This window comes from Lissotriton vulgaris, chromosome 12 (genome assembly GCF_964263255.1).
Source record: "Lissotriton vulgaris chromosome 12, aLisVul1.2, whole genome shotgun sequence".
In the NCBI taxonomy this organism is placed as follows: domain Eukaryota; kingdom Metazoa; phylum Chordata; class Amphibia; order Caudata; family Salamandridae; genus Lissotriton; species Lissotriton vulgaris.
The window spans coordinates 808,371,339-808,443,427 of record NC_141700.1 but is presented as its reverse complement, the minus strand read 5'-3'; the positions used below and the strand labels follow the sequence as shown (position 1 = coordinate 808,443,427).

At 44.6% G+C, this 72,089-nt stretch overlaps 2 protein-coding genes across 2 annotated transcripts; both read left to right on the top strand.

Moving 5' to 3' along the window:
• Positions 1-16,034: 16,034 nt before the first annotated feature.
• LOC147678826 (olfactory receptor 11A1-like) lies at positions 16,035-17,015 on the top strand. The gene has a single exon (XM_086945746.1). The coding sequence runs from the start codon at positions 16,035-16,037 to the stop codon at positions 17,013-17,015; it is 981 nt and encodes a 326-aa protein (XP_086801872.1).
• A 25,840-nt stretch (positions 17,016-42,855) lies between these two features.
• LOC147678825 (olfactory receptor 5V1-like) lies at positions 42,856-43,797 on the top strand. Its single transcript, XM_086945745.1, has one exon. The coding sequence runs from the start codon at positions 42,856-42,858 to the stop codon at positions 43,795-43,797; it is 942 nt and encodes a 313-aa protein (XP_086801871.1).
• The last annotated feature ends 28,292 nt before the right edge of the window (positions 43,798-72,089 follow it).

Below are 72,089 nucleotides of genomic sequence, written 5' to 3'. Positions count from 1 at the left end.
ATAATTTGTGTCTCATTGTCAGATACTGAAATTGGAACATTATCCACTGTAGGAAAAAGCAGTTGCTGTCTGTCTTTGGAGTTAGCTTTGTTGATAGCTCTAGTCAGAGTGTCAATGTTGTAACCCCTGCTAAGGAACCTGGTCTGGCATTCTCTTTGAGCCTTGTGGCATTCAGTGTCGCTGCTACATATTCTCCTAATGCGGAGCATCTCCCCATAGGGTATGCTCCGTATTAGGTGTGCTGGATGCTGACTAGCAGCATGTAGCACGGAATTTCCAGCCGTGGGTTTCCTGAAGAGTTTAGTCTCCAATCTATCATCAACCACAACTATTTCAACATCCAGGAAACTTACTGACTCTGCACTGATGCTGCCGGTAAACTTCAAGTTCAAGTTATTTACATTGAGTTTTTCAATAAATTCAGCAACCTCGCTGGTGGACCCGTCCCAAATAAAGAGGAGGTCGTCAATATATCTTAACCACCTCTTTATTATGGTGTTGATAATGGGACTAAAGTAAATGGCCAGGACCTGCTCCTCCCAATACCCCATATGTAAGCAGGCATAGCTGGGGGAGAAGCAGGCCCCCATTGCTACACCCCTGGTTTGTTGAAACAGCTGATTAGAAAACAGAAAAACATTGTTATTCAAACATAAATTAATCATATCAATAATCATCTTGGAGTGTTCAAGTAAAGGCATTGTATATATATATATATATTCACTGAAAGAAACATAGGTTTTAGGCCTTATATAGTTAGGAATTAACATACAAAAAACCATTGAAATTCACTGAAAAAAACCATAGGTTTCAGGCCTTATATAGTTAGGAATTAACATATAAAAAAACCACTGAAATTGCTCCTATATAGTTTGTTGAACTAACTATATATGGCGCACCTGCAATCCACTGCTGATGATGTCACATATTACATAATCATGACATGGTCAGTGACATCACTGATGAAATCACTGATGCCATCTCAAATGGCATTACTGATGACATCTCATTTGACATCACTGATGACATCACTGATTACATAATTCATGTGATAATACGATGCACCTCCTCACACTCTAATATCCCCTTTCATACACCCAGTGTTAAATACAGACTACCATTCTTGAAACTATTCACACACCAATACCAGTACCAATATGAGTTACAGCGGGTAGGGCAAATACAGTAAGCAGTATACAAATATTACTGACACTGAAGCGAGGGTGGGTAGGGAAATATGAAAAACATGAAGGGGAACAGGATGTACACAGTGGGACAATTGATTTGCTCAGGGACAGGTGTGGAGAATAGCCTCTGTTGTCAATGTGTACATGGGGCATCCTCTTTAACTGTGTGTGTTGCTACTTTAAACAGTACTACAAAGACAGATATTCAATAGGATAAACTCAATAAATTCACAACAATCTATACAAGTGCCACACTCTCCTCTCATAACAGGCTCAACTCCTCACCCAAACTCAAAAACACTAAGGGGCAGATTTATAATGAAAGTGACTTAGTGCATTCCGCTAGCTATTTGGCTGCGCCGCACTGAGGCACTTTCAAAGCAGAGGGATGTAACATATTTACAACAATATGTTGTATCTCTGTGCATTCCCCTGCGCTGGCACACAAACTACAGCCGGCAGACTCCCATTCCCCCCTTGTGGACTTCAGACTGACCAAACATATATTCTCATTTTGTGACTTTGTCTAAAGGAACTGCATACTTTCTTGTTACAATTACTACTTTTAAGGTGCTAACATGCTTGACCTACAAGCGCCCATAGTCTCCTTTCATTTGAGGAGTCTTCCTTAGACCAAAGACAAACCTGCACCCAGGGAAAACCCTGATCGATCCCACAGATAGGTAGTCACTTTACAAACAGGATCTAGGAGATAGTCCCTAATAAAACTCATTTGGCCAAAGTAATCCATTCTTAAAATACCACAAAAGTTAGATCTCACAGGCAGTTAGGAACTCTCACACAACCGGGACACGACATGGACATCGCGCCAGGTGATCACACGATCACCACACCGGACATCTGGACATGCACACACTGGAGTACTCTAGCTCTCCCCGAGGTTGAGAGCCACCTGTATCTTCCTTATCTCATCGTTGTTCTGGGTATTTTTTACCATGATACCTTTCAAGAAATGTCAGTGTTTTATTGTACCCACAAAATGTATATATGTGCCCCCCAAACTTCTTTACTTTGAGACTGTCTTCAGACATGCCCTTGCTGATTCTCTCCAGGCTGCTGCACTTAATAAAACCAAACGCCTCTTGTCTTTTCATTTATTTAAGGTAACATCATATTCGAGCAACAGAGGTTTGACTCTTTAACCCGTCCCATGCTGGTGACGAACCCCAGCCGCCACGCCCCACAGTGGGCGTGTGCTGATGACGGCTGTGGTTCGTCACGGTCCCGCCCTGTTCTTTTGTTTACCGCACAGCGGTAAAATCGTGGCCGCAGCGAAGGGGTTAAAGACAGTTTAACTTGTAGCAGCATTGTAGGCATTGTTTTAATAGTGTGCACCATTCTGCTCATTTCAACAATATGTGTAGTGTCTTTTAACAAACTATGACAGGTTGTCCATAGTGTCTCATTGCACATGTCATATCAGTTTATAAAGCATACATATGTAAGATGAGGTACTTAACAGGTTGATTTTACTAAAAATAAAAATATAACCGAACACTCTTTCAATGGTATTAAAAGATGAATAAATAATTCAACATTAATGACTAAAGAGACATAATATTTCTTACACACTTGAATATCTGTTAAAAAAAATTATATCTACTAAATGTAGTTGAATTCACTGAAATGCATCATGGCCCAAATGTTGTGAAAGGTTATGCAAATTAGCACTAAAGAAGAAATACACAATTGTGTCTAGGTGTAGCTTGCTGAATTCCTTCTAGAGGGCAAAGCGTATAGCACACTGCCATTTTAGTTGGATAATGTCATCAGTGATGTCATCAATGATGTCATCAGTAGCTGTGGCTGGCAGAGCTTGTGACATTTCTTTTCTCTGTGGTCCACTTGGAATGAGGAGTTTGAGGGGAAAGAAACGTTGCCTCTGGCATAGCACAGCAGAGTTTACCATTCCCGGCCCACTGATTGGTCGCTGAAGTTTGGTGGAGTCATGGCCAGAATAGATTATTAATGATTGGAGCTGTATTCTGTTTTAAAATGACGTGCACATGACTGAACACGCAGACTCTACCAGGAAGGCCGGCTTTCCTGCAGTCTCCCTCGGCTGTGAGGCCTGACATCCTGCCTCATGCAAACTCCTGTTGACGCTGGGATTCACTTTTAGAATTTTCTTTATCAATCCTTGGAATCCCTGGTCAACTGAACCTTTTTGTCTGCTTGGAAGTGTAAAGGAAGCCTCCAATTTCGTACATGTGACAAATTGCAAGTGTCTCAATACATCCCAATCCAAAGGACCACTGACTACGAAGATACGTTTAAAGATTTATTACAAAGCCAAAAACAACTGAACATAGAGGCACCTCGGCAAGAGGTTCAAGAAATAAACTGGCACTAATACAAACCTAATCCTACACAGGAGCCTCAGACGTCTCAAGATGAAGAGCAAAGTTAATTCAAGTAGCATTAGGCCAGCAATAGCAGTTCCCAATGGAAGTCTCGACTGCATCTGTTCCAAGGGAAAGAAAAGATTAGTCTGTCCCTACACTAACTCTAAGGTCACACCCCTACTTAACATACCTCCCAGGCAAGAGAAAAAGGCGTCAGCTATGAAGGCTCTTTAAGAAGCACATTCACTTCTCCAGTAGTTAGCCAAAGCTACTGAGCTCGTTCTAAGATGCTCCTTTCCTTCTCCTGCCTAGTTCCCACTGAAACCCCTGTCTAACTGCCTCTCCAATTCGACTGCCTTAGACAGGACTCAGTCGGACTCCAACTGCCTCTAACCCTAACTCCAATAGCGACTCCCTCTCCTCCCGCGGGACACTTTCCCTAATACAAAATCCCAAAACAATGATCACGCCCATGGCACACCCCCTTCGAGCAGGTGCAGCCAATTGTACTTTTCCAACACCGGTCTATCTTCTTCCAAAAACCGTTTCTGTGTCCTTGGGTCCCAGGCACCTTCTCCGCCAAATGTTGCAGTTGTGCATTCCAGTAGACTCCTTCGGTCCTCACTCCTACCAACCTAACTCCTAAAACACTGGATTATTCTACCTAACTAGCTACATGGCCTTGCACCTGCAAACGAAATACATGAGAAACAATCCTGTACACGCTCTAAGTTACAATTCGAAAATCAACTGCGAACAGAGTCTTTTCCCAAGGAAAACTTTCAAACCTACATTTCGGGTTATGCTAAGAAAATCACAATTCGGCCTCTGCTGGCAATTTCATGTCTAGGCCTTTGCACATTTAAACGCATTTCAAAATTCCAACATAAACATTTCATGAATCAAGTCTAACAGTACATTTCATCATTTGCACTTCATTATTCTATTCGTGTTAGAGCATCACGCATGTCCTTACTAGGCAACTTAAACGTGCAACTTGTCATGTTCATAATCTAATGCAACATTTTAAACACAAAGCAATATTTCTGCATTACTTAAGGTATTCTCTCTAGTTTAGGACTACATTAGTCCTTCAAACAGCATAAGCACACAACTACATATTGCACTGATCCTCGGCCAAGTACTACATGTTAAATGTCACACAATAACTTGGTCCTCTAAATATGCGGGTGCTAACTACGGGTGAATATGATGCACCCCTACAATTTTCAAGATAGCATGGCGCTCTATCACTCCCATCATGTGCCTGCACCTGAGAAGGGACGTAGGAGACATAAAGACACGTACTTCATCTCCCCTCTGTAAAAAAAATGCACAACAGCGTAAGATGTAAACACAACTTCCCCACCCCATCAATATCACTCCACTCCTGCTTACCACACAACGTATCAATTCCTAGTTAGTCAGTCAAATTCCTTTTATCCAGTTTTCATAAGTTGGTAAAAAACTATAAAGGTACATATAAAAATACATATAAACAATATATAAAATATCATCTAATTTCCTATTTGATAATAGGACTCCCAGTATGTCAGCAGCAACATGTATATATTAGGGCACCACGTCCTGATCTCTCTGCAGCCTGGACCTGCCCCCACCTCCAGCTGCTGATGTAATATATCACAGGTACAGCTGGTACCACTCACTGCTCCCTGCCCCCTCCCTTGATTGATTTATGTGACCACAGCCTCCTTGTTTTTCCTGCACTGCTTCTGCGGCTCTTGTAGTGTTTGGTAGGGATGCCAGGCTCTAGCACCTGAGCACAAAGAAAGGCTTGCAACTGAGACAGCGGCTTAGTGAGTTGAAAACAGCCATTTGGCGGAGGCCCCATAGTAGATTTAGAAGCGCGTGGCCATCTTAGTCTGCATTAAACCAGGCCTCCAGTGAGTTTTTCTCAATGCTTAAAATGTGTGCCCCTATTTAAACATTATTTAAAGAATGTAAAATGCTTAATGGCAAAAGCACTTTATATATCATATTTGTTTGTACAGATTTCCGTTATGGAACATTTAATTCAGTCAACGGGCAGTCTCCTTATAAAACTGGTAACTGTTCTAAATGCCCTGATTGTGATGAATCAGAAATTGATTTGATGTTTTCCTGTTCTGTGTCTGATACATGCAGGAAAATATGAGTGTCACAACTGCTGAATTTATGTGAGAGAAATCACGCAAACATGCACAGAATGTGTTCATAGGATAGTCCTGAGCCTGAGTTAGTCTTTCCTCTATAGCCATAAATGGTCTGTCTTCAACAGTTTTTTCCTTCTTTGTCATACCCTTGGTGCAGTCTGCCATCCATGGCTATGGTTCTGGTGTGGTGCATTGACTGTGTTATTTGGTTCCAGGGCAGGCATTTCTCTTCTAGTTGAGATGCTCAAAGTTCTTCCTCTTGGTTATTGAAAACGCCACCATGGGTCTGAGCTTCCAACAGATGGGAGTCCAGTGCGGGTTTCTGTGCGGCCGCTGCTGCCCATAGAGGCTCTCCGTGGGCACCAGTGTTGTCTGCGGGTGAGACTACAGGAGCTCACTATGGGACGAGACTGTACCTTTCGTTTCCACCAAGTCTTCGGAGCTGAGACCCCAACCAGGAGGCTGTGTACTGGTATGGGCGAATTTTGCGAATCTCGCGTTCGCAAATTTTGCGGATTTGCGAACTCGCAATCGGCAAAATCCGCGAATTCCCGCAAATTTGCGGATTTTTTTTTAATGTTCGCACGGGTTTCTGCAAGTTTGCGAGTGTTTTGTACAATTTCGCAAATTGCGACATTGTACAAAACGCGTGCGAACTTGCAGAAACCCGTGCGAACACAATGTGCCCAGTAGGGTATGTGCCTCGTCTTGTGTGAATAAAAGGTCAGAGAAAGATCAGTTCAGCAGATGAAGAGAAAGAAGCTCCTGGTCACAGGAACAGCACGGGTATTGCGCTCGTGAAAGTCAAGGATGCAAAGCCTATCCAGCATCACAGCTGATTTTCCACTGTAGATTTGGGAAGAAGGCACACCTGTCCAGCCTCGACGACGCTCACGATTGTTTTTGGGCTAATGAATGAGTCACTGAATTTGAGCATCAACTAGTTCGAGCGTCCATGTGTGTGTTACTATGCAATCGTCCCGAAGGGCGCAGGGGTCCCTTGAGTGAGCTGTGAGCTGTAACTATTTTACAATGGCGCCAGCAAGCTGCCAGCGCCGTTGTAAAATAGTTACAAAGTTAGCTTGCTCAGGAAGCACTTAGATAAAATAAAGCAGCACCTGCTTCGTTTTATCTAGTGGTTCCTGTGCAAGCTAACTTTGTAACTATTTTACAACGGCGCTGGCAGCTTGCTGGCGCCATTGTAAAATAGTTGCATGAGTGGGGGTTCAACTTTTGAACCCGTTACGTTCGCGGATTTTTTTTTGCGGATTTTGCGGGAAATCCGCAAAATTCGCGGATCGCGGATTTCCCAAAAATCCGCAAAATCCGCGAGCGTAACGGATTTCCCGCTCACACTGCATATGTACAACCATTGGTGCAGTTTTTCTTTCAGAGCTACACAATGCTCCAGTGATTGTTTACAGGCAAACGGGTTCCAGAAAGACCTAAACAATTGGGGAGGCGAGTGTGGGTGAGTCAAATTTCTAAGCTTTGTGCATCTCACTTAAGCATGTGCGGAGTTTGCAAATTCGCGATACGCGAATTCGGGCAAATTCGTAATCGCGATTCGCAAAAATCCGCCAAATTCCGCAAGCTTGCGGAAAAAATGTTTTGCCAGTTCGCGAGATTTTTTTGCCAGTTCGGGAACGAGAACTTGCAAATGTGGTCGCAACGGTGGCAAACATGTTGTTTCCACTTAACCAGCCTGCTTGCGATTACTTTTTCCTGTTTCGGGTCGCAATGACGTGTTTGCGTTGCAATTTCCTGCTTTGGGTCACAATGACTTGGTCACTTTCGCAATTTCCTGTTTCGGGTCGCATTGACGTGTTTGCGTTCGCGGCGTCGCTCGGCCAGCTACCAATATCTCGCAGCGTACGCGAACACGAACAGGGAGGAAAACTCATCAGCGAACGCAGAATCATGATAAGTCAATGTCGCACGTGTGAGATTGTATTTTTGAAGCGCGAACAAGAAAAAAAATCGACAACTCGCGAATTGCGGATTTTTGGGCAATTTCGCAAGATTCGCGGATTGTGACATTGCCAAAAATCCACAAATTCCGTGAGCAGAACAAATTTTCCGCCCATACTTAATCTCACTATCAGTCACTGTGTAACTCTGCAAGCTCCGTCCACCCCTAATTTATCACGGATGTCATCAATGATCTCATTTAACATGTTGTGATGATGTAATTTGTGTAAGAGGGGATGCTAATTATAGCTCATTGACCAATAACTGGTGAATTTGAGGCTTTGCTATGTTTTTGAAACAGAGAGAAAATGCAGTTTCATGGACTCCAAATGAAAACTAAAAGTTGCATGATGTCAGCAGTGGAGGATAGCTACAACTCAGCCAATCAAAAGTGAGAGTAAGGAAAAAATGGTCCAGGGTCAGGAGACGCACAAAGATAGGGAGAAATGCCATACAATCAAGTGCAAGCAATTGAGATGTACAAGAATACCATCCAGGTATGACCAGAAGGGCTGTTCAAAAGCTCTTCCTATGTAGTATTGTATGTGACAGAAAACTGAAACTTTCTGTAGGGAGAACACAAAAAAGTAGCAAAAATGTGCCATGACACAAACTTGAAAGCATCAGGGCTACAAGTGTGCAGCAATCCCAGAGCCTGAGCCAAGTACGACCCATTCCCTGCACCTGGCTGTCTAGCAGCAACTGATGGGATACATGGAATTTCACCCACTCCTACCCTTGACAAAGTTACTCCGTTACAGATATAAAGTGACCCTAATTCTGAGTTTGTTGGAATGAAGGTGCTAGTTAACACGAGCCTATAGTACATTATTTCTCAGGTGCCATAAATATTGTTTTTCTGAGATTTGGAGGAAAAACCCAGATTTGTATCCTTAACACAGTATGGTGAATATAGTGCACCTTTCCCCTCTTAAAGGTTTGCAGACTTAGGCTGTCAAAATATGAAGGGTGAGGTATATAACTCACCCCGTGATTAGTGGGTATGTTAAACATTCCCTAAATCAGAATTCCGACCATACGCAAACTCTTATGTTTGCAAGTTGAGCACCACAGTAATTTGAAGCACCCCCTCTCAAAGCATTGGGTGGGCTTTCAGACAGGCCTGGTACCCAGAGTTGGATTCTCTGAGATTTCCACCTCTTTGACATTCTCTAGGGCGGGAAGCAGAGTACAGATTGTGACATGCTCTGGAGACATAGACATGCCAACATCACTGCATTATTAGTAGCAAGCCTTCAGAACGCGATAATTGCTCATTGTATGGTCCAGACGCTATAACTGTCTAAATGATACACAATCAGGCCTGTGCTCTATTCCCATCACAATCATCAGTCACATTTTAATTGGTCCCTGTGGCCTCGATCAGCACTCTTCCCTTTGCAGCAGGGGAGGGACTGCTGTGTGCACCTGCAACCCTGGGAGTGGATATAACACCCTGGCCTGTGCCTAGAACTCACAAAGAAGTGTCTCCTTCTGCAGGAACTCCTGGCAGTGAGTATGAGCAAGAACTACACATATGGCCAGATTCTAACCAAATGACATGATGAGGACATGTGGTTGAAGTGCTGTGGTAGTGCAGGGCCGGCTTTAACACCCCACTAGCAGGGAGTGCAATCAATCAATCAATCAATCAATCAGACATTTGTAAAGCACTACTCACCTGTGAGGGTTTAAAGGCACTGGGCTGGAAGCTGCTACTGCTCAAATAGCCAGGTCTTGAACTGTCTCCTGAAGGTAAGCAGGTCTTGGGTCTGCTGTAGGTGGGTGGGGAGGGTGTTCCAGGTCTTGGTAGCAAGGTGGGAGAACGATCTTCTGCCAGAGGTCGCTCTTCGGATACGGGGGATGGTGGCAAGGGCGAGGTCAGCAGAGCGGAGCTGGCGGTTGGGGGTGTAGATGGTGAGTTGTCTGTTGAGGTATGCCGGTCCGGTGTTGTGGAGTGTCTTGTGTGGATGGGTGAGGAGCTTGAAGGTGAGCCTCTTCTTGATGGGGTGCCTGTGCAGGTCTCTCAGGTGGGGTGTGATGTGGCTACGTCAAGGGATGTTGAGGATCACGCGTGCCTAGGAGTTCTGTGTGCGTTGCAGTTGTTTCAGGAGTTTGGTCGTGGCTCCTGCATAGAGGGAGTTTCCGTAGTCCAACCTGCTGCTGAGGAGGGCCTGGGTGACCGTTCTTCATTTTTCGGTGGGGATCCACCTGTAGATCTTGTGGAGCATGCGGAGGGTGTTGAAGCAGGAGGACGAGATGGCGTTGAGTTGCTTTGTCATTGAGAGAGTAGAGTCGAGGATGAACCCCAGGTTGCATGCGTGGTCGGTGGGTGTAGGGGCTGTTCCCAGTGCGGTTGGCCACCAGGAGTCGTCCCAGGCCGAGGGAGTGGAGCCGAGGATGAGGACTTCTGTCTTGTCTGAGTTCAGCTTCAGGCGGCTGTTCTTTAACCACTCGGCGATGGCTTTCATCGCTACGTGGAGGTTGGTTTTGGTGGTGAGGGGGTCCTTGGTGAGGGAAAGGATCAGCTGGGTGTCATCAGCGTAGGAGGTCGTGCAGTCGGGTGAAGTGGGCGATAGGTGCCATGTAGATGTTGCACAATGTCAGGCTGAGGGATGAGCCCTGGGGGATGCTGCATATGATCACAGTGGCTTCGGGACAGAAAGGGGGAGGTGGACGCTCTGGGTTCTGCCGGAGGGGAAGGAGGTGGTCCATTTCAAAGCCTTGTCTCGGATCCCAGCGTCATGAAGGCATGTGTGTAGGGTGTGGTGGCAGACAGTGTCGAAGGAGGCTGACAGGTCCAGGAGGATGAGGGCCATGGCTTTGCCGTTGTCAAGCAGGGCGCTAATGTCGTCGGTGGTGGCGATGAGGGCAGTTTCAGTGCTGTGGTTGCTGTGGAACCTGGACTAGGATGTTTCCGGGATGCTGTTCTCCTTGAGGTAGCGGGTCAGTTGTCTGTTGACGGTCTTCTCGATAACCTTTACCGGGAACAGAAGCAGGGAGATGGACCGGAAGTTCTTGAGGCCTTAGGGTCAACCTTGGGTTTTTTGAGTAAGGTGTTGATCTCGGCGTGCTTCCAGCTCTACGGGAAGGATGCTGTCTCAAAGGAGATGTTGATGGCCTTGGGGAGATGGGGTGCGGTGGTGGAGCTGGCTTTGTTGAAGATGTGGTGTGGGCATTGGTCTGCCGGAGTGGATGGTGCTCATGATTTTGATGGTGTTGTCCATGCCTATGCTGGTCCAGGAGTGCAGGGGGTCGGCGCGTATGGCGGTTGTGGGGGCGGAAGTCTTGGTCGTTGTCGGGGTGGTCGTGGCATTGAAGCTGTTGTGGATGTCTGCGATCTTGTGAAAGCAGCAAGGGAGTTGCACTGGTCTTGCGAAGGTTGGATGTCTTTGGTGTTGGAGCTGGGGTTGGAGAGTTCCTTCACAATGTTGAAGAGCTCTTTGCTGTTGTGTGCGTTGTTGTCTAGGCGGCCTTTGAAGGAGGCTCTTTTGGCGGATCTGATAAGGTGATGGTGTCTGCAGGTGGCGTTCTTGTGGGCTGCGTAACTGTCCAGTGTCTGTTCACGGTGCCATTTCTTCTCTAGTTTTTGGCAGGTTTGCTTGGAGGCCTGGAGGGTCAGCTGGCTTTCTTGTTGATGTGTCTGTTGGAGGGTTTCTTGAATGGGGTGAGAGTGTTGGCGCAGTCGTTGTTGATCCTCTGTCTGAGGTTGCCGGTGGCGGTGTCGGGGTCGGTGGCGTCGTCGGGTGGGCTCCAGGCTAGGGTGATGGTCAGTTGGTCTTCGGTGACTTTGCTCCTTCCGCGGCATGGGATCTGTTGGGTGCGGTGGTGCGTGGTGCATTTCCAGAAGGTGAAGTGGATACAGCTATGGTCGGTCCAGTGGAGTTCGGTGGTGTGGCTGAAGGAGATGTGGGAGCTTGCAGAGAAGATCGGGTTAAGGGTATGGCAGGTAGAGTAGGTGGGTGTTGTGACAAGCTGGCTGAATCCGAGGTTGGCGAGGTTGTCACTCAAGGTGGTGGAGTTGGTGCAGAATGAATACAGGCTCAAAGCTGCATTTGTGTATCATGATTATTATTATTATTAGTAGTAGTAGTATTAGCAGTAGTACTAGTAATAATGTTAATACTTAGAATAGCAGTAGTAGTAGTATTGGTAGTTGTGGTAGTATTATTATTGGGAGTAGTAGTAATGGTAGTAGTAATAGTATTGGTAGAAGTAGTAGTATTGCTATTAGTAGCTGTAGTTGTAATAAATTGTAATAAATATTAATGAAACAGAAAAAAGGAGGAGGCAAACCGCCAATAACAATAATAGTAGTACAATTGATGGCAGTATTGGTAGTGGTAGCTGTGATAGTATTGGTAATTGTAGTAATAGTAGTAATATTATTGGTAGTAGTAGTGGTAGTACAAAAAGTACATGTAGTATTTGTAATAGTAGTAGTATTGGTAGTAGTGTAGCCATGTTTGACACTGCCGAGAAGAAGAGGCAAAGAGACGTGGAGTGAAGAAAGACAAGGTAACCAACCCTGCATACATGCTTGTCTGGAACTAAGTAAAACAAGAAGACAGCCTGCATGGTAGTTGAAAAATAACTACATAGATACCTGGACGGGAGGAGCACAATGGTTAGAAGCTAATAAAGACAGGTGCACTAACATGAAATGATTGATGATTACCTGTCAGAGATGGACCAAGGAAATGATGGAATTGATAGTTTCTTTTTCAATATTTGAGGAGGAATGATCAAGAATTTGATTTTGCAATATAATCTTACATCAGTGCTTTATACACTGAATCCTACTTCATTCATCTGAGCAATAATGAAGGCAAAGGCTCAGGGAGTAGACTCTATCCGCACATAGGGAGCGTCAGGAAGGATACAAGAAGAAAGGGCACACAGTTGATAAGTGCTGTCTTGCCCAGTTTTTTGATTTCTCAACACACAACAGTCAATGTCCTAAAGGTAGTATGCTAATGTTTGTGATGGGGAAAGTACCTGGTTATTTTGATCAAGATCCATTGAGAATTTGGTATTGGAACTCAGGTGGATGGAGGGTCCCCATATGGAGTCCGGCTTCACCATATACAAGGCAACTAGTTTGCAAAACTGAGGACAGTTTCTAGGGGGAGGGGACACAAAAAATCAACATCTCTGCCAAGTCATCTTAGTAGTAACATAAATGTAGATAATGCTTGGAAAACTGAAGAGATTTCTCCGATGAGGAGAGCAGGAAAAAGATAGTTCAAATGTGTAAACAGTCCACCAGGGATGTGCGGGTATGGAAAATTCTGAAGTCCTGCCATCTTCTGTTACAGACCAATGCTATGTGGAAAGGAATACTGATGTAGGGTCCTGGGGCAGGGGAGAGCATTGATTGCAGCTGTGAAGAAGACATTACGCTTTTTTTATGATGATAACTCTGTCACTCATGAATGTGTTTGTCTTTCAGCATCAGAGGAGAAGTTAAATGAAGAGGAGGTGGCAGAAGAAGGGCCGGAGAAGAGGGCAGAAGAAGGCTTATGATGGGGTCATCGCAGGAGCCACTGATGGAATCAAGAAGACACCTATAGAGGCTAAAAGCTGGTCTTCCCAGAGATCATGCAGAGGGTCAGAGGTAGCAAGTAGGATGGAAGGGGAGATGTGAATTAGGTATTGAATATTTATTCAGGATTAAAAATAATTGACAATGAAGAAGGAGACAAATGCTCATTAAGTCTTTTCCAAATTTCTTTTGATTCAAGTTAGTGCCTTTTTAGACTGGAAGAAGAATATTAACAAAGGGAACAGAGGACCTGAATGGGAGGATGCTGTCAGCTGGCAAGAGAAGTACAATGTTTTGAAAGGAGTTTGTGAAAGCTCAACACAATATAATGCACATTTGTTAAAGCCAAGTGGAAGCAAAGAAGGGACCTGGAGTGGGATGAGGAGGTCAAACTTATAAACACTGGGTCAAAGGTTGTCAGGCAGAGAAATTCTAACCTCTTCAGGGATGGTAACATAATGTAATTACTTGAATGAGCATATGTTACCTCCCCTCGATCATAGACACACAGGTGGGCAGTCAAGCAGTGAAGAAGCAGTGAATCCCAGGCCACTCTTTCCTGGAGCTGGTCAAAGTACAGATAAGTGAGAGGTTATTTGGAAGGCAGCTGGTAGTCACCTTTCAGAAGTTCAGCACTTATTGGTCTGCAAAGGGGATTTATCACTGGTGCTTCTGTTATTAGAATTAAAGCTGCGAAGGGGACAACCAGAAATTGTATCGATACACAAAGAGGAATATGATCCTGTGAAGGTTGCCAGATATAGTTCTATAACAAATAGGAGGAGTACCACCAAAGATGAGGCTATACAGCCAGTATCGGTGGAATGAGACCGTGATTTGTAAGAAGAAGTCCTTCTTTGTTTTTTAAGGAACCCCTCACTCACCGACCTGGTCGGTGACATGCTTCATCATCGGGGCCACCTTGACAGCCGAGTGCCGTCAAGGTGTGCTGCGACACCTGAAAATACAGTGGAGCGGGTATGTGAGTGATGAATGTGAAAAAAAGGTCAGTGGGTTAAAAATTGTCCTGGTATGACTTAATATTATTTATTGTAAGGCTACTGGACAATGTTAAAAATAGTGTGTGTGGATACAGTAAAGTTTTTCTTCAGGACCATAAAAATGAAAGGAGTTGGGTGGTCAGGGTACACTAACGCCCTGCCATACCTGCAACCCTCTCAGCAACCTATTTAGCAATTTGCTAAATGGGTAAAAAAACTTGCAACCAAGTATGGTTACTGAAAATGGCAAAAACTTCTCAGTGGAGAAATGCTTGCTGCACGGGAATTGAGGGGAGGCAGCAAAGCTTAAAAGAACGTATTAGTTTTCTGGCTTAACGAGTGACTTCTCACCTAGTCCGCCCCTCCGTGTAACCGGTAACTCCCACCTATGGTTTGAAACATGTCGACCTATCACATAAATTCAGATACACTAGGTCCTATTAACGCCTTTACTGTATCCACACACACTATTTTTAACATTGTCCAGTAGCCTTACAATAAATAATATTAAGTCATACCAGGACAATTTTTAACCCACTGACCTTTTTTTCACATTCATCACTCACATACCCGCTCCACTGTATTTTCAGGTGTCGCAGCACACCTTGACGGCACTCGGCTGTCAAGGTGGCCCCGATGATGAAGCATGTCACCGACCAGGTCGGTGAGTGAGGGGTTCCTTAAAAAACAAAGAAGGACTTCTTCTTACAAATCACGGTCTCATTCCACCGATACTGGCTGTATAGCCTCATCTTTGGTGGTACTCCTCCTATTTGTTATAGAACTAGTAAACCAGGGGACTGGGAGTACCCTTCCGTCCACTTGAGTGGATAAAAATCCCTTTGCTCTCTATATCTTGTTAAATATATGGTTGCCAGATATAGCCATCAGTACAATTAAGCTGGATAAATCTGCTTTACAGGAGCAAGGTGCAGACAGGAGATGCATTTAATGTCTCCTCCCACCATTAGAATGGTGGGACGTCAGGGTGGAGGTAAAGGGTGTTAGATTTTCAGTTTCTGGGCTTTCAGATGGATGGATTTCCTCTGTCTCCCTAGGTTACTTACTCATTAATGAAGTAAATGTTTAGGTGCCAAAGATGCATTCTATTAAGAAAACATCCTCAGAAATTAGGAACAGGAATAACTTTTCCTGATCATGTTTTTTAGTATGTGAAGAAGTGAGGCCTGAGCAAGTAATTCTATATGGGGCAGAATAGGCAGGAGACTGTTACATTAACCCGAGAAGCGGGGCAAGAAAAAGGAAAGTTTTGCCTATAAGTGGATTGTTAGGCCTTCAATTAGAGGGAGAATTGGACCCATACTGTGAGATATCTGGCTCACAGAGAGTAGGGAAGGCACATCAATGAAGGTGCTGTGTAAATGCCAGAGGCAAGCAGAGGCTTCACTGATTTATTGACTGGTTTGTCAGTTGAAGAAGATTTTTTATCATGGGTTCTTCTTGAGATATGTGAAACTATGGCTTGTATAAAAAGTGTGTCATATCAATATAATAAAATCATGCACACTATGTATCAATGCTTCTCCAAAATGCAGTCTGTCAAGAGAGGGAAACAATCTGACCTCTTCATATCTCTTGACAGTCTGATATGTTTATACATGTCCTGAAAGAGAAAGAGAAGCAAATGCCTTCTGGCCTTTGAAACATTTGAATAGTCTTTGTGCGAATCATGAAGGCTCTTAAACACTACACATTGGAAAAATAATTAGAATGTTCATGATTTGTTTCAAATATTGAATTAATAGAAATCTAATATATAGTTTATTCTTTTCTTAGATGATGCACACAACATGAACATCTGTTCAGAAAATACAACCGATGCCCCAAGATTCCTGGTCCTTGGTTTCCAGATTCAGCCGGAGCTGAAGTTTTTCCTTTTCCTACTCTTCTCATCCATCTACCTTGCCACGGTGGTAGGGAACACACTAATTCTTACCACAGTTGCTGCTAGTAACACCCTCCACTCTCCGATGTACTTTCTCTTGGGCAATTTATCCTCTTTGGAAATCTGCTTCACGACAAACACCGCTCCCACCATGCTGGGTGGGTTTCTATCCAGCACCATCACGGTCTCGCTCTCCGGCTGTGTGGTCCAGCTGCATGCCCTAGGCTGGCTCACTTGCACCGAGTGCGTGCTCCTGACACTCATGGCTTACGACCGATATTTAGCTATTTGTTATCCATTGCATTACGGCTCTCTCATGAGCGGAACAGTTTGCCTTAAGCTAGTCCTGTGCATCTGGACATCTGGGTTTCTAGCTGCGATGATCATAAGCCTTCTGATTTACCAGCTAAATTTCCCGGCTCAGCCTCGGATTGACCATTTCATCTGTGATTTTGTGCCTCTTCTAAAAGCAGCCTGCTCAGATGTCTCCCTGCCTGAGATGTTTCGCCTTGTTGCATCGTTCACAGTAACACTAATTCCTTGTTTCTTAATCGTTACTTCCTATGTGTGTATTATCTCCACCATCTTGAAAATTCCCTTGGCCACGGGCAGACAGAAGGCCTTCTCCACCTGCAGCTCCCACCTGCTGGTGGTGGCCATGTACTTTGGGACGCTGATCGCCCTTTATGTGGCCCCATCAACCGGCAACTCTCTGACTCTCAACAAAGCCCTTTCCTTGCTCTACACCGTGGCCACACCACTGTTTAACCCCATTATTTACACCCTGAGGAACAAGGAGATCAGGGAGGGCTTAAGACACACTTTCAGAACCATCTCTAGGAAACAAGGTGATGGAGGAGGCAAACTAAATAAAAGAAAGACATGAAAGAGCATAGAACATTGAAACCCAGTTCATGAATATTCAAAGACAAATCATCCAATCAGTGTGGAATTCCAAGGTGCCTCTACCCTGTATTCCTTATAAAATGTAACACGTTTCTTAATTATGAAATCCTTTGTATTTGCAGAATTCAAAAGTTTATGATTTGAATATCGGTTGCATTTATGCACCTAGTTATGTTGTATGGTTCCTATGAATTAAGTAGGACTGTGTATCTAGACAACGTAAGCTTCATCCGGAAATGTTAGCCTGGTTCCTAGCTCGCTCCCAGTGCCCTTTCTGAACCCCTAACCTTACCAGGGTACCGGATGGTATAACCAACCTTGAACAAGACCACTCCTTATTCCTCAAGGAAATCGTGGCAACAGATATACCCTATTGTTGTTACGTTTACGTACCCAAAGTAAACACAAGAAAGGTATGACTATGGCTCTTCAAACATTTATTGAAATAGTTGTATTCTTGCATAGAAAGAGTGATCTGCAATCATTAGGCAGAAGAAACAAAGCATTGTAGCCAGCTTTAGAATAATGAAGAAAATGATAAAAAGTTCAAGCATTATAACATTACTATATGATTAGACTCCTATCTAACGCTAACTATACTAATGAGAGCATAGTGGAAGCCCCCTCTGCCAGATACATTGGGTTAGCCTTAACCCTGTACCTGAGTATGATGTGACAGGAAGTCAGCCTGTGCAGAACAGGCTATCGTCCTTTGCAGGATAGAGGTCAGAGTCAGCAGGACTGCATCTCAGTCACAGTGTGTCAAGTTTCATGACTATCCCAGCAGAAGTGATCCTCTGCCCAATGTAGCACAGAGGCTGTTTATATAATAAAAGCATCATTCCAAGCGCACTGTGTCAAAGGTGTAGCACTGATGCAGTGGTTTGTCTGGAGCCTTAGAGCTGTCTCCAACTGGACAACCAAATACAAGGACACCACCTTCTATGGGCCTAGCTTTGGGCGGATTTACGAATAACATGAAAATAAGGCTTGCTAATAAATGAATTGCAGGTATAATAGGTTCTCAGTACACTATTGTCTAAGTGTAAAATATGTAAAGAGTCACCATTAGAAAATGATGTCAAGTTAAAATGTGAAACTAAAATGGAAACTTTGAGCGGGCCCTGGTGTACCTAACAACAGTTCTACAAAAGTTTCATTTTTTGGTATCTGATTAGAAGCATATTTTAGAAACATATTTTTCAGTAAAACTATTCCTTATTCATCACTGGGCTTTTCACTTCGTTGCACGTAAAATCGTATTTGGATTCCATCATGCGCACACATACACCGTTCCCTCTATGGCATTCCTAAGCAGACTGAAACACTTACCTTCATTGGCCATTTTTTATTATTATTTGTTAACCACATTCAAGATTTTTCTTATTAAAATAGAGATTTAAAATAGTGCCTGTAGAATATAGGTGGCAAACACCTATTCACTATATACAAATGTGCCTGGACAGACATTTTTATGAGCTTTGAACTCTCAATCATGATAAACTCACACACATACTACCTATTGTAGGTCTGCACTAATTTATTATTCTAACTCCAGTATTAACATATTTAGAAGCAAGATCTTGATGTTTGGTTTAGGTGTACTTTGATTTTTTTTATGGACATATTTATGTATGGTAGATAGTTTGCATGTCAATATTTTCAATCTCCTTTTTATAGTCCATGTCGTTCAGTCAACAGTTTGACAGGCCACCCGCTCATGAATCCCTGCCTATACAGGAGATTAGCAAGCAGTCCAATATCACATCCTGATGCATCTTCTAGGATACTTTGTTAAGCTTTACAAGATGCACCGGCTCCATGCTACTGGAACTCCCTACCAGAAGGAATAATGCTAGATTGATGAAACAGTCCTTCTCAGGTGCACCCCAAGAATATGGAACTCCTTACCGCCCAACATAAGATCCTCACACACAAACCTTTAAATAAAGAACTGAAAAGCATACTCTTCAACTGCCAGACTGAGCCAGCACCACAGCAAGAACCATTTAAACGCAAAGGCCAAACTAGCACCTCAGCAAGAAAAGTTGGACAGACGTGGCTTTAAAAAAGTTATCAAATTTATATATGAGTCCTCTGTCAACAAATCTCCCCCTTGTTTCCCCTTCCTCCTCCCTACCATACATATCTAACAGCATTAGCCCACATGCAAAGCACTCTGATGTTTCTGGGTCTTGTGCATGCATTATACAAAATGTGACTAAAAACAACTAAAGTGAAAAGTACTGTAATAATTATCCATGTACATGTTTTAGATATGTTCATATTTTTGTCACAAATATTTTGTTTTGGATATTTGTTTTATGGGATATTTTTTATGTTTTCTTGGATCATGCATATCTTTTATGTTTATATTTTAACCAAATAAAGAGATTTACAACTTTGGTGTTGAAATGAGTCAAATCCATCAAATCACTGAATTCACCAGTAATTGGTGAGTGAGCCAATATATAATATTATATTTGTTATCTACTGGCGGTCACCAGTAGGTAGTTATAGTTAGGACCCAGTTTCCATACGAAAAGCGTTTTTTGATTTGCCAATAGTTTTGGCGCCATTTGACGAATGTTCGCGGCATTTTCAAAACTAATGGGGCACTCCGGTCAGCTCCTGTCATTAAAGTTTTGGGGTGATTCCTTAAGCAGGGGCCAAGAAAAAATGGGTGTCCCAAAACACGTCTTCTTTATTTTAATTTCGATAGGAAATTTTGAAACAGGCTACAGCATGAACTGCTGAATGGAATTACACCAACTTAGGCAAAAAGGTAGCTCTTAATTCATAAAGCATTCTTTTTTTTAAATAGTGTAAATCCATTCAGTACTTTCTGAGAAATTCAAAAATATTTTTTTTGAATGTCTAGATGCTGTGGTAGATCCGCAAAGCCTCCCGATCACAAGTTTGTCTCTGGCTGTCAACACTTCAAACCAAGAAGTGTTGGCAGCCATCTTGTGACTTGGTAAAACCGAGTCACAAGAAAACAGCAAAAAAAATAAAAAAACAATTACAAAAAAGAAAAGGGCGCAGGGTGGAAACACCTTCACCGCCTAGGCCTGAGACAGGGACCACTAGGGCCAAAAACAGCATGTTTATAATAAAAAACAATAAAAAACGTGCTTCATTTTAATAGGACCCCGGGTGGGCCTGGTCCATGGGCAATCTGGTAACTAGATTCAGGGGCCGTGCTGGCCCCCACATGGGCCCCCCGAACCCTGGGGACCACAACCTCCCCGGGGTTTTAATGATTAAATGTGGGGAGCCTTGTGCCACCTCCCTTGGGCTAGCTTTAAAAATGTGGTGGGGGGCTCGGACTTCCCCACAATAACCCGGGGACCACCACCTCGCCGGGTAACTAATTTTTTTACGGGGGTCTGTTGCAGACCCCCGGGACCACCACCTCCCTGGGGCTACATACATGTTGGGAGGGGGACAGAGCAGCCCCCCTCCAGGAGCTCTCCTTGGCCATTGTGACTGCCACCCTCCAGGGCCTCATGGCCCCCTTCCTTTTTTTTTGCATAGGCCCTGGGGGATAGGGTCCCCAGGGCCCAAAAAGTGTTAAGGGAAGGGGGGCCACACAACCCCCCTTTCAAAAAGATGAGAAAAAAGAGAAGCTGGCATATCACCAGAGACCAGCCCCCTCAATGCAAACGTGCCTCCTGGTGTGTTCTGGGTTAAGGCATTAAGGGCCAGATGTAGGTAAATTTTATTTTCCGACCTCTTAAATACCGAGTCATACCGACTCGGTATTTCAGAGGTCGGAAAATAAAAGTACCGAGATGTAGGTAAATGCAGATGTGCAATTACCGAATCGGAAACAGTCGGTATTTACCGATGCGGTAAATACCGACCAGTTAATGCCCATGCATTCCTATGGGCTTTGAAGCCCATAGGAATGAACGGGCATTTACCGGTCGGTATTTACCACATCGGTAAATACCGATAGCCACAAGGGTGCAGGGGGTGTCACTTTGACACCCTCTGGCACCCCCAAAAGAGGCTCGGGTGCCATGTGGCAGGCATACCTGCCCTAAGGGCAGGTCTGCCTGTCATATGGCATAGGTGTGCATGCACACATGTGCATGCACACCTGAAACGGTATTTTACCATCAAGTAGTATTTGATGGTAAAATACCGATTTTTTAATGCTTGTGGGACTCAGAAGAGTCCCACCTACATGTCAATTTTCCCTATTCCGTTAAAATACCGACTCGGTATTTTACAGACTCGGTAAATATACCTATCGGTAAATTTACCGAGTCTGTAAAATACAGGGACCTACATGTCAAATTGCTTTTACCGGTCGGTAACGGCCGAATTCGGCCGTTACCACCCGGTAAACGCCTACCTACATCTGGCCCTAAGTCCCCTTGAATCCTAAGGGGGCATGGTCTCAGATCATTCCCAGAAATCCACCTGTGTGGGGCTTACTAGAGATAACCAGAGGGCTAGTTGGCCCCCTAGGGACCCTCAGGAGGCAAAGGGACTTCATCCCCCAACCAAGAGGGTGCCAGGAGTTGTGTTTGCATAGTGGTGGAGAAAGGGGGCGTAGCCTGTGTCCACTTCTTAGAAATCCCACTATCTGGGTTATACTGGAAGCATAAGGTAGGCTAGTTGGCCCCTAAGGACCCCCAGCAATGAAGAGGACTTTAATCCCCATCCAAGAGCACGCCAGGGAGTGCATTTGCAGAGTGGTGGGCAAAGGGGGCGTGGCCTGCTATGAGAACCAATCCTGCTGTGTGGGACTTACTGGTGGTAATCGGAAGGGAGATTGGCCCCCAAGGTTGTCCTTGGGGGCCAACTACCCCTCCTGATACCTCCAGTAAGTCCCACACAGTGGGATTGCTAAGAGTTCTTCGGAGGCCACACTCACCTTTCTCCACCAGTCTGCAAACGCACCTCCTGGCAAAGTAGTGGTTGGGGGTTCAAGTCCCCTTCGCTACTGAGAGACATTGGGGGCAAAATAGCCCTCCTGGTACCAATTGTAAATCCTATGCAGTGGAATTCCTGAGCGCTGGTCAGAGGCCCAGCCCCCTTTCTCCACCATTCTGCAAATGCGACTACTATTAGGTCTCGGATTTGCAAGAGCCAGAGCTATTGACATTGTAAATGTAAGAGTTTTCAATATTTTTTTGGAGTGGAGTGGATGTATGTGTGTGAAGTGAAATTATGTGGTATGTTGTGCAGTGAAATTGTGTGGATATGAATTATGTGGTATTTAGTGTATAGGAATTATGTAGAGTGGGATTATGTTGCAGGGAGACTAATTATGTGGTATGGTAGTCTGTGTTGTGGAGTGGTAACCTCAGGTTTAGTCTTCCTCGTTTCTATACAAGATAAAGTATAACTCAATGAGACATAGAAAATGAAGGAAGTACAGAGGAGCACTTGTGGACCTAGTCACCGGTATGAGAAGGGCCACTGGAATTATGTGACTGTTCAGCTGTGTTGACATTTGCACCATTATAAATGTTCTGCATTTGCCATATAATCCATCATCTGCTGCATAATCTGCAGATTTGAACAAAACAAACTTGTTTCTAGCTCAAACGACTCGAACATTACAAAAAATGCAGTGACAAGTGTTACAGCGTGGTGGAAGGCCCATTGCAAACATAGAATGGTCACCTGTTACTTATAGCTAAATGTGGGATTCAAATTAGCACTAATGGTGTGCAAACCACTCTTGCTTCTTTCTGCTCCTCTCATGCTTCTTTCTGCACCTTTCTTCCTTTTTCTGCACTTCTCTTGCCTTTTTCTGCACATCTATTCTGCTTTCTGCACCACTCAACTTTCTGCACCTCTCTTGCTTTTTCTGGACCTCTCTTGCTTTTTTCTTCTGCACCTCTCTTGCCTCTTTCTGCACCTCATTTGCTTCTTTCTACACTTCTCTTGCTTCTTTCTGTACCTCTCTTGGTTATTTTGTATCCCTCTTCCCTCGTCTGCACCCCCGTTCTCTCTTTCTGCATCTCTGTTGTAGGTTTCTGCACATCACTTGCCTCTTTCTATACTTCTCCTGCCTCTTTCTGCACTTCTCTTGCCTCTTTCTGTATCTCTGTTGCTTCTTTCACTATCCCTCTTACCTGTTTCTGCACCCCTCCCTTGCCTCTTTATGCACCTGTCTTGCCTGCTTCTGTACCTCTCTTGCCTCTTTATGCACTTCTCTTTCTTCTTTCTGCACCCCCTTGCCTCTATCTGCACATCTATTGGTTCTTTCTGCACTGTGCTTGCTTCTTTCTACACCTCTCTTACAGATTTCAGCATCCCTCATGCTTCTTTCTGCACTCCTATTCTCTGTTTCTGCACTTCTCTTGCATCTGTCTGCACTTCTTTGCCTGTTCCTGTACATCTCTTGCTTCTTTCTGCCGTCTCCTGTCTCTTGCTGCACCTTTGTTGCCTGTTTCTGCACCCCTCTTGCCAATTTCTACACACCTATTGCTTCATTCTACTCTTCTCTTGCTTCGTTCTGCACCCCTATTGGTTCTTTCTGCACCCCTCTTGCCTCTTTCTGTGCCCCTGTTCCCTCTTTGTGCATCTCTCTTGCCTCTTTCTGTACATCTCTTGCCTCTTTCTGCACCCCTCTTGAATCATTCTGCATCCCTCTTGCCTCTTTCTGCAGTTCCCGTGCTTCTGTCGGCACTCCTGTTCCTTCTGTCTGCATCTCTTTTGCCAGTTTCTACAACTCTCTTGCCTCTTTATGCAGTTCATATACCTCATTCCGCTCCTATGTTGCTTCTTTCTTCACCCCTCTTGCCTCTTTCTGTATCCATCTTGCCTCTTTCTGCACTTTTTTGCTTCTTTTTGCAGTTATCCTGCCTCTTTCTCACCTCTGTTGATTCTTTCTGAACTGCTCTTGCTTATTCCTTCACCCCTCGTGCAAACCTTTGCACCCCTCTTGTCTCTTTCTGCACTCTTCTTCCCTCTTTCTGCACCTATCTTGCCTCTGTCTGAACCCCTCTTGTCTCTTTCTGCACATTTTTTGCTTCTTTCTGCACCCCCTTGCCTTCTTCTGCACCTCAATTGGTTCTTTCTGCACAGCTCTTGCTTTGGTCTGCACCTTTATTGCAAATGTATGCACCCCTTTTACTAATTTCTGCACCCCTCTTCCCTCTGTATGCACCTCTCTTGCCTCTGTCTGCAGTCCTGTTCCCTCTTTCTCCTGCTCTTTTGCCTGTTTCTGCACCTATGTTGCTTACTTCTGTACCACTCTTTCCGCTTTCTGCACAATTTTGCCTCTTTCTGCAAATCTGTTACTTCTTTCTACACTTCTCTTACTTCTTTCTGTACCTCTCTTGCTTCTTTCTGACCCATCTTGCCTCTTTCTGCACCCTTCTTTCCTCTTTCTGTACCCCTTTTGCCTCCTTCTGCACATCTGTTCTTTCTTTCTGCACTGCTCTCGCTTCTTCCTGTACCTCTTTTGCCTGTTTCTGTAACTCTCTTGGCTCTTCCTGCAACTCTCTTGACTCTTTCTGTACCCCTGTTCCCTTTTCTTGCCTCTTTATGCACCCCTCTTGCCTCTTTCAGCAATCCTCTTGCCTCTTTCTGCACCCCTGTTTCTTTCTGCACTGCTCTTGCTTTTGTCATCACCTCTCATGCACATTTTTGCACCCCTCTTGCCTCTTTCTGCACCTCTCTTTCCTCTGTCTGCACCCCTCTTCCATATTTCTGCACCTCTTTTGCCCGTTTCTGCAACTCTCGTTCCTCTTTATGTACTTTTCTTTTTCTACACATCTGTTCCTTCCTTCTGCATCTCTCTTTCCTCTTTCTGCACCTCTCTTGCCTCTTTCTGCACCTCTGTTGCTTATTTCTGCAATTGTTGTGCCTTTTTATGTACCCCTCCTGCCTCTTTGTGCACCCCCTTGCCTCCTTCTGCATCTCTGTTGGTTCTTTCTGCACTGCTCTTGCTTTTGTCTCACCTTTCTTGCAAATTTCTGCATCCCTCTTACTAATTTCTGCACCCCTCTTCCCTCTGTCTGCACCTCTCTTGCCTCTGTCTGCAGTCCTGTTCCCTCTTTCTACGGCTCTTTTGCCTGTTTCTGCACCTCTGTTGCTTACTTTTGCACCACTTTTTCCACTTTCTGCACAATTTTGCCTCTTTCTGCAAATCTGTTACTGCTTTCTGCACTTCTCTTGCTTCTTTCTGTACCTCTCTTGCTCCTTTCTGACCCATCTTGCCTCTTTCTAAACCCTTCTTTCCTCTTTCTGCACCCCTTTTGCCTCTTTCCGCACATCTTTTCTTTCTTTCTGCACCGCTCTTGATTCTTTCTGTACCTCTTTTGCCTGTTTCTGCAACTCTCTTGGCTCTTCCTGCAACTCTCTTGATTCTTTCTGTACCCCTGTTCCCTTTTCTGGCCTCTTTATGCACCCCTCTTTCCTCTTTCAGCAACCCTCTTTCCTCTTTCTGCACCCCTGTTTCTTTCTGTACTGCTCTTGTCATCACCTCTCATGCACATTGTTGCACCCCTCTTGCCTCTTTCTGCACCTCTCTTTCCTCTGTCTGCACCCCTCTTCCATATTTCTGCACCTCTTTTGCCCGTTTCTGCAACTCTCTTTCCTCTTTATGCACTTTTCTTGTCTTTTTATACACATCTGTTGCTTCCTTCTGCATCTCTCTTTCCTCTTTCTGCACCTCTCTTGCCTCTTTCTGCACCTCTGTTGCTTATTTCTGCAATTCTCTTGCCTCTTTCTGTTCCCCTCCTGCCTCTTTCTGCACTGCTCTTGCTTTTACCTGCACCCCTCTTGATAATTTCTGTGCCTCTCTTCCCTTTGTCTGCACTACTCTTGCCTCTGTCTGCAGCCCTGTTACCTCTTCCTGCACCTGTTTTGCCTGTTTCTGCAAGTTTCCTTCCTCTATCTGCACATTTCTTGCCTCTTTCTGCACCTCTGTTGCTTACTTCTGCACCACTCTTTCCTGTAACATCATCAAGCTGAAGGTGATGTTCTGGTGGATACCTCAGCAGCTGGTATCATCTTAGATGGATATTTGGTACAAGATCCTTTAATCCTTTTAGAATAAAAGAAAAAAATGGATTCATGAGTACAATAATTACAAATATATTGAATTCAACATTTAACAAGAGAGTTGAGGGAGAGACATGGAAATCATTGTGGGACAATATGAATGGATGGAATTAATTGTCTTAGCAATCCACTTTTGAGAAGCCTATCTCATTGTAGTAGCTAAACACCACTTCCAATCATGCTTGCTCATTTAGATTGGCAGAGGGATGCTTTCTGAGCCTTACAAGTCCCATTCTCACCCACATTCTCCTCAGAAACAGGTCAGGGTCCCCAAGCTATTGCACATCAATTCATCTGAGATGGACTATCCATTCCGTGTGTCGTAATTGGACAATGGCCGAGTTAGCACTTAGCTGTAGCTACACGTTTTCTGTTATATTGGCCATACTCGAAAACGCCATTTTGTATGTTACGACGGCCATCTTAGATCATGAGCGGCCTCGTGGCCAGCGAAACCCTTTAGTCCGTTGTCCGTACCACTGACCACTTGAGTTTGCCCAGCAACAGGCTATTTTTAGTAATGGTCAAGCCTGTACATGCGCAGTCCCCTCTGACCAGTCACCCCTCAGGAATGTGTCTCAAACTGACCAGTGGGTTTGAAGCCCTCCAATGAGCTGGCAGTGTTCCAAAACATGACCATATATGTACAGAATGTTCTGTAACTGTGTGCCGCCCGTTCGTGTTATTACCTGTAACAACGTATAAAAGAGGGGGTCACACCGATGTTCGGTGTGATACTTCTTGCATTACCGAAGGGTGCTGTAGGAATGTACCACCACCCCATGGGGTCTTAATAAACTTGTTCTTTGAATTTCAGTTTCCGTGCCAACAGTCCTTCCAATGTAAGTGGGTTGTCTTTGGAGCATGTAGGCCTTGGGAACCCGATACTACAAATTGGCGACCACGAAGGGACTCATCGGCGACTCGGATGCCCAAAGGAGAGGTCGTGACGAAGGTTTGGACACTCGCCATGGACGCGCGCTGCCACTGAGTGACCCAAGTCTTGGCACCCACGGTGTTTCTTCCTTTCCTTCCGATCTGACCTTCCAGGTGGCGCCGGTCTCCGACTGAGTTTTCGATCGTCTGTGTTGCTGGATAAAGCGCCGTTTGGCTGATTCGATTAAAAGGACCTTGGCAGTTGGAACCTGGACCTTTGATACTTTGGGTAAGATTTGTGATCGGTAAGGTAGTCTGCGGACGCTTACTGAGGTTCTATGATTTGTGAGCGGTAAGGTAGTCTTCGGACGCTTACCGAAGTTCTATGACCTATGATTTTGATTTGAGTTAGCTAACATTTGTGAATTTGTGATCTTTGAATCTATATGTGTAGTGCACTTCACATAGGCAGGCATGTAGAGATGTTTCTCTAATTTTGTTTTTTTTCCTTTGAGAGGCACATTTGTGTGAAGTACTGTAAGTGCCATTTTTCTATGGTATCGCGCTTTCGTGGTACCACCCTGAACATGCCTGTTTTAAGCACACTCCGAGGGATGTGCTGTCTTGGAAATGGTACCACAATTAGGTTAGCGGAAGCACAGCCGGCTCCCCCAGAGGGAACACCAAATAGGGACATGTATATAAAGCATGGCCTTCCACCTATAATGTACAGTAAATTATGGAATAAGTATACCAAATCGGATCCTGAATTGCAATGGCCTCTACATGGGTCGTTCGATTTGCGAAAAGTACAGTTTGTGGAGCAATGTTTGTTTCAGCGAAGGTCTAGACAGAACATGTTTGTGTGCGAATGTGGGAGAAAGCGGTGCGTGAGCGAATGAAGCGCGAAGTTGCCTTGGCGGACAAAGAGCAGCGCAAGGCTGCTCGGGATAAGGCTTTACAGCTTGAGGAAAAAGAGGAGCAGGAAAAGAAAGACAGGGAGGAACGGGAACGTAAATTGCAAACTGCTGGTCAATTCCCTATTCGTCGACCGCTTTATCCTGTCCTTACTAATGAAATTGATGATTTTTCTTTATTAGATCGTTTCGCCTACGGCTCCACTCGCAGAATCGGATGATGAAGGACAGGATAAGTCGGGGAAGAAGGGGATATCTGCTGCCAGGTTTACGGCGGAGAGATCCGCGCATTTACGTAGTTGGGCTCGTAGAGTGAATACAAAGTTTGTTTCTCAGTCTGAACTTGTTTCTGAGAGGGGTACCTGGACAGACCAAGAGTTATTGTATTTTATGTCCACTTTGGCAGACGAAGTTGTTGCCTCATTTCGTAAAATTTCAGATACATTAGAGCCTAAGGATGTGTCAGTTCATCGTGAGAATTTAGAAAGTGGTGTATTTGTTCTTGCAGATGTCGATGTCTTTTACAATCAACTGATCAAGCTACGGGATGAGACTAGCAGATTGCGAGACGAGCGGAAAAAGATTAAGGAGTCCGGGCTGGAATCCGACGGGCAGTCTATGGAGTGTTCTCTCCGGGGTTCAGATAAGAGTTCTGCAATGCATGTTATGCCTATGCGTGAAGCTGCACCTTTGTATGTTCCACCGAAGGGGGAAGGTACAGATGATGATAGAAGGTCGAAGGATGCGAAGGGGTATTTTGTATATAATTGGGTGTATACGCCTTGGAATAGAGCGGATGTTATGGCGTTGAAAAATTCTTTACCTGACCTTCGTAAAAATCCGGCAGCATTCTATGAAGGGGTGGAAGGGGCTATTTCATCTTGTGTGATGACTCTGGTCGATATAGATTTGTTTTTTGGGTTAATACTTCCGCCTGACATGTGGAGACAAATTCGTAAAAATAATGATGAGACAATATTAGGGGGAACATGGAAGGAGATAAATCAAGCAGACTTAGAGAGGAAACCGGCATGCAAGCCTTGCCAGCTGATCTTAGATCCTCCAACGGCTATTCTGATTAAATTAAAAACGCTCGTACCTTCTAAAAAGATAGATTGGACCATGTTAGCTTCGTGTAAACAAAAGCCAGATGAAACGGTCTCAGACTTTTTTACACGCTTCGAAGAGGCGTTTCACGATTACAGTGGTCAATCTTTAACAGATGATACAGGTCGGCATTTGTTTGTAGATAAGTATGTGGCTAATCTCCTGCCGGAGATTGCTAAATGATTGAAGTCGAGTGAAAGTTCCTGGGCCACGGCGACCCCGCGTCTTTGTTGACTATGGCTCAGTATTACGAGCGGCAGGAATTAGAAGCTAAAGAAAGTGTTGATAAAAAGGCGAAAGAATTGAAAACGAAGGTGATGTTGGCACAGGTTCGTGGAACACAGGGTAGAGGGAACGACAGGGGTAGACGAGGTGGAGGAAATACGTCGTATGGTCGTACGGATATTGCGGAGGATCAATGTGCTTATTGTAAGGAGTTTGGTCATTGGGCTGAGGATTGTCCGGTACTACGAGAGCAACATAGTCAGCGTGGTCGAGGAGGTGGTAGGTCGCGGGGCGGTTATGCGGGGGCGAGAGGTGGCGGAGGTGATCGTGGAAGGGCTGAGCAAGGGGGCCGTGGCCAGGATGAACGAAATACTTTTGATAGACGGAATCAATATCAGATTTCAGAGGGTGAGAATGTGGAGCACCAGGATTATGTGCATGCGTAGGATTGCGTAGGATGGGGTGCGGAACCAATTGAAGTGCCGGTAGATCAGGAGGGTCCGTATGTAACAGCGGGCATTTTGGGTTCTACTGATCAATTCCTAGTAGACACCGGAGCTACTCGTAGCGCATTGTCAAAGAAGTTGGTTCCGAGGGCTCCCCTGTCCGGCAAAATGATAACATGCATAGGGTTCGATGGCACACCCTCCCCTAGCCCTTTGTCTAAACCCCTTGCACTCTGTCTTGATCAATTTTTTAGTTTTGGCCAATTTTTGTTATCTCCCTATACCCCAGATAATATCTTGGGCCTTGATTTGCTTAAATATTTTTGAGCAACGATACGGTGCGCTCCTGAAGGAGTACGGGTTATCCTGAATGACAATTATCCCGATCCGAATAGGTTCTATACCATATCGGAAATTCCCGCTTTGGCCTCCCTCCCGCACACGTTATGGGCGATCTCAGATACGGATGTGGGGGAGATGCGTATTCCACCTATTCATATTACTGTTAAGGAGGGGGCCTCTTTGCCACGAGTGCCACAGTATAAGATTTCGAAGGAAGGTGAAATTGCCCTGACTCACATTGTTCAAGACTTGATTGCTGCTGGGGTGGTGGAGGAGGTTTCTTATAATGTCTGTAACAGCCCTATTCTCCCGATTCTTAAAAGAGATACTGATGACAAAGTCTATCGCTTTATTATTGACTTGAGAGAGATCAACAAAATTGTCATTCCCCAATATCCGGTGGTGTCCGATATTACGACCTTGCTCACACTGGTACCACCAACAGCCACGACCTTTAGTGTAATTGATTTGAAAAACGCGTTCTTTTCCATCCCTGTCCATCCTGATAGCAGATATTTGTTTGGCTTCACGTTAAATAATAAATCGTATAGATTTTGTCGTGTTCCTCAGGGTTACACTGAGAGCCCGAGTATCTACAGCCAGGCTCTGAAAAGACAGCTTGATTCCTTTGAGTTGCAGTCGGGGGTTGTCCTTATTCAATATGTGGATGACCTTCTGCTGGCTGCAGATTCTTACACACAATGTGAGGAGAGTACGATTGCGCTGCTTTCCTTTTTGGCACAGAATAATCACAAGGTTTCTAAGAAAAAGCTACAATACTGTAGACCCAAGGTGACCTACCTCGGTCATATTTTGTCTAAGGAGGGGCGTGCATTAACATCAGATCGAATTCAGGCGATTTTAGATACACCAGTCCCCCGCACACAGAGAGATGTACGCGCCTTTATAGGGTTAACGTCCTTTTGTAGGCAGTGGATCATGGGGTTTTCGCACATTATAAAACCCTTGTTAGCATTACTGTCCAAAGCCACGCCAATGCCCCTTGAATGGACAGATGAATGTCAAAATGCTTTTGAACAGTTGAGACAAGCCCTTTGCTCTGCCTCCGTATTAGGTACACCAGATTACACGAAGATTTTCACATTGTATGTACACGAGAAAGATGGGTGCGCGTTATCAGTGTTAGTGCAGACACACGGGGACAAGCAGAGGCCATGTGCATACTTCTCAGCCATCTTGGATCCTGTAGCACGAGGGTTACCTGGGTGTTTCAGAGCAGTCGCAGCAACAGCAGTAGCGATACGGCAGAGTGAGGGAATAGTGCTATCGCACAAATTGTTGGTGTTAGTTCCTCACGCAGTAGATGCCCTGCTAAACCAAACAAAGACCCAATATCTCACGAGTGCACGGTTAACAGGATACGAGCTTACTCTGTTGGCGCCACATATTACACTAAAAAGATGTGCTACTCTGAACCCTGCCACTTTATTGCCCTATCCGGTCGAGGAGGGTCAGGAAGAAAAACATCATGACTGTGTTTTCCTGACCGAGGAACAGACAAAGGGTCGTGTTGACCTACAGGATATGCCACTTCCAGATGTGGATGGGGAACTGTGGGTTGATGGATCATGTTTGAGGCTGCCAGATGGCACAACTTCCGCAGCCTATGCAATAACGACACTTAAGACAGTGGTGGAAACAGCTAGAATACCACAGAAATCGGCTCAAGCAGCGGAGCTGATAGCCCTGACAAGAGCCTGCGAATTGAGTGCTGGCCTATGTGTGAACATATACACAGACAGCCGGTACGCCTTCGGGGTAGCACATGACTTCGGTCTACTCTGGAGAGAGCGTGGGTTTTTAACTTCTCATGGAGTACACATTAAGCACGGAGAGTTGGTGCGTGATCTCCTCAACGCGTTGCTTTGCCCAAAGAAAGTGGCGATAATTAAATGTAGCGCCCATAAAAAGTTCACTGATGAAATAGGTCAGGGAAATGCCTTTGCGGACAGCATAGCGAGACAAACGGCTATGTCCCAAACTGACTCCCCCATGTACGTGACAAAATCCCAAGCAGAGCGATGGAATGATGCTAGAGCGGAAATATTAGACATTCAGAAATCAGCTACTGAATCAGAACTCGCATCATGGGCAACTGATGGGGTGCTAGAAGATGAAGGGTGTTGGAGAAGCAAGGACATGGAGAAATGGAAATTGCCTGCAGCTTACTTGCAAGCGATGGTCCAGATGACACATGGGTTAGCGCACGTGGGGGCTCTTGCAATTACTCGATTGTTAACGAGAGTTTGGGAGCATCCCGAGATTGCTAATACTGCTAAGAGAGTAGTGCAGACCTGTCTGATATGTTTGCAGCACAATCCTGGAAAGGGGACCCATACTCCGAAAGGAGGGTTCGTTCCACCTTCTGCGCCATTCGAGGTACTCCAAATGGATTATATTCAGCTTGAGCGCTGCAATAACCTGAAGTATGTCTTAGTGGTGGTATGTGCTTTTAGCAAATGGGTTGAGGCCTTCCCCACGAAAGATAATACAGCACTGACAACAGCTAAGGTGTTGCTCAAGGAGTATTTCCCTCGATTTGGAATCTGCAAATTTTTGTGGAGCGACAATGGGCCTCATTTTGTCGGGAAAATCGTGGAATACGTGCTGAAGGGGTTAGGGATCCAGCAGAAGTTTCATGCTGTGTTCCACCCTCAGTCGGCAGGTCTTGTTGAGCGGTATAATGCCACGTTGAAACTAAAATTGGCTAAGATCGTGGCGTCCACGTCATTGAAATGGCCGGATGCCTTGCCGCTAGCGTTACTCTCTCTTAGATCGGTGCCCCACTCACGAACAGGCCTCACACCATATGAAGTGGTGTTTGGAAGGCCTATGAATATCTGGGGGGTGCCCAAGCCGAGATTGATACATGATGTGCCTTGTATAATGATGAACGATTATTTGGCACGATTAACAAATGATTTGCTTTCTATTCATCAACAGGTTCGAGAAGCGCTCCCTGACAACTCTACTGGAGAGGGCCATGATCTTCACCCTGGTGGTCATGTAATGATCAGGTCGTTTGAGAGGACGAATAGCTTGCAACCGAGGTGGCGAGGCCCCGAGCAGGTCCTCCTGGCTACTCGAACGGCTGTACGAGTGACCAACAGGAAGCGGTGGATACACTCATCCCACTGCCGTCGTGTCTCTCCTGATCTGGTGAATCCTGCGGTGTTGACCGACTACAAAGAGATTCTGGATAAAGAAAAGAGCCCAGCGGTGACATCGGCCGAAGCTGAGGGAGCCTTCCCGGACCACACTGTTTCTGGACGAGAGCGCTACAATCTACGGCCACGATAAGAAGAATTTTTTTTGAGTTGTTTTTGAAACTGGTTGGTTACCGCTCCAGGTTTGTGAAACGGAAACCGGGAATTCCAAGGGGGGGGGATCAGTTCTGCCAAGTGTAGTGACACCCGTCTTGGCCCGGAGAAGAAAACAACGGCTACCTCGGAGTTCAGCACCGTATTTTTCTTTTTTAGGTATAATACACACATATGTACATTTGAGACTTGTGAACTTGTGGACTTTTTGAACATTCAAGACTTTGAACTATAATTGAACTATGGCATCGTCTGCATCACGGGATAAGCGAATACTGGGTGCCGTCCTTTTTGTCCTAACGATTGTGGTGATAGCAGTAATAGCCTGGGTAGTTGAACTTGTGGTGCCTGCACGTAAACATTTGCTGCCGACTACCCCGGCTCCGCCTGAACATTTTCACTTCACCTTGCCTTACCATGAAGAACGGCACCGACAGACTTATTTGAACAATAGTTTTATTCAGATCCTACATCATACGCACAATATGACAAATACATCTAACTGTTGGGTGTGTGGGATGATGCCTGGGCACCAGAAGAAAGGGGGTACTCCACTCATTCCTCTCCCGTTTTCACATAATGGATCCTGCAATCCCTGGTACACTCTGCTCTTTACTTTGAGATGGCCAACAAAAGGGGGGGTGCTTTTCCGTTTAAATAAAGTATGTTACCATGACCAAGATGGGTATCCGCGAGCTGAGGGTACTCGATTTGAATGGGAGGAGTACCGCCCCGATAATGTATCTGCCCCCCGAGTTTACAGCAATCAACGGAATATCAATGTATCGAGTGCACATGCCATTAACGTTATTGCCACTAAAGCTGATCTGTGTATACGCAATAAAGGTACTATTTCTGTTGGGAGAAGCGAATGCAACACCACACTCACATTTGACAGTCCTAATGGTATATCGTTTGTAACATCCCGCAATACTTACTTTATCTGTGGAACGAAGGGTTATCATCAGCTTCCATTAGGATGGTCAGGCACTTGTTATGTATCTTTCGTATTGCCCCCTGTATTCATTGCCCCACCAATGTATCATAATGACTATACTCTGTATCACGACTTTGTTTTGAATCGAGCTAAACGTGCTGTTGTGTTGAATGACATTGACCAGACAGATACTACTTTACAGCAGTACGTGGATTTTAATCTTGGACTGTTTTCCTTTGTGGGGGCTGCTCTGAATAGCAGAAAGATACGACGATTGACCCGTGTTGTTGAAGCTGTAGCCAATGATACTGCCATGGCATTGGGAAATATAACAGAAGAACTGTAAATTTCTAGGATTGTTACGCTTCAGAACCGAATGGTTCTTGATGTAGTTCTAGCCGACCGTGGGGGGGCATGTAGAATTATCGGAAGTAGCTGTTGCATATATGTACCTGACAATTCACCATCTGTTTATGATGCTATTACCAAGCTGCATAAGATCGCTGCCGAAATACATCCGGACAATGGCACTTGGACTCTTTCAGGGTGGTTCTGGTCAATGCTCTCTACTTGGGGATGGAAGCTTTTGACTATTTTATGTGTTATTGTGGGGATATTGTTTGGTGTATGCCTATGCATTCAATGTGGTCCAGCTTTGTGTTCTATGTGCCTAACGGCTTGTATACCATCAAGACGAACTCTTGCTCATGACAAAATGATGCTTCACAAAGAAGTAACCCAAATAATGTTAATTGATATCGAAGATGAACACTCAGATTATGTTCACTATGAGGTAGCTTCAGCTGAACGCTAAAAGGGTCGTCTGTCGTAATCGGACAATGGCCGAGTTAGCGCTTAGCTGTAGCTACACGTTTTCTGTTATATTGGCCATACTCGAAAACGCCATTTTGTATGTTACGACGGCCATCTTAGATCATGAGCGGCCTCGTGGCCAGCGTAATGTTAAAACACAAGAAAGTCCCTAGTTGTCAGGAAATACCCTCTGTCACAGCCCCTTGTTCCCAAAGGACCTAGCGTGGCTGCAACACAATTATTGTGTTACGCCTGGTTAAATAACTATATGAGAAACAGTTTTAACTACTCGAGGTCAACTAAACATCATAAACTAAAAATAAACATAAAACACATATAATTCCTGTGGCATTCAAGAAAGGAATCTAACTGTAAATGGGTAAATTAAAAACAATCATTTATTAAAATTTCATCACATTACAGTACATCACAAATTGCATCATTGTACAAAAACATTACGATAAAAACCAAAGAGTCGACGCAGCGTTTCGGTGTCTTGACCAGTGTGTCACACCTTCTTCAGGACAGGTTTTTAAAATCACTAAAAAGAGAATGCCACAATTATACACAGTTTATAACAAGACCTCGAGCTATGCCTATACATATTGTTCACCTAATTTAAAATACATTACACATTTATTAAAAAACAAGTCATAACGGCACCAACTTTCCTATACTCGTTCATTACAGTTGTTCATAAATTAACTCTAGGTTTACACATACAGGGAATAATTTTCTTAAAAATTATTATGCCATTCCCTTTCGGATTTGACCTGGTGTCCAAGGATCTTTTGTTTTCTTGTTTGCATGGCATTTCTTGTGTTTTAACATTACTCTACCCTGTCCCATATTGACATATAGGGGATCTCCCTCTTTTTTCTTGTACTCGTGGCCAGCGTACCCTTTAGTCCGTTGTCCGTACCACTGACCACTTGAGTTTGCCCAGCAACAGGCTATTTTTAGTAATGGTCAAGCCTGTACATGCGCAGTCCCCTCTGACCAGTCACCCCTCAGGAATGTGTCTCAAACTGACCAGTGGGTTTGAAGCCCTCCAATGAGCTGGCAGTGTTCCAAAACATGACCATATATGTACAGAATGTTCTGTAACTGTGTGCCGCCCGTTCGTTTTATTACCTGTAACAACGTATAAAAGAGGGGGTCACACCGATGTTCGGTGTGATACTTCTTGCATTACCGAAGGGTGCTGTAGGAATGTACCACCACCCCATGGGGTCTTAATAAACTTGTTCTTTTGAATTTCAGTTTCCGTGCCAACAGTCCTTCCAATGTAAGTGGGTTGTCTTTGGAGCATGTAGGCCTTGGGAACCCGATACTACACGTGGCGCAATCAAAGCACACAACCATGCAAACTGAGGCAAGTATGCTCTCCAGTGTCTTATAGACTCTTCTCTGCACCTCAGATTACCTTAGCCCTAGTCATCATTTCATAACCAGGTCTAATCTACACACAAGGTGATATTGAAGTGTCTGTCAAATCAATCCGAACCTCTTCCACAAGGTTGATCCCCTCCTGTCATGCTGCATTCACATACAAGGGAATCCCCACTGCACAGCAAACACCCATTCCCTATGACAAAAACAACGAAAACCCACAAACTTGAGGGGCGTACAAAACATGTTGCACTATTTAGTCTGTGTATAAGAATAGATCAGATTGTATTCATTTTTGTTGGAAGATGCCTGATGCTTGACCCGCTACCAGATATTTAAGAGTATGCAAAACATGTACAGCTCAAATCAGCCATTCCTAGGGATTTAAACCCAATGATGTCTGTTCTTAGGACAACGTTATACTGAAATGTCAGACAACAGAGTGACTTCACATACTGTGGACAGCTTGAAAAGCATCCTCAAGCAGTCATGCATGTTCATTTCACATACCAAATCAGATAAATATCAGAATCAAAAAAAGCAAATGATCTCAGTGCTCCTTTGCAAAACAAATTCCCATTCCAATTATAAGATGTATACCTTGATTGATCCCCGAGGGTCCGATTAGGGTCCCTTGGAAGGCTTAATGGGAAGTCTTAAAGTCTTCTGCCCAGAGGGTAAACCTCATAAAATCCAGGCAACAGGACACTGAGTCATTCCTCTTTCTGGAATCACTCCGCACAGTGAGTATTTACAGCTACTGCACACAAGGTTTGTTTCAAGTCAAGTTTCATATTAAGATGTGATGGTTTGTGTTAGTATGGGATTTAGAGTGCAACTGAAATCACCTAGGTGCAAACATTTGTCTCAACTTTGCATTGGGTTATATCTGTACCACTTCATGGGAAATAGAGATGCACATATGTATTAAAGGTTTGTTCAGGTACAAAGAAATAGAAATTGATGCAAATCCTTGCAGCAGTATCTACTATCCAGCACAAAAGGTGTTTTGTAAAGGAAAGGTGTTTTTTGACATTGCAAAACACTTTTGCTGTACTCTGGATCAATTTACGTTAAGCGGGCATTACTAGAGCAGCACTGGGGTGGATGAGTGCAAATACCCAAAGGTTCTGACAAAAAGTCCAATCTACTAAAATGCCTAGACTGGCCTTTACTTAAAAAATGAACACCATCTTGAAATAATCGTTAACACTGGGGAATGTGTTTATTTCACAAAACTAACTAGAATTGCATGTCTTCTGCAGTGCACAGTACACATGCAGAGCCTGGGATCCTTCTGAATGTGTGCAGGAAGGGTATGCTAGACAGCACACATGCAGTGTGTGGGATCCTTTGGAATGTATGTGGGATGGGTATGATAGACTGCACAGGACAGGACACACACTCATCTATGTGCAATGCAGTGTTGGAAAATTTCTATCTGCACTACGATATTCACATCTGGCCAGTCACAGCAACAACAAACGACATAATTAGCGTCCACTGTATCCAAAGTTAAGAAATCTGTTATGTAAATAAGCTATTGTAGGGACAGGGAGTCCAGGGATGCTGAGAGTAGGTGGGCTTTAAATGTGAAGGGGAAAACAAATGGTAGTACCGCCTGTGCTTATGGAGGGGGATGGGACTTTGATTGGAGGTCAAGGAGAGGTTGGCAAAACATGTAAATGTTTAAAGAAGGAAATTGAATGGGTGTTTCAAAGTAAAACTACAACCCAATTCAAAAGTCTAAAACATCGCCAACAGAACACATTAAATGCCATAAGTCAATCCTACAATTCACAGGAAAAGCCCAACATAAATCCAAAGTAAACTAATTTGAAGACAGAGGGCAGTCCTCATGCCCAGACAAGGGGCCATCTTTGCTCTCCTGAGTTGCAGAGAAGAAATCCTGGTAATTTTGCTTATTGCGTTCGGCCACGGTGACCTACTCAGCATTTTCCTGAGTGGGTATTGCTACTACTCTGGTCAGATTTGACATTTCCTGAGGGCAACAGGTTGGACTATCTAAAAGAGCTGGTGGCAAGGAATAGAGTGGCTTGGGGAGAAGATTGAAAGTCATCTCCCAATGATGGGCAACCTGCAGGTCCTTGAACAACTGCTCTGGTTTGGCAAACCTGTAGTCAGGGACCTTCAGGATGGTAGTTTGACTTTCCATCAACCAGTTGATCCCTCCTAAATGGCTGAAATGAAGCGTCGGGTTGGAAATGTGGGACAAAGGTAAGAGGGGCCTCAGGTGGGCCAGGGTTGAGGAGGATATATGGTATTGAGATGTGTGGACACCACTGTAACCCCTTGGCTGGATGAACTTTATTGTCCCTCTTCCTCCTGTTTAGCCGCCACCCAGAGACATTAAGAGAAGGAGTATTACTGGTACAAAGAGGTTCCGATTGATTCCATGGTACAGTGCGCACAGGGCCCATGTCTTGAGGTGTCACACTGAGGAATACAACAAGGTGGAGAGTGAAAAGCTTTGAGCCCCAATCTAGTCCTGAACTTCTGTCTTGTAAAGCAGGCTTGGTTCTGCTCCAGCAGGAACAATCCAACTCAGCCTCATCAATGAAGAACAGGCATAGGCCCAAGTCTGGGCATCCCTGTTGGGGCGATGAAATGATGAAACCATAAGAGGTGAACTGTGGCATTATTCTCCTATTTCCGGTCTCTGGGATGTCTCCCACTCCAGCATCCACTGTTTATTGTCTCACAATGTCATTCTAGCTGTGGCAATAGGATCAGTAAGCCCAGACGGCCAAGCTAGGCCCACACTGAACAGTAAATAAGCAACCCTAGATGTGTGTTGGCCTGTTGGGCCTCATCTGGAGGGTGCAGCTTGATTCCTGTGACACAATGAGCACTGGACCCTCGTCTGGGAATCATCATCAAACTTAAGGCGTTGCACTGAGGAAAAAATAGTTTTGACTGCAATACTTCAGAAAATTAGGAGCATCAACATTGTATTTATGCCTACATAATCTTATCAAATTTCTGGCAGAATGTCTTATGATTGTTAGGTCATTACACCATGACCAGATTTTGTTTGAGTGAAAATCCTGTTCCGGGAGCCTGAAACCCATTTTTATGGGTCAGGGTCCCTTCTTTCGCAGATGATGGAAAATCAGTCTGTCTCAGCAGAAGTCCAATAATTGGCTGTGCCTCCAGCTGTGCATCAAATGCACACATGTGGCCTCAGAGTTTGTCAGCCAACTTGTGGCATATTCCTTCATCAGACAAAGATTCACAATTTATTTGAAAATGGGCCAGCATTTTTGATGATAAATATTTACCAAGTTTATCAGGTTAAAGAGGACAAAGATTTACTGAAGGGCATCATGCATTTTGGGGTGTAGCCCTTCCTCAGGGAGCTCTCATAAACCTGTTAATTATGTGTGCCTGACCAGATGTGAGTGTGGGCACCAAAAGGCACCTCCCACCAGTTGTCATATGGGTCCCTGTATCATCTTCAGATGCTGCTCTGGCGCATACAAGGCCCTGCTTCTGCGTTATTACCTGAATCTCATTTTTATTTGTATATGCACAAGTCTGAGGTGACTTCTTCTGCACAAGCGTTATACTAAGAATATTCCCTTGTTAAATGCTCACAAATGGATGCCTAAGTCTGGATTCAGCATGTCACAATTGAGGGTTGTGGTGGGCCTATGTCATCATATGGCATTTAACACCTTCCCGCAAAACAATGCATAACATTCACTCATGGTTTCAGTGTAAGATGAAGTGCTCACTGCCATGCTGCTGCTCCAGCGGGCCATGGAGGTCCAACCTGACCTTTGTCTTTACTCCCCATCAGCCCTGGGGTTTGCTAGGAATGATGCTTCTAGTGGGGTTGTTAGGACCTTCCCAGGATGTTCTTGACTTTTATCCTGGAAGCTCTCATAGTGCTTTCCCACTTCTCTTTCTCTTCAGTTTGCAATCCCTATTGCAGAATACCTCCTGGTGGCCTCTACCCCTGACAACCAGGAGTACATTGTGGGCATGCTGGTGGTGGTACTCCATCCGAAGTAAATTCACAAGAAATCCTTCAAACTATGTCCACTTTTTCCTGCACCATGATGGCCACCCTGTTTGTCCTCTCCTCTGCCATGATTGGCTGATTTTGCTTCTCATCTATATTATGACTGGGTATGTGTGACTGGCTGATACCTCTGCCCCTCCTGCTTCAACATAAACTGCATAGATCATGGAAAACAGCAAAAAAGAAGGAGACAGAAACGTGAGAATATACAATACCAGGCCCTGATTCATGAATTTACTTCACTCACCCACCAATTCGTCGCTTTCTTCCCTGATTGTGTTTCTAAGTATATTCATGTGCAGTAGATGTCATAATCAGCAAACCAATGCAGAGTAAGTTTTACTCATATATAAAAACTAAGGATTTGTAAGTGTTACATCAGAGTTCAATCAATCAAACAAGGGTTGGTTTAGTGCAACTATTCACCCGTGAGGGTCTCAAGGCGCTGGGTGGAGGAGGCTAGCTGATCCGTCTAAGTGCTGGGGTCATTCAAATGACTCTTAGGAATGTAAGTAAGAGGTGCTCATATATTTTTTCTGTTCATGTCTCATGTTTGTGTATTGCATCATGGTGTGACCAACAGTTGTCTCTCAGGATATTATTTGTAGATGGTGACATGGCCCCCTCTATTCATGGAGTCAAGACTTCTCTTTCCGGTGTGTTGCAATGGGCAAAAGCGCACCCCAGGTGAGGCACGTGGCTAGAATTGGACCCATATTTAACAAGGTTAGAGAGCAAAGGGATTTTATCGACTAAAGTGGACGGAAGGGTACTCCCAATCCCCTGGTTAGGTAACTATATAACAAAATTAAGGAGTACCACCAAAGACGAGGCTAGACAGCCAATATTGGTGGAATGAGACACTAGTGTGAAAGAAGAAGTCCTTCTTTGTTTTTAAGGAACCCCTCACTCACCGACCTGGTCGGTGACATGCTTCATCATCGGGGCCACCTTGACAGCCGAGGTAATTGCAACCCAAATGTGGTTACAATAAAAACTGCAAAACTGCAAAAACCCGTAGACGGGTGCGCGGAGGGGCGAATTAGGTTATTTAGCCGATTCCCAAGCAGAGAAACTAATACGTTTTGAGCTCTGTAGCCTCTCCCCTCAATCCCCGTGCAGCAAGCATTTCTCCATTGAGGAGTTTTTGCAGTTTTTATTGTAACCACATTTGGGTTGCAATTACCTTTACCCACTTAGCAATTTTGCTATTTAGGGTCCTGAAAGGGTTGCAGGTATGGCAGGGTGTTAGTGTACCCTGACCACCCAACTCCTTTTACATCTTTTTGGTCCTGAAGAAAAACCGGTAACTCCCATTTTGGTTTGAAACATGTAGACCTAACACATACCACAGATACACTAGGTCCTATTAAAGCCTTTATTGTATCAACATACACTGTTTTTAATATTGTCCAGTAGCCTTAGAATAAATAATGTTTGGATAAGTCATACCAGGACAATTTTTAACTCACTGACTTTTTTTCTTTTTTCACATTCATCACTCACATACCCGCTCCACTGTATCTCAGGTGTCGCAGCACACCTTGACGCCACTCGGCTGTCAAGGTGGCCCCGATGATGAAGCATGTCACCGACCAGGTCGGTGAGTGAGGGGTTCCTTAAAAACAAAGAAGGACTTCTTCTTTCACACTAGTGTCTCATTCCACCAATATTGGCTGTCTAGCCTCGTCTTTGGTGGTACTCCTTAATTTTGTTATATAGAATTGGACACAGACATTCAGACCTTTATCTCTGGGCACCCCAATACAATCAAACCATCTGAGGTTTTTAGTAACAATACCTGCAATGCTCTTATGTTCCCTTGCCAAGCCTTTAGTAGCAAGAATAGACCTCTTGCTTTTGAAAATGGTTTTGCTTTTACTCAAATGCAGTAACAATCCAAAAACCACCTAAATTTCCTGCCACTCATTGACTGTATGTTTGCATCTGGCCATGTACGGCAGCCCCCTGGACCTCTGTCTGCTCCCCCTGAGGCTGTCACCCCACTTACAAATTAGGTACCATCCTACACTGGAAGTAAAATGGGGTTAGAACATATGTAAAAGGGTTTTTGTTGCAGGGTTTGTGACCTCACAATCCATGTCTACACCTGGAGTAGAGCATAAAATCCAAAGAGGCTTCAGAAGTTGGATGCGCCGGCTGGGGATGGAGAGCACTGCCTGGGGATGGAGAGCACTGCCTGGGGATGGAGAGCACTGCCTGGGGATGGAGAGCAATGCATGGGGATGGAGATCACTGCTCTGAAACACCCAGAAGAACATGTCAATGCATTTTCATCCTTTTTTGTTGATATTCACAGAGCTCATCTACTATGAAACAATGGAGCATAGTAATCATACCGTGATCACAGAGTTTATCATGCTGGGGTTCTCCAAGCTTCTTCACTTCCAGACCTTGCTCTTCGCTCTCTTCCTACTCATCTACTCCATGACATTGACCGGGAACATTGGCATCATCCTTGTTGTCCTTCTGGACTCTCACCTTCACAAGCCCATGTACTTCTTTCTCTGCAATCTGTCCTTCCTGGACATCTGCTACACCTCAACCACAGTCCCCAAGATGCTGGAGCTGCTCCTGTCCCAGAGGAAGAGCATGTCGTATGCCGGCTGTGTGCTGCAGTTGTATTTCTTCTTCTCCTTTGTTGGTTCGGAGTGCATCCTGTTGGCAGCCATGTCATATGACCGGTATGTGGCAATCTGTTTGCCCCTCCGCTACCCCACCATCATGAACCAGAGGGCGTGCCTGCAGCTGGCGGCAGCGTCTTGGGGCAGTGGGCTGCTGAACTCCATCATACACACATGCTTGGCCTTCCAGTTGCCTTTTTGTGGACTTAATGAAATTGATTACTTTTTCTGCGACATCCCACCCTTGCTGTCTCTGGCGTGCGGTGACACCACGGTGAACGTGGTGATGCTACTGGTCATAGGGGTCTTCATTGCAATGACGCCCTTCATGTGCATCATTGTGTCCTACATGTACATCATCTCCTCCATCCTAAAGATACGTTCCACCAACGGGCGGTGGAAGGCCTCCTCCACCTGTGCCTCCCACATCATCGTGGTCCTCCTGTACTACGGCAGCTCCATCTTCACCTACACACAGCCCTTCTCCAGCTACTCGCTGGACAAAAACCACCTGCTTTCCATCTGTTACAGCATCATCACCCCCATGCTCAACCCCCTCATCTACACATTGAAAAACCAGGAGGTGAAGAGGGCAGCCAGGAAGGTGTTATGCAGCAAAATGACTTCCTCAACCTAGGAATTAGAAAAAACAGACAGCAAATTCCCATCAAGACTATTACATTATCACTTTGAAAAAACACTAACTTAACCAACGGAATAAGCCCAGAAAATATTTAAATAAAGCATTACTAATGCCAGAACACGGCATAAGACTCATGGAGGGGGCATTATTGGGTTATCTCAGATCTCTCGCTGAAACATGGGTTGGGCGCTTGCAGTAAAGTGATGATGATGTTTAGCAAAATGTGTCCTCTCTGGTCCATTATACCTTGTTGAGAAAATATTGTTTTAAAGGAGCCCTGATGTCAGTGTATTTGTTGTATCATTTTCTCACAGAGGCCTTGATTTTAGTATCAAATTTGTGGCACATTCTACCCTACTATTGCATTATATGGATGCTTCAGGGTTTTCCATAGTGCGCCCTAGGGCAGGATAGCCCTTATTTGCTTCAGAGTTCTGTCCTTCCCATTATCTGCCCTTATTTCACACTATACTATTCCTTTGTCAAGGGAGAGGTGTGGCGCAGCGGCCAGAGCGGCTGACTCCAGAGCACAGGGTCCCCAGCGGCAGCTCAGCACCCTGTGACTCTGAGCAATAGCTTACTTAATGTCCCCGACAACCCCCAGCGCCTTGAGACTCCTAGGGGTGAGTAGTTTACGCTTTGCAAATACCAGATTTAGATTTACATTTTTTAGCAAAACTCACTTCATTCGATTTGATCAATGCAAATCATAAAAGTACATAAAATCAAATAACTCCTTAAAAGTTAGAAAACTAAGCAGTATAATTGGAGCATCAATTCATTACATCTCAGAACCAGAATTTAAAACACCTGCTAAGAACCATGGTAGAGAAAAAGGTGCATGTGGTGTGGATGAACCCTGGGCGGGTAACTCCGCTCCGCCAACAGAGTTTGTGGAGAAGTGCCTATTCCGCGCTCGGTGCCGAATGTGGCGTAGACAAAAAAATACGCCTCAGGTGCGGAGCGGAGTTAGCCGCTCCTTCCCACCTGCCAAAGTCCTTTAAAAATTATTTTAAAAGGCACTTACCTGTTGTTTGACGCCACCCCTGCCTTCGCACTCCCCGTCCTGCTCCTCGCGTCTTTAAAAATAGAAAAAAACTAGTTGTATGTCTGACGCATGTGCGGATGCAGGGGAGGCGGCAAACAATTGGGTAATTCCTTTTTAAATCTATTTTTAAGGACTTTGGGAGGTGGGAGGGGCGTAACGGAGTGTAGCATATTTGTACAGTTTGGGGCAGATTTATGAGTTCTGGCGCATCTCTGCAAATCAGCAGGGATGCGCCAGAACTGATGCGTCACGCAATTCCCTCCTTGCGGCACCACAGATGCGCCGCATTTACAATGCGGCGCACCATGGTGCAAGGAAGGGCAGATGCGTGACGCATCTTGTGGTGTACGGGCGGCGCATTGCTGGAGTAGCGTCACAAGTGTGACGCAACTCCTGCAATGTACAGAGGCCACCCATATATAACGTGGTGCGTCACTCCTTACGCCTGCTTCAAGCAGGCGTAAGGATTTGACGCAGCAGCCTCGTAAAACTGACTCAGTGAAATCTTGTAGATTTCACTGCGTCAGTTTTACGGGGCTTTCCTACGAGGGACCTCCCACCCTGCGACAGAACGCCCACATGAAACCTGACGCAGGTTTCATGTGGCGCAGGGCTTTACAACGTGACGCATCTGCCTAGATGCGTCACGTTGTAAATAGGGCGCAGGGATGCGCCACGTTTCCGCGCCGTTGCGTCACACAACGGCGGCGTAAACGTGGCGCAAGTCCGTCATAAATCTGCCCCTTTGTTTTTAACTTTGTGGAAATACGCATAGAGGCACCACGCCTGCTACACCCTTTACTGTGGATCCGAATTCAATTCAATTCAAAATATCTTTATTCGATTGTTTCGGTCACATCATAAAAGTACAGATAAAATCATAAATACATATTATATAAAAATACAGAAATTCATTATATTCATTAAAAACAGATACAAGAGGGGAAAACAGTTACATTTATAAAGTGCAAGTTATATGTCCATACGTTTCCTAATGGTCATTACATTTCTTAAAAACAAAGTTGTTGTTGCTACAGATACATGGTTATCTAGTGCTTGAATACTGATCATCGCCACACGACAATGACGGAGACCTAATTCTCTTAATAAGGGCAATAAAATAGTTTTCCTCATTTCATCATATAATTTACAAAAAAGAAATACATGAATGGTACTCTGGGGGGAAATATTATCGCAAGGGCAGGGAGGTAGATCGTGCGTCCAGTTATTAATTATAGGAAAACTAACCAGTCTGTGGAAGATATTAAATCTAAAGCGTGTTAACAAAAAACGCTCATAGTTATTTGTTACATAGATTAAATAGGGCTGAATCTTAAAAGCTGCTAAAACCAATTGATGCTGCTGAACAGAAGGTTTTAAAACCTCCGCAGCAGTCCTATTGGAGTCCAAAAGGGCTAAACACTCTTTTTTCAAATCTTTTCGTGAAATTGCTGAAATATCTATGGGGTTCAATAAATATTCTTCTCTCCCAATATCATTTAAGAAGTTAAAAACATACTTCACCCAAGGGATTTTAGTAGCACCCTCCAATTTCAAAATATCTGTCAGGACATCTCTGTTTAAGTGTGTCGCTTCTTGGGTCCAGAGTCTATGCCATAACAAAACTGGCTCGATTTTAATAAGGTCAGTAATGTGACAAAGGCCAAGTTCTGAATGACAGTTGAAATTGGATGAGCTTTTGGGAAGTGCCAGTATATATTTTAAAAAGGAGTTTTCAGGAACCTGTATGGGCGCGGGGTTAGCAAAACCCCAGATCCCACTGCCGTATGTAGCGCCAGCTACACATTTGGCTTTATAGATTTTAGTCAATTCCACAGGGGGTATAGTTCCTAGCTTAGTGGAAAAGATTTTGAGAGCAGCGGTCGATCTTAGAAGCTCAAGCTTATTAACAGAAATAGCTTGAGACCACGTCTCGTTTTGAGCAAAAAGTATCCCAAGATAAGAGAAGTGTTTAGCAAATTCCAATTTTTGCCCTGTATGAAGATTGGTGTCTTTGGTTTATTTTGCCTGCCACAATTCATAGTGAAAGTCTTTAAGGTATTGACTTTCAGACCCAACTCTTTCATAAAGCAACAAAAGCTGTCGACCACACGCTGTAAGCCTACCCGAGTAAGTGGCATGAGTACAGCGTCGTCAGCGTACAAAAGAGCTGGTATTGGGCGGCCGCCTACAAAAGGAGGATCCGAACTAACTTTGCACAAGACACCTTCCAGTCCATTTATGTACAAGTTAAAAAGGAAGGGGGCCAGGACACAACCCTGCCTGACCCCGCTCCTGATTGGTATTGTCTCTGTGCGCTCTCCATTTAGGCCAAAACGTACTCGGGCCGATGCATTACTTTAAAAAACGTGTAAGATAATAAATAATGTTAGGCTCAACCCCAAGATGTTCCAATATAGACCACAGTTTAAAATGTACCACACAATCAAAGGCGGCCGTGAGACCACAAAGGCCAGAAACAAATTGCCCTGTTTTGCCCTTGTGTATTTCCCGACCAGCATGAACAAATTCAAACCCTGCTCTACAGTCCCCAGACCGGGGCGGAAGCCATACTGTAGATAAGACAGAACAGAGTTTTCTTCAGCCCACTCCAGAAGTCGGTCCAGAATAACTCTGCCCACAATTTTAGTGAATGAGTCCAGTAGGGAAATAGGCCTATAACAGGCAGGATCCTGTCTATTTCCCTTCTTGCAGATTGGGACGATTACAGATTCCACCCACGTGGGCAGGAATTCAGCAACACAACTAGCGTTAAGCACCTGAACCAGAAGGGGCGTCCACAGAGCTGGAATACTCTTAAATAGGTCTATGGGAACCCCGTCTGGCCCAGGCGCCTTAGCGCTTACTTCTACTCAGGGCCTTTAAGGGGATAATCATCAGGGGAGGTCAGAGGCCTCACCTGGCCTTCTTCATAATCTTCTCCTTTATAGACTCTTGAGAAGTGACTGACCCAGTCTGAGTTGCATATTGCAATATCTATTTTCTGACTAGTCTCTTCACTAAGAAAGGGGGTTCTCACAATTTTCCAAAAACTCACACTATCATTTGTTGTGGAGGCTGTATGAAGAGCTTCCCATGCTTCCGACCTCAGAGTATTTTTCCTATTTTTAATTGCCTCTATGTAGTCTTTTCTAAGTCTGCGAATTTCCTCGGTAGATCTAGGTTTATTATGTAGGGCCTTTTTTAGAGTTGCATAGGCCTTGGTACATCTGGAATCAAACCAACCTCCCTCCTTCTTTCTATTCTTAAATTGCCTAGTAAGGGAGTTTTTAATTTCATTCGATATTACCAAGAAGGATGCAAGGCAGGTTTGAGGTGGTAAATCTATCTCTAGACACTTCTTGGGAACATTTTTCAACCACTGTTTTAATTATCTCTGCCTCATTTATCATAGCCCATTTTAGAGTATACCCATTAGTTTTGCCAATTGTTAAATCAGCATCTAGGCTAATGCATTCTCCATTGCTGATTAATGTTGAGGCAGTAGGTAGCAAAATAGAGAGGCATAGTGGAAAGTGGTCACTCAACGCTATATCGAGGACGTTAAAGGAGTGGATTCTGTTCCTGCATTTATTAGAAATAGTAATAAAATCTATAGTTGTAGAACAACCTCTGCCATTAAATGTTGGGACTACTATGGGAGCTGAGATACACATTTCATTAACAAATCCTAAGTCAAAATTGGCTAACAGGTAGTTAAATTGTTCCCCTAGAAAATTGTGTTGGAAATGGAGGTGTCCCTCACCTTCATCCCGTGCTAGGCCACACCTATTGTCCTTAGATAATTCACACAAATTACAGTTAAAATCTCCTAACATGATAACCATCAATTTCTGTTTGGAAATGTTTTCTTGCTTAAGTAAGACCTTGGTCAATTTCCTCAAGACACTTGTAACATCGTCAACGGGAATATTATTGTATATATTAGCAACGACAATTGGGGTACCACAACCCAGACCAAGAACCAAAAGTTGAAAGTAAATATCTTTAACAGGTTCGGTAATTTTCTGACACTTTAATTTGTTTGATAAATAAATACTCAGTCTACCCTTAGGTCTCCCATGGGGAACGGCTACAGCTGCAGTACAAAAAGTTCTATAGCCGTTCAAGTGCACTGGTTCAAGGGTCCATGTTTCTTGAAAACAAAGCAGGTCTTGCAGTTGAACAAAGTCCCTCCAGATAGGGTGACCAATTTTAGATCTGATACCAGCTATGTTCCATGATGAAATTTTAAGAACAAGTGGATCTTTCGAGGGGGTAAACAGGGTTACTGGGGACAGCGGGATCGGGCTGACATGCGAGGGGGCGGCTAGCTGGTTGTCCCCCAGCCCGTGTCCTCTTCTGTCACCAGACCCGCCCCCCCCCCCAGGGTCCACATCTTCACACATAATTGACACTGGTAATGGTGTTCTCTCCCTATCTACAACTATATTTTCCCTCCTACAGAGTTCACTGTGAGAATCTTTATCTGTACCTTGGACAGTGAAGTCACTAGTAATTAACCCCAGTCAGTCATTATTTTCCAAGCCGCTAAGGGTATCAAAATAATTAAATGTAGGAATTCCATAGCTTCTAGCCCATGGTTCTTCAGGGTTCATAGTAGGGTAACGGACGGGAGCAATGCGTCTATTTAATCGGGGAGGAGGGTAAAAGTAGCCAAGGGGAAGAATGTTAACAAGATGTGGGTCGTAAATCCCCGTGGCCGCTCTCTCCATCACAGTATTAACCAATTGAGGGGATCGAAATGATAAAACCACACAATCACCCCTCAGTGTTTTAGTTGAAGTGCCTATCCATCTTGCTCGTCTAACCATTTTAAACTCTGTAAAAAGATGATTTTTAAGTCCTACCCTAGATGACAAAATGTAGAGGGATTTATTTCTCAGAGTTGCCCAGTTTTCGTCTGAATTAGGTGAGAGTGGAGGTACATTTGCCAAGACCACAGTATACGGTGTTGCTTCTGGTGGGAGATTTAAGTTAAAGAGGTTCGGTGTTACTCCTTCCTCAAATTGATCTTCTAATGTTCTATGTTTATGAGGTGGTATATGCGAAGATGCATTTGGGGCTACAGAAGGTGAGTCAACGGGCCCCTTATCATGGGTAATAGAATCTCCTCTTAAATGTTTTGTGATCAAGTCGATCAGTAGGTTTTGGGTTGATATGTTTAGATTTAGCTGGCACTTTGGATGGGGCTAATGTTTTAAATGGAGCTACCACTTTAGGCGGAGCTGGCACTTTTGCAGGAATTGGAGTGCCAGTTTTAGAACAGGTAGCACTAGAGTGAGGTAGAGTCTTAGTCTTACTTGGAGACAATTGTTTATCTAACTTGCCCTCAATGTTGGTTAGCCTCAATTCTATATCTTTAACCTTTAGCGTAATCGGTTCCAAGAAAGTCATTAGAAGAGTTTCCATTCTTTGCCAAAATGAATCATCTGTTAAGTCCCTGTTAACAATTAAGTGGGGGACAGTCACTGGCTGACCATTCTCCTCGCTTACACTACTCCCATTTACATTTTCTGGGACTTTACTCTCTTTAAATTTGGTGTTCCTTTTATTAGTTTTGTTTGTTTTACTATATTGCCTTGCTCTAGCAGAGTGTTTTAGCTTAGATCTGGCCTTCTGTCCTCTAGTTCTCACACAGGGGTTGTCACTAGTATTTAGGATGGAGGTTGGACTCCTTAAGGTATCGTGTCCCTCATTATCTAAGTTCTCCTCATTTAGAGGAGTGGAATCATTGTTCTGATTACTGGGACGTATGGAGGGAGTCACAGACAGTCGTGCAGTTGAGGGCAGCAAGTCATTCACATCCGTTGAATCCCTGAGAGACCTATCATTTATTGGTGCTATACTATTTCTTCTGGGTAAAGCAACAAATGAGGGGGCTAATAAGGAATCCTGGGAGTTGGTGGTTAGCGTAGACATATTTGGTTTAGATAAAGGGGGAGGAAAGCCAGGTGGCAAAGAGAGACGTCTTTCTGTGCTTTCAATAGCAGAGGCAACCACCCCAATTGTCTGCTGTAACATTTGGTCTATTGCTGTGAGTGTGGGTAAGGGGGGATTAGTGTTAAAATCTGGTCTGCAGTGTCAACTTATCGGCGCCATCTTGTCCCCCTTTTTGAGTCCATTTGTGCGCGTAAGCGGCAGCCATTTTAAATACCACGGCCTCTCTGCCCTTCGCCAACAGCCAGTGCGTCTCTCTCTCTCTCTACTGACCTCGCAGGCATCCCCCGCGCACTGACAACTCCCGCTCCCACATGCTTGGGCCATAAACCCCTCTTCAGGGCAACCCTGCCTCGGAACCCCATCCTGTTCCCAGCTCAACACCTCCCTCCATTCCTTTCAATATCCCCGGTCCTTTGATAAAACCCCCTTTCCTCTGTACTCGATTGTCTTACTCATTCCCAGGCCACCACCTGGCCCTGCGGATGATGTTTATTGCCCCCCCATACAGTAGGAATCTTCTCCCATCAAAGGATCCACAAGTTGATCAAAGCCCCCACCCCATGAGATCCGATCGACCACATACATTCCGTGAATCAGCGGAATGTCCAGCTGCGCAACAATCGTCACCTGTTGTGACCGGGGTGGGGACTTTTACTGTAAATGTGTGTGGGAACGGGCCTGAAGCGGGGATTCCGAGGATGCCTTTCCCTACTTCAAAGTATTTACGACAATATGCCACATGCAATAAACTGTAATAAAGATCATAAACCGGTGTATAAGAGGCCAGGCCTCAGAGATGCGGTTAGAGCACCTCGTGAAGATACCCTGTTGTCTGAATTGATGTGTTCTGCTCCGTCGGAAAAAAACTTCTGTTTCCTGCCTTCCAGTCTCCAGCGCCTGCCTCTTTGTTTGGTAACTTGAGTGGTATCAGAGGCGGTTAGCGCTGGGCAACTTTGAAAAAGGTAATCGGCCCGTACCTTTTTCCACATTAGCAATGACTTTAGTTTTTCCAATTGTATGGGTTGGAGTATTTTTCCCCATGTTTTTTAGTAATAGATCTAAATCTATATAAAAGAATAATACACTAAACAGAAATATAGTTAAAATCTTACACTAAAGGATACATGTTACTACAGTGATTGCATCGAAGAAAGTACAAGAATAAAGATAGTACAACATTAACAGGGAAAATATAAAGTTAAAAGTAATAATTACGTCTATATGAACCGCAAAGCAAGTTGGATTAAGGGTCGAAAGGGGGGGTGCCAGCCCAGCCTCGGCCAGCCCCGGATGGCCACAGACGGCCCGCCCTTTGCCCGGGCTTAGCCCCGGGCGCTCCCGCGACGCGGGGGGTAAGAGAACTTTTAATGCGCCTCCGGGCGCTCTAGTGATGGCATCAGGGTGCACCGCCGCAGGTGGTGTAGGGAATGTGAGTCCTCCGCTCGGCGGCCGCTAAGATGAGAAGAGCGGCGGCGGGAGGACTCGCGATGCAGGGCACTGCCGGGTCCCGTGAAACACAACACGACACAGCAGGTACTGAGGTCCCAAAGCAGTCAATGCGGATATACAAGCCCGCTTCCGCCGGGGGTAAGAGAACTTTTAATGCGCCTCCGGGCGCTCTAGTGACGGCGTCAGGGTGCACCGCCGCAGGTGGTGTAGGGAAAGCGAGTCCTCTGCTCGGCGGCTGCTAAGATGAGAAGAGCGGCGGCGGGAGGACTCGCGATGCAGGGCGCTGCCGGGTCCCGTGAAGCACAACACGACACAGCAGGTACTGAGGTCCCAAAGCAGTCAATGCGGATATACAAGCCCGCTTCTGCCAGGGGTAAGAGAACTTTTAATGCGCCTCCGGGCGCTCTAGTGACGGCGTCAGGGTGCACCGCCGCAGGTGGTGTAGGGAAAGCGAGTCCTCTGCTCGGCGGCTGCTAAGATGAGAAGAGCGGCGGCGGGAGGACTCGCGATGCAGGGCGCTGCCGGGTCCCGTGAAGCACAACACGACACAGCAGGTACTGAGGTCCCAAAGCAGTCAATGCGGATATACAAGCCCGCTTCCGCCGGGGGTAAGAGAACTTTTAATGCGCCTCCGGGCGCTCTAGTGACGGCGTCAGGGTGCACCGCCGCAGGTGGTGTAGGGAAAGCGAGTCCTCTGCTCGGCGGCTGCTAAGATGAGAAGAGCGGCGGTGGGAGGGCTCGCGATGCAGGGCGCTGTCGGGTCCCGTGAAGCACAACACGACCCAGCAGGTACTGAGGTCCCAAAGCAGTCAATGCGGATATACAAGCCCGCTTCCGCCGGGGGTAAGCGAACTTTTAATGCGCCTCCGGGCGCTCTAGTGACGGCGTCAGGGTGCACCGCCGCAGGTGGTGTAGGGAAAGCGAGTCCTCTGCTCGGCGGCTGCTAAGATGAGAAGAGCGGCAGTGGGAGGGCTCGCGATGCAGGGCGCTGTCGGGTCCCGTGAAGCACAACACGACCCAGCAGGTACTGAGGTCCCAAAGCAGTCAATGCGGATATACAAGCCCCGAATCCTGGATCCAAATTACAAATACAGTAAAGCTGACTTCACTTGACTGACATTCATTGACAATACAAGCCGGCAAATAAAAATTACGTTGTAACATAGGGTATTTAGAACAAATAAGAACAAACTGCTAAGTACATGAAATGGGTCATCAAATCACAAGTGCATAGGAAAGACCAGAGGTCTTGTGCCATCCTAACAAAAGCTGGGGGGGTCCCATTCAATCAAAAATAAGTCAGAAGTCTTCGATGAAGGGAGGGCATTTCTAGTGTCAAAAAATTCAATATTATTAATTGGTTTAACCATGGAATAATGCATCAACACAAGAGACTGTGGGTAGCCAGGTGGAAGTGGAGACTGTGCTGGTGCATCCGCCCAGTGCATGTGCTGTGCAAGCTCCTGCATTCAGCTTCCTGCTTCAGGGCTTATGGAGAGAGTGGGCTGCGGGCTCGCACCAGGGAACATACATCACTGGTAGCGGAGGACCTGAAGTAGAACCATACAGACTGTTCGAGAAGGTTAAAACTGCTATCAATGGTATGCACATTAGTGCGGATGAGTGTGTGTATTTGTGTGTGCATGTGTGTGTATGCATATGCATATGCATATGCGTGTGTATGCATGTGTGTGTGTGTGGGTAGGTGTGTGTGTGCGAATGTCGGGGTGAGGGTGTGTATGCACAGGTGTGATTATGCATAATTATGACTAAGGTGAGCTGTAGGGGGTGTCAGTGGGAGTGAATAAGAATACATGATAATGAGTACCAGTCAGTGCATCTGTGAGTGAAAATTAGTGACTCAAAGTGAGGAAGAGAAAGCAAGAAGGAACGGTAAAGAATGTGTGAGAAGAACAGTGAATGTAAGAGCGAGCTAGCGAGAATGATTGAGTGATAATGAGTGTGCAGGGGAGTGAAAAGCATGAGGGAATGAGAGTGAAGAGGCATGCATGATTATTAGTGTGAGGGAGAATGAGTCTGAGTAAGTAAAGGTAACTGAGTGCACAGGAGAGTGTGCCTGAGTGTGTGAATGTCTTATGCCTGTGGGTCTGCCGCTGGCCTGGACACGCGGGTCCTTCTTGGCTCACAGAGGCACAAAGGGCACTGTGCTGCAACTAGCATTCTGCAGGAGTTTTGTGGCATATGGAACCCCCTTGTCCAGATGAAGCCCCCGCGAACTATAGGTAGCACCAGGTACACGGGAGACCCATGGCATAATGCTGGTGTTTACATCATGAGGAAATAATAGACAACTGGGCAGCAGTGCCTATAGGCTTGCCATTACCCTCATGGCACACTGGTGACACTGGCATACTAACGTTAGTGCTTGGTACATGAATCGCCTGTGGAAAAACCCTGGCAGTGGTAAACAGGAGATACTCATTGGTGTAACGAGAACCCAAGGATAAGGGTGGAGCTTGCATATTAGAGATAGTTATAGCATGAGGGAGGACAACCATAGCATATAGGGGTGGGCTACAATGACAACAAACTGCCCCTTGCATAATAGAGGTCATGTTTGGCACATGGGTCCCCCTTGGAAGATGGTCAATTCCGCAGGACATTCGTGACACATGGGGGAACCCATTAGAAAATGCAATATTTTACCCATAGTGTCAGTGTTTGCAAGGACCTTTCAATCAATCAATCAATCAATCCTTTGTAGAGTGCACATCTCACCTGTGAGGGTCTCAAGGTGCTATGGGTGGAGTTGGGGGGGGGCGACAGCTATAGGTCGAACAGCCTGGTCTTGAGGCGTCTCCTGAAGGTCAACAGGGCCTGGGTGTGGCGCACGTGGGCGGGGAGGGTCTTCCATGTCCATGCGGCGAGCTGGGAGAATGATCTGCCGCCTGTGGTCGTGCGGCAGGTGCGTGGGACGGTGGCGAGGGCGATGTCGGCGGAGCGAAGGTGGCGGTTCGGGGTGTAGAAGGACAGTCGTTCATTGAGGTATGCTGGTCCGGCGTTGTGGAGTGCTTTGTGTGTGTGGGTGAGGAGCTTGAAGGTGATCCTCTTGTTGACTGGGAGCCAATGCAGACCTCTTAGGTGGGTGGTGATGTGCCTTTGGCAGGAGAGTCCTTTGACCCTATTGACAGCAATATTTAGCTGGGCATACCACAGCTAGATTCCTTAGCTCGTGAAAGTAGACACCACGGTGCTCCAGTTCTCATACATGGCCCGTGGAACGCTCACACGCGGGGATAATTCCCCCGCTGTGCTGAACGTTCCACGGAGCCAATGCACCTGTGACGAGCTGAGCTCATCATGAGCACAGGAGCGCCGTAGCTCATGACGAGCTCAGCTCGTCATGAGCATGCGGGGCTGTGCGCGCCCCCCTTCCCCCCAGCACAGTGGGGGAATAACCCCCGCAGCGAAGGGGTTAAAGGGATGTATATCTGTCAGGGACTGTAGGTGAAATAAGCAATGAAACTCAGACTCAATGCCTATGAGGAATATCAGCAAGAGACACGCAATGATTGGACGGAATGCAGAACAAAACAAAGCATTCACCCCCAGTCAAGAGATCCGGTTGAAATCCATCATTCTTTGGCTCGCCATCATGGCATCCCTAGTTTAGACCTGGCTGTGAGGAATTGTAGCATGTAGCATGATTTAATGACATGTAATAATAACAAATATTACAAGGACATTAACCAACATCAGAGTGAGTAACATGAAAGTAACAATGAGAGTATTTTTTCATCACTAATTGAATTAAAAACTTTCAATGCTTGGTTTTACCCCAGAACACTAACTTGTAACTAGATACTTCTCTAGTTATTGTTATTTTCTTATTTAAATATTGTTATTGAGATTTGGATACAGACACAGACTAAAGCAAAATTCCATCACCAACATCAACACAATTCTGACAGACTGTGATAATCAAACAAGCCTGTGGTATATATTGAGGCGTGAAAGGATTTCCTGCTACTTATATTCCATGATGAGGGTTATAAACCCGAAACCGGTCCCAGGATGCGTGTTTCCGGTCCAGGGAAGACATGGCTTGGCAGCTCGGGCTGGACTGTTCCCATGAGGCACAGGGTCAGACTGATTTGCATATGGCCATGTCTGAACTGGGGTGGTGGAGTTAGCTAAAGACTGATGATGGATTAAACCCAGGTCAGTTGACTGGGGGTGAGTGTTTGATTTGCTATAACGCTCCGTCCATCATCCCCTTTGGTGTCGCTTATATTCCATGAGGTCATAGTCCTCACCACAGATGTACTCAATGACCTATACTCTGGCTATTACCAGTAATTCAGTTGAGTTAAGGCAGAATACAAAAACACACATATGCATCCCCCTTAGTAATAGCAGGGGTGAGAGCAGGTCTGTCGTTCAGAGGTCACATGACCCATAGGAGACCCGGCATATCTCCTGAGACGTGCAGCTGAGTTTTCTGGACCAGGAGGGGACCCAAGGTCAGCAGTGAGAGGCAAGCTGCAGGATGCAGGCACCTGCTGTACTCCCGGGGGTGTAGTCCAGCAGCAGAAGCCCATTCAGCCCCAGATCTCCTGACCCCAGCCTCTAAAAACAAGGATTATACAGGCTTTTGTCCCCCCCCCATCCTTATTTTGCTTGTACATCCCTATGTATCCTCATTGGTTCAGATCTAATTCCATTGCTCTTACCTTAGGTTCTGAGCAAATCACATTTGAGACGAATGATGTGTGGACTTTGCAGAGGTCTAAACATGTCAATCCCTCTTAGACCAACAATAATAATCCTTTAATGTTAGTGTTTTAATCACTCAATTTACAGGGTAACAGATCATACGTCACTCACACATTAGAACAGGTGTATTTCTTAGTATTTTATAGTTTGTGGACAGAGCAAGGCTCACAGTGACACTAACACGTGTCCATTGGGCGCTATGTTGAGTTTGGTGTCAATATGCTGGTCTAACACATTAAATTAGCCAGAAACTGTGTGACCCAGATTAATTCAGCTATCTTTGTCCTCCCCCCTCCATACATGTCTCAGATTCCTTTAGCTATCTTCCTCCATCTGTCAGGACTGGCCAGTTCAGGTTTAAGTCTTCGTTGCCTGTGTTCCAGTATGCGGAGAGCCATTCCAATCAAACAAGTTGCATTGCGGCTCCGAATGCTTACCGAGTTCAGATCGCGGATTTCCAAGATGGCCGCAAGTAAGTAAAGGAAATTGACTATCTTTTTCCTCCCTCCTCCATGCATCTCACAGTGATGAACCTCTGGGAAGAATGTTTTTTTGGATTGATATCATTCAGTTCCTGTTGTTGCTGAGAACATTCCAGAAGTTTTGTTTATAAAGTTTGCCCCTAGCAGGTATTGCACTCCTGATCCAGGGGAATGTGTGGTTCAGTTAAAGTCCCGGTCAGCATCTACAATCCTGGACACTGTAGGAAGGGATAGGTGTGTGAAGTTGTGATCCTGTCTTGGTCCAGTGCATCAGTGTCCCAGCTACTGAGCGGCTCATATCCTGCCTATGGCTGGGCCCGGATGAGATCTAATTCAAGGACAGAGTGGGGTCTCTCTTGCCACTTGCTCCTTGTCTCCAAGTTCTGTATTCTTTGTAGTCTAGATGGACTCTGCATCATTCTTCTGCAACTGTCAGAATATCTAAATAACACTTTAATCTTTTTTCTTGGTAACTGTTTTCAAAATCACATCATCAGTGTTCCACCACCTTCCTCTGAATAATCACTGAAGGATCCTGCAAGGACCTGGAATCCCTAGAAAGGAAGATCATACAACCATAAATGATACCCCTCCCCCTCTAGAATATCTTCATGTTTGCTTTCTACAGACCAGCGGGGACATCTTAGCCCCCAGTCCAGGAATGAGTGCCTCTATGTGAGGAAGACTCCATGGATTGTTATCTGTTTGTAACACTGCTTTCAATCTGGACTTTGAGTGATTTCTTTTGTCACCTGCTAGTTGTTTAACCTTATCTTATGCCTTTAGAAGGAGATGAGGGGGTACACAGTCTACCATGGCCTGGCCTTTTATTTATATTCACTGCAATGGTGTCTGCAGTCCAGGCAGAGGCATTTTGTTCTTTTGTTTCCAAATTCCATATAATCTCAGTTCTGGTTTTTGAAGACAATGTGTTCACTAAGATAAATGTCTAGGTTTTGGGGCCAAATCATAATGTGCGCAATGATTAGGTTATGTAGTTCCATTTCATAAGATCAAATACGGTCTTGACTTTGAGAAACAATGACGATTGCTGAATGTAATACTATTCGGATATTGTTCCATGTTAACCAGTTCATCTTCATACTCAATGGTAGAAATGAAGAGTTGATCTCAACTTGACACAATCTAACATGCCTTTGCCTAGCTTAGGATACACGTTTGTAAGCATCTGGTGAACATGCGAGTCTGCTAGGCACACATACACAGTTTTCTCATCAATAATTTCATTGCAATAATATTATCAATGGTATCATAGAAATGTTATGAGTCATGGTATATGTGGGGTAAGTGGCAGTGCATGGTGAGAGCATGAGTCTAATTTACCTTAAGGTGAAAGTCAGAGTTACCAGAAATAACTATAACTTTTGAATTTCAGTTGTTTTGTTTTTATTAAATGTTATATTGTCACTGAAAACGTCACTTAACTATAACGTTACTTTAACCTTTGTTTTTTTAATTTGAGTCTCTAGGGTTTTTAAAGGTAAAGTAATGTTTTATTGTCATATGTTAAATCAACCCCCGCCACGCATGGCTTCTAGGAAAGTGCTGCTTGTCCTATACAAGAAGGAATAAAAACACCTAGTACTTTGAGAACTTGGAAACAACGCTTAAACTCAATGGATAATCCTCAGGGTTTGGATTCAGATCACTTTCTAGCTTATGATAGTTCAGGTCCTTTCCAAAGGATTTAAGACTATCTAGTGAACTATTTACTTCATGTTTTACACGTCAATTAAAACAATGCTTAGTATGTCAAATTGTAATAAGTCTAATAGGGAAAACTAACGGTCATAGCACATAGGGCCTGTGGTCAGGGATTGCATTCAACCCCCGGCACGCAACCCAATCCAGGCTGAGCACAGCTTTTGGCCGTGTGAATAAGGGTTTGGCCTTAGGGTCTGACCTGCAGCCAAGCCCTTCATCTGACCCATTAGTGTAGCCCCCTCAAAAGCCACTTTGGACCCCGGGAGCCCCCTCCCTGAGCTTTGGATCACTGAAATAATATCGAGGGACAAAATATCGACTTGCCAAAATATCGTGGACAAAATATCGACAGTCAAAATATCGAGTTTGTATCTACAAACAGGTAAGTACAAAAATATCGAGTACAAAATATCGTTTACAATAATATAGATGTAAAAAATATCGACTTTATTAAAAACAGTGTTAAATTAAATTAATATAAAATTTTAATTACTAAAATATACTTAAAAATACTAAAACTAAATTATAATAATTAAATAATAAATGAAAATAATAAAAATAATGTTTTACAATCTTATTCGTTAAAACATATATATATAGTAACATACTATAATTAAATAAGATACTATTATATTACTGTACAATACCAGAAGTGTAAAAAATACTATTCCCACTCCAAAGAGTATCGACGGTCACATTATCGATTAGCAAAAATATCGTTTAAAAACTGAAAACTGACCCTGAACCCTAAAATATACCCCTTTACCCAAAAACCCAAAACTGACCCTGAACCCTAAAAATACCCCTTTACCCTAAAACTGAAAACTGACCCTGAACCCTAAAAATGCCCCTTTACCCAGAAACTGAAAACTGACCCCGAACCCTAAAAATGCCCCTTTACCCAAAAACTGAAAACTGACCCTGAACCCTAAAAATACCCCTTTACCCAAAAACTGAAAACTGACCCTGAACCCTAAAAATGCCCCTTTACCCAAAAACTAAAAACTGACCCAGAACCCTAAAAATACCCCTTTACCCTAAAACTGAAAACTGACCCAAAACCCTAAAAATGCCCCTTTACCCAAAAACTGAAAACTGACCCTGAACCCTAAAAATACTCCTTTACCCAAAAGGTATCAATATTATTTAATTACCAAATAATTATTAATTAACAATAACAATAAAGTAAATATATTAGCACATTAGCTGTAATTATTTTGATAATTAATATTATTTTTTCCCAAATAATTACTTAAAAATAACACAAAATTATATATATTAAAATGTACTCTAATTAATGTAATTAACTAATTACAATTAATTAATTACCAATTAATTACTAATACAAAATATGTACAAAATTATATTAATTAATTAACTAATTATTATTAATTAATTATCAATTAATTATTAATTAAAAATATTTACATACATATATTAATTAATTAATTATTATTAAATTACTTCCCACCCTATTCCCCTATAAACCCACAACCCGCTACAGAATTACATTACGCAATTATTATAAAAACAAAATTCATTTAATAAAATATTTTATAACATTAATACACACTTTTCACACATATTATTACATAAAAATACACTATAAAATATTATATATTATTATGAAAAATTCGATATTTTTGCTATCTATATTTTATACAGTCGATATTAGTTCACTTACCTGAAAAACGATATTTTTGTAGTCGATATTATGTCCAGTCGATATTTTGTCCAGTCTATATTTAAAACTCAATATTATGTCCAGTCGATGTTTTGGAGTCGATATTTTGTCTGTGCACCCTGAGCTTTATTAGGCCCCTGGGACCACAACCCCCTCAGTCCAATGAATATACTGAAGGGGATGGAGGGCACACTGACCCTAAGCCTGGGTTGTAAACTCAGAGTTTTTTTCCTCGCTTGCGCTCATCAATATCAAGTTCTCCCGGCAAGACGATTCCTCATCTGTTCACATTGAGAAAGCTGCCGCTTGAGTAGAAAATCTAAAGAGCTGTAAAATGGATACAGCTCCCGCTTGCACTGTGCAAGGTGCCGTTCATGACAATTTCACAGTGAGAACAAACATCCAGTGCTGAAAAGTACCACAAACGCCCTTTTTTTAACACCCTCTGCCACTTGCTGAGCTACACGTAGGACGGCTGAGTTTTTTTTGCACTTTGCAGAGTCCTGCATGAACTCCTTGAACTCTGACCAGGGCTTAACTGAGCCCGTCCCTGAACCTATTGTGCCCTGGAGACACCATCCCCTGGGGGCTGTATAAATATTGGTGGGTGGGGGCACCCACCAGGCGGCACATTGAGGGCCATGGTGGGAGCCATGGGGCAGGCAGGGCTTGCAGGAGTGAAGGCAGGGAAACAGAATTCTTCCCCATTCACCGCTCTCATTTTTAAATCTTCCACTGACGCTCCTGCAGGCATGTAAGGTATGTTTGCTCCCACCTAGCGGTATATTTAAAAATGCTTCCACAAAACATGCACAAACATTTGTTTTCCTGACAGTGGTCCCCTGGGCAGGAAAACTACGCTGTCCTGGGGAGTAGGCTCCATGCGCCCTCCCCCTTAAATATAATACGCATTGCCCCCTCCCCTAGCCCAAACTGGGGGGTATTTCTTTTTTCTTTATCTTTTTTATTGTAAAAGGGTTTTATTCTCATCATAAAGAACAGCAGCATGAAATACATTGCGTCGCCTACAACCGATATCGGGCCGGCTGCATATTCATGGTTAATAGAACAAAGGTAGCAATAGAGGTGATATACAGCAAGACTCCTACAACCACGTTGAGCCGGCCACGTTATCATGTTGGATACAGCATTGAAAGTGATCCACTAGAAAAAGTCTGTACACATGGTATATCCAATGCTCCTTCATCTTGACAGATATAAAGTGAATAACAATATCCTGATTCCCCCTGAGCATATAGTGGTGGGGGTCGGTCTAGTCTAGGCAAAAGGTCCCAGGAGATGTTTCTCATCCTGTCACCCAATCATGGGAGTGATATTGGTGTTGAGCTATTGATTGATGGGTTGCCTGATATGTCAAGCCATCTAGGGCAGGGGAATGCTCAATAACAAATGAAAAACATCTAACAAACTAACTTCCCACAGGTCAGAGAACATTCTATTTACAAGATGGTGGCGAGAAGCAAATTTGCACAGTGTGCAGGGAGGGCGATCTAGGTTCCAGCGGCGCACGCAGGGGATTCTCAGGCCAGCTAAGGGGGGCTGTCGTAATTTGATGGTGATCTGGTTAGCGTTAAGCTTTGCTACACGTATTTCCCTTAAATTGACTACGGTTGTCTCTGAAGCCATTTTGAATGTGACGGCGGCCATTGCATAGAATGCGTCGCCTCGTGGCCAGCATGCCCTTTTGTCCTTCCTCTGTACCACTGACCATTCGAGTTTGCCCAGCAACAGGCTATTTTTAGTACTGGTCAAGCCCGCACATGCGCAGTTGAGCCCCTTCGGGCCGTTGGATAGTCATCGCTTAGGAATGTCCCTCCAAACTGACCAGTGGTGTTGTAACCCCTCCCATGAGTTGGCTGTGTTCCAAAAATGACCATATATGTACCTAAAGCTCTGTAAATGTGTTCCGCCTACATTTTATTACTGTAAAACTGTATAAAAGAGGACTCGCACCGATGTTCGGTGTGATACTTCTTGCATTACCGAAGGGTGCTGTAGGAATGTACCACCACCCCATGGGGTCTTAATAAACTTGCCTTTTGCATTTTCCAGTTTCCGTGCCAACATCTGTTATGGTGTAGAGGGTATTCTGCGGAGTATGTAGGCCTGGAGAGCCCAATACCACAAATTGGCGACCACGAAGGGACTCATCGGCGACTCGGATGCCCGAAGGAGAGGTCGTGACGAAGGATTGGAAACTTGCCATGGACGCGTACGCTGCCACTGAGTGACCCGAGTCTTGGCACCCACGGTGTTTTCTTCCTTTCCTTCTGATCAGACCTTCCAGGTGGCGCCGGTCCTCGACTGAGATCCTGTTCGTTCGAGTTGCCGTACAGTGCCGGTTTGGCTGATTTGATCAAAGACCTTGGCAGTTGGAACCTGGATATCTGAGAATTTGGTAAGCTTGTGATTGGTAAGATAGTCTACGGACGCTTACTGTGGCTCTTTGAATATGTTTTGAGTCAGCTAACATTTGATTCTATGATTTGAACTATATGTGCAGTGCACTTCACATAGGCAGGCATTTAGAGATATTTCTCTAAACTTGTTTTTGTTTGAACGGCACATTTGCTTGGAATATATTAAGTGCCATTTTTGTGGTATCACGTTTCCGTGATATTTTGACAAGCCTGTTTTGAGCACACTCCGAGGAATGTGCTGTCTTGGAAATGGTACCAATTATCGATTAAATGAATCTCAGCCGGCTCCCCCAGAGGGGACCCCTAATCGGGAAATGTACATCAAATTCGGCCTTCCCCCTATCCTATATAGTAAATTATGGAACAAGTATACCAAACGAGATCTTGAGTTGCAATGGCCACTACATGGGTCATTTGATTTACGAAAGGTTCAGTATGTGGAGCAATGTCTGTTTCAACGTAGGTCTAGACAAGACATGTTTGATTGTGTGCGAATGTGGGAGAAAGCAGTGCGTGAACAAATGAAGCGTGAAATTGCCTTGACGGACAAAGAACAGCGAAAGGCTGCCCGTGATAAGGCTTTACAGCTGGAGGAGAAGGAGTTGCAGGAGAAGAAAGAGAGGGAGGCGCGGGAACGTAATTTGCAAACGAATGGTCAATTCCCTATTCGGCGTCCTCTTTATCCTGTCCTTACTAACGAAGTTGATGATTTTTCATTACTAGATCGGTGCCCGCCTCCGTACGTTTTACCTATGGCTCAGATGAGGACTCGGACGACGATGGTCGAGGGAGTAAGAGTATGAGGTTATCTGCTAGTGTAACTGCGGAATTGCGCCGTTTTGCTCGTAAACTTAATTTGAACAAAATAACTATATCAGAGATTAAAGATGAAATGAGTAAGTGGTCGGAGCGAGAACAGTTGTATTTCTTAAGCACTTTTGGAGATGAAGTTGTAGAACGATTTAGGAAACATTCAACTGATTTAGAGCCTAAGGATATATCAGTTCATCGTGAGAATATGAGTAAAGGTTTATTTGTTATTGCAGATGCGAATGAATTTTTCCGACGGTTGGTCCAGCTACGGGATGAGGTGTCCAGATTACGGGAAGCACGAAAAGCATCAGACGTGCCTGCGCCGGGGTCCACGGAGCAATCCAAAGAGTGTTCTATCTTTGGAGCAGATAAGCGTTCTACAGTTCATGTTATGCCTATGCGTGAAGCGGCACCTTTGTATGTCCCTCCTAAAGGGCAAGGTACAAGTGATGATAAATTGTCCGGGGATGCCAAGGGTTATTTTGTATATAATTGGGTTTATACACCTTGGAATAGAGCAGATGTTATGGCACTGAAAAACGCTTTACCTGATCCGCGTAAAAATCCAGCAGCTTTCTATGAAGGAGTGGAAGGGGCCATTTCCTCATGCGTTATGACATTAGTTGATATTGATCTTTTCTTTGGGTTAATATTGCCCCCTGATATGTGGAGAGCGATTCGTAAGTTCGATGATCAAGCGATTTTGGGGGCGGATTGGAAAGTTCTAGCTCAAGCGGATTTAGATAGGGAGCCTGCATGTAAGCCGTGTCAATTAATATTAGATCTTCCAACTGCTATCTTAAATAAATTAAAAACGCTCGTACCTCCTAAAAAGATTGATTGGACTATGTTAGCTTCCTGTAAGCAGAAAGTGGATGAATCGGTGTCTGATTTCTTCTCTCGTTTCGAGGAAGCATTTCATGATTACAGCGGGCAATTATTAACGGACGATACGGGTAGGCATTTGTTCGTCGATAAGTATGTGGCTAATCTCCTACCGGAGATTGCAAAGCGTTTAAAAACTAGTGAAAGTTCCTGGACCACGGCGACCCCTGCATCCTTGTTGACTATGGCTCAGTATTATGAGCAGTAGGTTTAGTATACAAGGGAACCCAAAATAATGGCCAAGGACCATGGGTTAAGCTACTTATTTTTATATTACAAAGGTCCTAGGTTTTTTATGATATCTAGAGGATTGATTTTCACAGGCTAAGGATAAAGACTGTGTTTTTTCTTCAGTGTCCAGCCGGACCTAGAAGTATTTATTTTCAAAATAGTGAAGATAAACAGAATAAAGCGAAAACAATTCGCACATTAATAACTGGGCACAAGCCTGTACCAAGTCGGGGGGAGACAATACAAAAGAAAAGGACAAAGAATTCACAGGCAAACAGGGAGAACAGGGTGGCTTATAATACAATGCAAGAGGTTCTTGAATAAGCACAAACCCACAGTAACTGCCGAGAAAGTTAAAAAATCATACAACGAGCAGTACTGCAAAACAGTCGACGAACGTTTCGATCCCTATCTCCAATAGTATAGTGGGATCATCTTCAGGACTAGAATTGACTTTGCCTGATTTGTCAAGTGAGCCTGTAGGGTATAAACAGGAAGAGAAAGAAAAGAAAAATTTCTGTACCAAATATTTACAGAGTGAGTGCTAAAAGGCTAAAGTGCTCGTCAACAACCGTTTTTGTCATGCAAAATGCAACGTGTGCACATGCAGTCGTGTGTTCCCAAAGGGCACGGATCTCAATGTGCTCGTGTTTGGGATGCAGAAGACCGGGTCAACCAAGGCATACCGCGTTCATTTATGTGGCAGAGGTGCTTAGTGGCGGGGAATATAGTGTTTTGGTGAAGGGATATCGTGGTGATTGGAGCCTGGGGTCATGGGAGTGAAGTAAGGGGGCCCGGTAAGAATTGGGTAATTACCACGAGCCGGGCTGGGTGGGCCAGTCGTGGATGAACACACTTCCAATCAGTTCCGATTACAGTTGATGCCTGAATGGAATTGTTATAGTTATTATTTGGCGTGTGGCAGATAAATCACACACAAGACAAGTTACAATTAAAAAAACATAATTACCGGGTGACGATTCGGAGGAATCGAAATGAGGATTAAAACCGGCCAAAAAAGGTCAAATTGATTGTGACCTAGAAGGGAGGTATTATAATCCGAGGTTAAAATTACTACAGTGATATCAAGGTGACGACTTAAGTGCAGTGAAGGTAAAACAACATTACCGATGGAGCCTAGCATTTAGCGTGGGCTCGATGCGGGACTTCAGTTTAAAAGTAGTAGTCTGTGGACAAGAAAACATTGATTGATAATTTGGAGTGAGGGGCAATTGGCAGCGATTGGTGATTGGTGTAGGCAATTAGTTACCGAACCGGGGGTCTGTTCCACGCAAGGCGCTCGATAAGAATGGCCTTTTCCGTGCGAGCCTGCAATGAAAATATCGAGGGCGCACATGAATTATATAGCGAGTTATACCGGACTCGTTTGAATCCATAAGGGAGCCGCGGTTATTTCAAACGCTTACCTTAAATTGCTCGTAGAGGGGCCGCAATGGGATCCCGTCTCAGCAGCACAGTGGCCAGATGCTAAGCGTCTGCATGCGGAGACGCCTAATATGCTCCGTCGAGATAGTGGTGAACAGTGAGGACGGACTACTTGGGAATCAGTGGTAGTGCCGGTATTGGTCGCCATCTTAGAGTGGTGAACTGTCCGAGCAATAATGTTCGGAATGACCTGTGAAGGTGCCTATGCATGGTACGCAGAACAGGGGTCATCAACCATTTGATTAAAGGCGAGCTGGGGTGCCCGCCGTGCTCCGTGACAGTGGTGGTGAACGAACGACTCAAAAATGAGATGTGCCGGTATGGGCGCCATTTTGGAATGGTGAGGCACCGATGGAGTGAATTGAAAGGGACTGGCTAGTGAAGGTGCCACCAAGCGGTTCGCAGTGCCCACGGTCTCGAGCTAATTCAATTAAAACCAAGCAAATTCGAACCAACTGACATTTCGAAAATGTTACATTTTAAGGACAGACAATTATTGTGTATGCTCATGCAACGAAGGCATCATAAATGAACAACTTATATTAGGCTTGTCCAGTCCTCAGTTCTGTTAAGGCCATCCTGGATGGAGTTGAACTGTATGATGGACTTCAGCTCTTCTTTATTCAGTAATTGTCCCATATTGCCACCTCTTGAGGGGAGTCTCAGTACTTTCAACACAGTCCATTTCAGTTCATTTTCAGAGTGTCGCATTGGACAACACAGGAGCCGCATCCGGTGCGGCACTCCGAATGCACCCTTGGTGGAACATTTTGCAGCTCAAAAACACTCTGAAAATGAACTGAAATGGACTGTGTTGAAAGTACTGAGACTCCCCTCAAGAGGTGGCAATATGGGACAATTACTGAGTAGTCCGTCCTCACTGTTCACCACTATCTCGACGGAGCATATTAGGCGTCTCCGCATGCAGACGCTTAGCATCTGGCCACTGTGCTGCTGAGACGGGATCCCATTGCGGCCCCTCTACGAGCAATTTAAGGTAAGCGTTTGAAATAACCGCGGCTCCCTTATGGATTCAAACGAGTCCGGTATAACTCGCTATATAATTCATGTGCGCCCTCGATATTTTCATTTCAGGCTCGCACGGAAAAGGCCATTCTTATCGAGCGCCTTGCGTGGAACAGACCCCCGGTTACGGTAACTAATTGCCTACACCAATCGCTGCCAATTGCCCCTCACTCCAAATTATCAATCAATGTTTTCTTGTCCACAGACTACTACTTTTAAACTGAAGTCCCGCATCGAGCCCACGCTAAATGCTAGGCTCCATCGGTAATGTTGTTTTACCTTCACTGCACTTAAGTCGTCACCTTGATATCACTGTAGTAATTTTAACCTCGGATTATAATACCTCCCTTCTAGGTCACAATCAATTCGACCTTTTTTGGCCGGTTTTAATCCTCATTTCGATTCCTCCGAATCGTCACCCGGTAATTATGTTTTTTTAATTGTAACTTGTCTTGTGTGTGATTTATCTGCCACACGCCAAATAATAACTATAACAATTCCATTCAGGCATCAACTGTAATCGGAACTGATTGGAAGTGTGTTCATCCACGACTGGCCCACCCAGCCCGGCTCGTGGTAATTACCCAATTCTTACCGGGCCCCCTTACTTCACTCCCATGACCCCAGGCTCCAATCACCACGATATCCCTTCACCAAAACACTATATTCCCCGCCACTAAGCACCTCTGCCACATAAATGAACGCGGTATGCCTTGGTTGACCCGGTCTTCTGCATCCCAAACACGAGCACATTGAGATCCGTGCCCTTTGGGAACACACGACTGCATGTGCACACGTTGCATTTTGCATGACAAAAACGGTTGTTGACGAGCACTTTAGCCTTTTAGCACTCACTCTGTAAATATTTGGTACAGAAATTTTTCTTTTCTTTCTCTTCCTGTTTATACCCTACAGGCTCACTTGACAAATCAGGCAAAGTCAATTCTAGTCCTGAAGATGATCCCACTATACTATTGGAGATAGGGATCGAAACGTTCGTCGACTGTTTTGCAGTACTGCTCGTTGTATGATTTTTTAACTTTCTCGGCAGTTACTGTGGGTTTGTGCTTATTCAAGAACCTCTTGCATTGTATTATAAGCCACCCTGTTCTCCCTGTTTGCCTGTGAATTCTTTGTCCTTTTCTTTTGTATTGTCTCCCCCCGACTTGGTACAGGCTTGTGCCCAGTTATTAATGTGCGAATTGTTTTCGCTTTATTCTGTTTATCTTCACTATTTTGAAAATAAATACTTCTAGGTCCGGCTGGACACTGAAGAAAAAACACAGTCTTTATCCTTAGCCTGTGAAAATCAATCCTCTAGATATCATAAAAAACCTAGGACCTTTGTAATATAAAAAAAAAAGAAAAAAAAAAAAATCAGTATTATGAGCGACAGGAATTAGAGGCTAAAGAAGGTACTGATAAGAAAGCGAAGGAGTTAAAGACGAAAGTGATGTTGGCTCAGGTTCGTGCGACACAGCCGAGAGGGAACGATAGAGGCAGGCGAGGAGGGTATGGTACGTCTTCTGGTCGTACCGACATTGCTGAGGATCAATGTGCATACTGTAAAGAGTTTGGGCATTGGGCTTCAGATTGTCCGGCGCTTCATGAACAAGTTAATCAGCGTGGTCGAGGAGGTGGAAGGGCACGGAATGGTTATTCGGGAGCGAGGGGTGGAGCAAGTGATCGTGGTAGGTTTGAGGCGAGGGGTCGTGGTCAGGATGATTGTAATACTTTTGATCGACGGAATCAGTACCAGATATCTGAGGGTGAGAATGTGGAGTCTCAGGATTATGTTCATGCATAGGAGTGCGTAGGATGGGGTGTGGAATCGGTTGAAATACCAGTAGATCAAAGAGGGCCATATGTATCAGCGGGCTTTTTGGGTTCTACTGATCAGTTCCTGGTTGATACAGGAGCTACTCGTAGTGCTCTGTCTAAAAACTTGGTTCCAAGGGCTCCCCTGTCTGGTGAAACGATTACATCCATAGGGTTCGATGGAACACCCTCTCTTAGCCCATTGTCACAACCTCTTACGTTTTACATTGACAGATTCTTTGGCCCGTGCCCATTTTTATTGTCGCCGAATACTCCAGACAATATTATGGGCATAGATTTGCTTAAATACTTCCGAGCAACGATACGCTGCGCTCCTGAAGGAGTGCGGGTTATTTTGAATGACAATTATCCGGATGTAGAAAGACTATGCACTATGCAAGAAATTGAAACGTTAGCCTCTCTCCCACACATGTTATGGGCTACATCGGACATGGATGTGGGACAGATGCTCATTCCACCTATTCGAATAACTGTTAAGGAGGGTGTGTCTCTGCCACGTGTACCACAATACAAAATCTCTAGGGAGGGTGAAATTGCCCTGACTAACATTGTTCAGGATTTGATTATTGCAGGAGTAGTGGAGGAGGTTCCCTACAACGTCTGTAACAGTCTGATTCTCCCGATCTTAAAGAAAGATACTGATGACAAAGTCTATCGATTTATTATTGATTTGAGGGAAATAAACAAAATTGTAGTGCCCCAGTACCCGGTGGTGTCTGATATCACCACCTTACTTACTTTGATTCCACCCACTGCCACCACGTTTTCTGTAATAGATCTCAAAAATGCCTTCTTTTCCATTCCCATACATTCTGATAGCAGATATCTATTTGGTTTCACATTAAATAATAAATTGTATAGGTTTTGTCGAGTTCCTCAAGGCTATACAGAAAGTCCTAGCATCTATAGCCAGGCTTTAAAAAGACAGCTTGATGCTTTTGATTTGCAGTCTGGAGTAGCTCTCATCCAGTATGTCGATGATATTTTGCTTGCTGCAGACACGTATGCACAGTGTGAGGAGAGCACTCTTGCTTTGCTCTCTTTCCTTGCTCAGAATAATCACAAAGTGTCTAGGAAAAAACTGCAATACTGTAGACCAAAGGTGACCTACCTCGGTCATCTTTTGTCTAAGGAGGGACATGCATTAACATCTGATCGAATTCAAGCAATTTTAGATACACCAGTCCCCCGTACTCAGAGAGATGTGCGTGCTTTCATAGGTTTGACGTCCTTTTGTAGACAGTGGATAATGGGGTTTTCGCACATTATAAAGCCTTTGTTAGAGTTATTGTCCAAAACTACACCAATGCCCCTTGAATGGACAGATGAATGCCAGAATGCTTTTGAACAATTGAGACAAGCTCTTTGCTCTGCACCAGTGTTAGGCACACCAGACTACACGAAGATTTTCATGTTGTACGTACACGAGAAAGATGGGTGTGCATTGTCAGTTTTGGTGCAGACTCACGGAGATAAGCAGAGGCCTTGTGCGTATTTTTCCGCAATACTTGATCCTGTAGCACGAGGATTACCTGGGTGTTTTAGAGCAGTTGCAGCAACAGCAGTGGCCATACGACAGAGTGAGGGAATAGTTTTGTAACATAAATTGCTGGTGTTAGTTCCTCATGCGGTAGATGCTCTACTAAACCAAACAAAGACCCAGTATCTCACGAGTGCACGTTTAACAGGATATGAGCTTACACTGTTGGCGCCACATATCACACTAAAGAGATGTGCTACCCTGAACCCTGCTACTTTATTGCCGTATCCGGTTGCTGAGGGCCAGGAGGAAGAACACCATGTTTTCCTGACTGAAGAACAAACAAAGGGTCGTGTTGACTTACAGGATACGACACTTCCAGATGAGGATGGGGAACTGTGGGTTAATGGATCGTGTTTGAGGCTGCCAGATGGTACAACTTCTGCAGCATACGCGATCACGACACTTAAGACAATGGTAGAAGCAGCACGAATACCACAGAAATCGGCCCAAGCAGTGGAACTGATAGCCTTAACAAGAGCGTGTGAATTGAGTGCTGGCTTATGTGTGAACATCTACACTGATAGCCGGTATGCCTTTGGAGTAGCGCATGATTTTGGCCTACTCTGGAGAGAGCGTGGGTGTTTGACTTCGCATGGAGTACATATCATGCACGGAGAACTAGTGCGTGATCTTTTGAATGCGTTACTTTGTCCAAAGAAAGTGGCGATAATCAAATGCAGTGCACATAAAAAGGTCACGGACAAAGTGGGACAAGGAAACGCTTTTGCAGATAGCGTAGCGAGAGAAACTGCTATGTTACGAAATGCCTCGCCAATGTATGTGGTGAAATCACAGGCTTAGCGATGGCATGATGCTAGAGAGGAGATATTAGATATTCAGAAATCAGCGTCTGAAGCAGAACTTGCAACTTGGGCAGCAGAGGGAGTGTTGGACGATGAGGGTTGTTGGCGAAGCAAAGATATGGAAAGATGGAAATTGCCTGCAGCTTACTTGCAAGCAATGGCTCAAATGA

Bases quoted from the DNA above. Each gene is read 5' to 3' on its own strand.
- LOC147678826 (XM_086945746.1), top strand. From the start codon at position 16,035: ATGAACATCTGTTCAGAAAATACAACCGATGCCCCAAGATTCCTGGTC.
- LOC147678825 (XM_086945745.1), top strand. From the start codon at position 42,856: ATGGAGCATAGTAATCATACCGTGATCACAGAGTTTATCATGCTGGGG.